Consider the following 72,089-nt stretch of genomic DNA (forward strand, 5'->3'; position numbering starts at 1 on the left):
AACCACCTTTCAGGTAGCTGCAGCAATCAGTAAGTTCTACCCTGAGCCTTCACTCCAGGCTAAACAACCGCAGTTCCCTCAGCCATTACTCATAAGACATGTGCTCTAGACTCTTCACCAGCTTTGCTGCCCTTCTCTGGATGTGCTCCAGCACCTCAGCGTCCCTCTTGAAGTGAGGGGCCCAAAACTGAACACAGCATTCAAGGTGCGGCCTCACCAGTGCTGAGTATAGGGGGATGATCAGTTCCCTAGTCCTGCTGGCCACACTGTTTCTGATATAAACCAGGATGCTCTTGGCCTTCTTGGCCACCTGGGCACACTGATGGCTCCTATTCAGCTAGCTGCTGGCCAGCACTCCCAGGTCCTTTTCTGCTGGGCAGCTTTCCAACCACTCTTGCCTAAGTCTGTAGTGTTCATGGGATTGTTGTGAGTGAAGTGCAGGACCTGGTACTTATTCTTGTTGAATGTCATACAATGGGCCTTGGCTTATTGCTCCAGCCTGTCCAGATCCCTCTGTAGAGCCTTCCTACCCTCAAGCAGGTAGATCAACACTTGTACCTAACTTGGTGTTGCCTGCAAACCTACTGAGGTAACTTGACCCCCTCATCCAGATCATTGATAGAGATATCAAAGAGAACTGACCCCAGTACTGAGCCCTGGGGAACACCACTTGTAAGCTGGCCACCAGCTGGATGTAACTTCATTCACCATCACTCTTTGGGCCCAGCCATCCAGCCAGTTTTTTTAGCCAGTGAAAAGTACACCCATCCAAGCCATAAACAGCCAGTTTCTCCAGGAAAATGCAGTAGGAGACAATATCAAAGGCTTTACTGAAGTCTAGGTAGACAACATACAGAGCGTTTCCCTCATCTTTTAAGTGGATCATGTCATAGAAGGAGATCAGGGTGGTCAAGCAGGACATGCCTTTTGTAACTCCTTGCTGACTGGGCCTGATGACCTGGCTGTCCTGTACGTGTTGCATAATGGCACTCGGGATGATCTGCTCCATAGTTTTACCCAGCACCAAGGTCAGACTGACAGGGCTGCAGTGCCCTGGATCCTCCTGACCCTTCTTGTAGATGGGCATCACATTTGCTAACTTCCAATCAACTGGGACTTTCTCAGGTAGTCAGGATGGCTGATAAATCATAAAATCACAGATTCATAGATTCATAGAATCATTTATGTTGAAAAAGACTTGTAAGATCATCAATTTCAACCGTTAACCCAGGACTGCCAGGTCCACCACTAAACCACATCCCTAAGCATCACATCTAAATGATTGAAAATGGCTCGGTGAGCCCTTCCACGAGCTCCCTCAATACCCTTGGGCAGATCCCATCCGGCCCCATAGACTTGTGTATGTCTATGCAGTGTAGTAGGTTGCTGACCATTTCCTCTTAGATTATAGGGGCTTCATTCTGTTCCCCATCCCTGTCTTCCAGCTCAGTAGGTGGGTACCTGGACAACAGCTGGTCTTACCATTAAAGACTGAGGCAAAGAAGGCATTGAGTAACCAGCCTTTTCCTCAGCCTTTGCCACTATGTTTCCCCCCACATCCCATAAAGGATGGAGATTCTCTTAGCCCTCCTTTTGTTAATGTATTTGTGGAAACATTTTTTATTGTCTTTTATGGAAGTAGCCAGATCAAGTTCTAAATGGGCTTTGGCCTTCCTTGTAAAATCTCATGACAACCTTGTAGTCCTCCTGGGTTGCCTGTCCTTTCTTCAAACAGTCATAAACTATTATTTATGTTTTTTACCCCTCGAGTTCCAGCCAAAGCTCTCTGTTCAGCCGTGCTGGTTTTCTTCCCTGCTGGATCATCTTTCAGCACATGGGATAGGCTGCTCCTACGTCTTTAAGGTTTCCTTCTTGAAGAATGCCCAACCTTCCTGGACCCCTTTGCCCTTCAAGGACTGCCTCCTGAGGGACACTCTCAACCAGGCTCCTAAATTGGTCAAAGCCTTCCCTCCAGAAGTCCAATGTGGCAGTTCTGCTGACACTCTTCCTTACTTTTCCAGGAATAAAAAACTCTATCATTTCATGATTGCTATGCCCAAGAGAGCCTCCAGACATCATATCACCATCAAGTCCTTCTCTGTTCATGAACAACAGGTCCAGCAGGGCACCTTCTCTAGTTGGCTCACTGACCAGCTGTGTCAGGAGAGTATCTTCCACACATTACAGAAACCTCCTAAACTGTTTCCTCTCTGCTGTGTTGTATTTCAATACTAGATTGGGAAGCCCTACATAGTTATTGAAAGAAAAAAAAATACATGATGTAGAAGTTTTTATACAATTTTTATGCATGCTACACATACATATGTTTATATGCATATAAAAAAACCATGTGTTTTTTTATACACCCCCCATTACAAATTTCATTTTCAGAAGTACTATGCAAAAAACTCCAAAGTGATTTATGAAATAACAGATAATAATCCAGAATCTTCACGCACTTAAGGGTTATGGACTTTGACCACCTTTAAAACACTGAAGCATTTTTCAGCAGCTATCTAAAGACATGATGAACTAGTAGCAGAAACCACCCATCTCCATCCAAAGTGGTGCTTGCCTGAATGCTGAAAGAAGCAGAATTACTTTTTTCTTCAAATCATGCAATTCTTGAGCCTTCCCCATAAACAAGAGAATGACAGTTATTTAATTGCCCTTATAAGAGACCTGAAAGTACAGGAGAAAACTAGGGCAATGTTTTACCATTGCTTCTTCTTTAAATTGTCAAGTTGAAAAAACACAGAAAAGAGCATTCGATGTTGTATTTTCTTCAGTGGTTTAACAGGTTCTCCCATTCTAATTAAAACACTGAATTTCTGGACAAGACATACTCTGTCCTGTTTCATTTGTTCCCTACTGGCATCCCAATTCAGCAAAATATTTTTTCTGTGGAACCATATTCACTAAAAGCTATTGTGTTTTGCTGAGTATCAGCTACTAAATGTTCTTGTTTAAAATTTGTTGTGTCAGTTTGTACCCTGAAAGGGGTTTGGCTTTCTAAAACGTTCTACACCATATCAGAGACTTGTTTGATTTTCTTTTTACTTTGCTGTTCCTAATCTTACTTCTTATAAGCTCATCAGTTTCCTGACCTTCACTCCTTCATTTAACGTTAGGCAGTGCAGTGTTTAGTACATGCAGTACAAGATAGACTTTTATATTTGTATTCATGGGAGCTAAAGAGAAAGCTTTGTGAAGACATAACAATTTATTTTCCCTCATCATCTTGCCCTCCTTTGCTGATGCTTTAAAAAAAACCTTTGCTGGTGGGGTTTTTTTGTGCTTTTTTTTCCTCCCGAAGGAGGGTTGTTATTAACCAGAATTCCTTGAAAGTTTTAGGAAATATCTTTGATTACTAAATTACTCATTACTGTGCCATCAGAGTATTATTGCTGTGGGACTATGTTTCACATCAAAATGCTATTTTTTAATCATGAATTTATTTACCACAGTTAAATCACTTTATACTGATACATTTTCACACCATTTCCCATCTTTCATAGAATCAGGAAATCTTCAGATTCTGAGTCTAAAACATTTAGTCTCATCTTTTGCACCTGAACATCTGTAGCGCTAATGGCTACAAGCCAAACAGGAAAAACAAAACAGATCACAGCATTTAGCTTAGTTTATCATGCCAAATAATTCAGCGTCATAAACCAGTAACATTTTCTTCCTTAAAAGTGAATGGTTTTGCTCTCACTGTATCCTGATAGCAACCATGAAGGGGAGGCAAAGCTGAGCTGTGGGGTGTTCTTCAGAGGTCTGGGACTCTGTGTAACTGAACAGCAAAAAGATTACAGTCTAGTCTTGATGTGTTTTCCAGTCATATGACTCATGTTCTCCCTGCTATAATTTAAAATCTAAGCAGTCATTGCTACTTTTGTTAGCTTGAGATGTGCTTACATATGTTTATATAAGAATAACTTAGATATTCTCATGTTAGACAAAGCATCTGCAACACTAGCAAGTGAATACAATCCTCTTTATTAGTTCAGTGAAAGGAATGCTGTCCACCAGCTAAACATAAAAAACCAGCTGATGTTCAAGTGCAGTATATGTTACCTGTTACCTAAGTTAACTATGTACAAGTCAACTAAGTTACTTCAGCCAAGTCTCATATGCAGCTAGGTGGCAATGATTAAACTGCCCCGTGACGTTACTCCAAAGCAAAAAAAGGAACTGCCAGCAACCTAAGTTAAAGGTAGAATCAAGTCAAAAGTAGGGAACTTTGTAAAACATTGGTAGACATTTTTATATAGCAAATCTTTTGTTGCAATGTAATGCCTGTTTACAGCCATGGAGTTTTCTATATGAAAATCTGCTTGAATTAGAAACATGTCATGACACTAATAAATACTTTATTGTTTCCCTCACTTTACACTCCAGAATTTCCTAAAACATTATCATATGCCAAAAAACATAATTAAGATCATAGCTTTATACCAAAATGCAGCATGCACAATTAAAAAAATGAAAGCTTTAGTGATTATGTCAACAAAGATGTCAGGACTCATTCTCTTACTTCTACTCTTTAGCAATAAAGTACATTTGTTGAGAAGAAAGATAAAGTGATACAATTTAGGCAAGTCAAGACTCAGGAAAGGAATATTAAACAATTTAAATCCCAGTGATGCCATAGCACAGAAATGCAATTTCTGAACTAAAATATGGTGAAAATTGAAGTTATTCTCAATGAGGCAAGGAACATAGAATTAATAATAATAACAAAAAGCAACCCTGCATCCCTAATTGAAATCTTTCAAAAACTAAGCCAAAAAAAACCAACACAAAACTTTGTGCTGATTTGTTTATCTTGGCAGTAGTCTGCAGGCCAATGGAGATGTCAAAAGGATATTGCATTTATTTATGGAAAAACTGTAATAATTAAAACCCCATACCTTAAAAACCAAGAAATAAACTTAAAATAATCATCCTGTTGCCTTCTAACCATGTGCACACAAAAGCTAGAGGTACTGCTAGAACTCCACAGAGACATCAAAAAAAAATATGCAAAAATCAGATACTTAAATATTGTTATTTTACAGCAATAATATTGGGTTAATATTTTATAAATCTTGATATCATTTGAATGATGAACAACCTTCTACCCTTCAAATTACTGAGAAAAGGTACTGGAAATATTTTAGATAATCTGAGGAATGAAGCAAACACATTTGGCAGAGCAGGTATGTTATCTAGCAAATGAAGAATTTCTGAATGTGGGGACTGAAACAATTATTTGTCTCATTTAATCAGGCCAATAAAAGATATGGGATTTTACAATATGAAAGAGTAATAAGCAGCAAAAGAAAAGATGCCAGTGCCTTGTTTGGAAGAAGCTAGATTTAGATTCAGTGTAAGTGAAAATGTTGAACCATATGAAGTACTGGCAAAAGCTTCAACCGCTATATGAGTTTCCTAAGAATTTCTTAAGGCTGCACAAAGCTAAAGAGATACCCCTTATATTGCCCTTGTGTCTGCAACGAGATATCTGTTTGGATTTTTTATGTTATTTAAACTTTGTGAAAGGGAAACTTTTCCCTCTTTGAATTTACATGACATTAATTGAATAAATATCAGATTACAAAATGATCACTGCAATCTTTATTTTAATTCCAAATTTCTAAAATAGAAATTCCTAGCCTGTACACTAGTAGAATTCCAAAAAATGCCGAATCCCCTATTAGCTAATCCGATACAGATTAGGACTGTAATCTGTGCAGTGCAAGGCTTTCGCTCTGCAAATCCTTAAAGTCTTAGCTGTGCTACAGCTTGCAAATCATCTCTACCAAGTGTAACATGGATTCCACAGTTATTACACTAACTGTATCTTCAGCTGTTTCCTGGTAAACTGTCAAGAAAATGCTTCCATTTAATAATGGATATATCAATTTATGGATATTATGACCTTGTATGAGATTTGAAAGAGCTTGTGATCCCTTCAGAAAAATATTCTGTCACTAGAATTAACTGGACATGATTATGACACTGAGAAGTTTTTCCAAATCCTACCCTTAGTTATCTCCATGTAAATATACAGTAATTTTGCCAAACCTTATTATTTTAGTTTAGATTTACACTTACAGAACATAAACTGCACTTGGCATAATGACAGCAGGTTTCTTCCTTGACCTGACAGGAAGGTTTGAACAGGAGGGACACCGCCTTGCCAAGTCCATCCTGGGCATTCCTACTCTCTGGTGCACATAGTATAGCTGAGGGGTAGTAAATATCATTTCCCATACATAAAATTAACCCTTAGGAATTTCAGTTTACATCATATTGCTGAACTGAGTTAAATTGATTACTGTGTGCACTTCTAGAGTCCTAACTTAGTAGACCCTATGTGCAGTGAAACTTCAGTGAACTGTGAGCTTTTTTCTAAACTAAACCTGATGTGTAGCACCAAAAAATAAATACAAGTAACCTGATGTTGTGAAAATGCTTTTGATTTGAAACAACATAAATGAAGCTTTCCACTCATCCTCAAATAAAGGAATTTTTTCAGTTATCCAATTTGCAGCCATACACAAAATGACTTAGTTATTAAACAGGTTCCACTTATCAATATGTACTATCTAGTACAAAAAAAGGAAACTTTGAAGAGACAGAAAAAGCACATACTGTGTTAATATCTTCTCAGATCTTGATCTTTTTTATGTCTAATGTTTTAACACAACTTTCATCGCTAGTTAAAATGATTGCTCCCTCACAAAGGGCTTGCTATGTTTCAAAAATGGCAATGTTTTTTTTTTTCACTCTATCTTTAATCGTGCCAGGACAACCATAGCTGTTGTAGGACTACAGTTAACATTAACATAAAACCTCATTATCATCTCACATAGACTGAAGCAATGCAGTTAGGGTTTCTGCTATCTGGCAGGAGTAAACACACAATAAGCCCTTCCAACATATAACTCTCCAGACATCAAGGATTGGTTTGGTTAGTCAGGGAGCATATTTTCAATTGACATTGACAGTTCTCATCAAGCTTTGAGTGGCTGAGCACCTAGAAAACACAGCAGGATTTTAGTGTGTTATTAATAGAAATCTTTATTTGAAACTGCCAGACAATCCAGTTAATAACTTTACATACACAAACTTAGAGGTATACTTTGGACAAAACTGTAAGGCATGGTTGATTTGCGTGCTTTACTCCTGATCCAGCAGATCTATTCCTTGCCTGTTAATTAGAGGTAAGTTTCCTTAGAATAAACTGTATGTGTTTATGCAGCTGTGGAGTCTCAAACTGATTTCAAAATCAATTATAGTGATCTGGATCAAATTTAGTCAAATCTCAAAAGTATTAAATGGAAGGCTGCTATTACAGGTTCCAGTCCTCACTAATTTATAGAGGAAATATTGAGCTATTACTGCAATTTAGAATTATATTGATAATCTAAGAAACAGTTTCCAGAAAGTCCTCACAAATATATGCTGTAATATCTAGTGAAGCATTTTTTTTGTTACAGAGTAATTTGCAAACTGCTATTTCCCTTCCATGTCTTCTTTGCTTGGATATATCAATAGATATCTCAATAGACACCCCTAGCAATGTATGAGGAACTACTGAGATGGTGTCCTGGTTTCAGCTGGGATAGAGTTAATTTTCTTCTTAGCAGCTGGTGCAGTGTGTTTTGCCTTTGGTGTGAGAACAATGTTGATGGCACACTGATGGTTTTGGTTGTTGCTGGGTGATGTTTATACTAAGTCAAGGACTTTTCAGTTTCTCTGGTCCTGCAGCAAGAGGGCTGGAGGGACATGGGAAACGTGGAGGGGACACAGTCAGGGCAGGTGACCCAAATTAGCCAAAGGGATATTCCATACCATATGGCATCATGCTGAGTATATAAACTGGGGGAAGAAGAAGGAAGGGGGGGGGATATCTGACATTACAGTGTTTGTCTTCCCAAGTAACCACTACACATGATGGAGCCCTGCTTTCCTAGAGATGGCTGAACACGTACCTGCCCATGGAAAGCGGTGAACAAATTCCTTGTTTTGCTTTGTTTGCATACATGGATTTTGCTTTCCTTATTTATATCAACCAGTAAGTTTTCTCACTTTTACTCTTCTGATCCTCTCCCCCATCCCACTGTGGGGGGAGTGAGTGAGCAGCTGTGTGGTGCTTGGTTGCCAGATAGGGTTAAACCATGACAGATAAGCAAGATACGGTGCTTTGCAACTGACCTTGGGAATGGGGATGTTCTTTTTACCATATTTAGGTCAATGAAACTCTTTTTCCATTTAGATTTTCTGTTTACTACATTTGTGAGAATGTACCAATATAACTTTATTGGTTTTATGGAAAATCTCCTGACACATAAAAGGTAAGGGATGGTTCTACTGATAAACAAGTCAGTTTTTAAAATACTACAATAATAGCTAAACACAACTTTCCTGTAAGTTTAATACTGTAAATGTTAAAGTGGTAGATCTTTTTCTCATAGTAGAACCCATCTTACTGATTACTAGAGAGATTAATTTAAACAGAACCTGAGCAACAAAATGATATGGTACAGAGTAGCATGACATTTGACCTCAGCACAAAAGAAAGTTGCTATGCTTCCAAAATGCAAATAGAAAGCAAAAAAATTACACTTCTATACAGAAATAAAACTGTGAAAAATAAAAATATCACAGTACCTGTCATGTTAAGAAATTAACTGGAAAGAAAAATCAAGTACTGTGTATTAGAAGGATAATGGAACTCTTGTTGGTTTTGCATTGAAGGAAGACTGACAACATGTTATGATTTTTTTAAAACAATGTGTTTTGAGTCCCAAGCCAACTACAATTTTATTTCTGTGAAACAAAATGCAGTAAAGCATTAAAACATTAAAGCAAATTACCTTTTGCCATTTTTGAGCATTTTTGCTTTTACCATATTTCTGTTTCTTTTTTTTTTTCTCAAGATTCATTTTGATTATTTCTTCAAAGATTAAAAATATGATTCATACATAAACTAAATGTCTGAGAGAAATGTGCTGAAATAATGTTTTATGCCAAAACAGTTTATTCTCCTTAAGCTATCAGCCTTGGCAATACTCATAAACACTGAAAAAAAAAAAGCAGACCACAAAACTGGCCTTTTGTCAGGCCAGTACAAGTACTGATTTATTGGAAACTTGGTCATGAGGGCAGTGAGATGATTTTAGCTCTTATCTTGCACTCCCTTGCTTTGGCACTGGCAAGTCATAGCATCCCTATGGGCTCTGCAGTGCCAAATCCTGGGTTTTTTTTGTCAGGAAATCTGATGCAGAATTCCTTGTGTTGGGTTTAATAAATAGAAACAGGGAGGAAGAACAATAAATGTTCCAAGCTTTATAATCCAGATCAGATAGGGGCTAGAGTCACTTTAATCTCCCAATTTCATTTGAAACACTTTGAAAGAACAATACAGATGTGCTCATGAAGCCAAAGAACAAAGCAGGTGTTTTCCCTGTTTTCATTTCACTCTTTCCTCTATTCCTAGTTATGCAATGAGTCATGATCAATATTTCAGTGATTAATGATTTTCTTATCAAGTACATTAGGTAGGTAGACATATGTGTCAGCAATTTTGTCCTCAGATTTGGATGAATTTCAGTGGTGTTATTCATCTGAATAACATGCAGTGTCAGGCCTTCAGAGTGTAGCAAGGTTTTATCTTCTAGTAGGCAAAAAGATCTGATTTTTCAGCAAAATGGAAGTAAAAGATACTTCCAATTTGTGGAACAGGAAAATGCTAGAAACTTATTAATCTATTTTTTTTTCTTATTTCTTTGTGTTTGGTTATTGCATAGTAACACAAAGTAAAGCAAACTTCTTGGTTTTATTAGGTATTCACTTCTAAGGCTGTGTAAACAGTGTCTTATTTGGGTGTTTACATTTTTGGTTCTTACCCAAATAATGAGGAGTAACTCTCACTGTAGGACTGTTTGCTAGTGGGCACTCACTTCCTAGCACTGGGACACAGCATAACGGTGTTTAAAGCTTCTATACCCAGAATATTCTCTAATAAAGGCTCTTCACTTAGAAATTATTTGCACTTTAAATGCCATTTGATCCCATAAAGCAATGTCATTTTGTTGGCTGAAGCATACTCACAATATATAGCTCCCTTGCTGCTGATTATATGCCTTGGCCTTAATGGTCTCAGAATTCTATTGGTGATATGGGAGCTTTTTATTTCTACATCTATGACTCACAACCAAATGCTATAGATTTTTTAAGCTGATAGATTAAGAAGAATTGAATCATTCTATCTGTTTAGGAAATATCACAAAATATGGAATTACACGTTGAATCACTGGTAAAGTGCATATTGCATTTACTTGCATTTGAAGAACAAGAAGAGTATGTTATATCTGGAAAACAAGAGGGGAAAATGTTCTTTCTGGATATTGAAAACCATGTTTGCCCTTCAAAAAGAACAGAGGTGAGAGGGCAGACTCATCAGGTTGAATAGTGCCCTCCATGCCTTGGGAAGCTGAGGAGCTCATATATGTGCCTTCTAGAGAGGTCATAAGAGCAACTGAAAAAGTATGTTTCAGTTCTGAAAACTAAGAAAGTGAAAAAGTGGCAGTCCCTGCAATTTTATTTGAAGGGCAACGAATGACAATCTGTGCACAGTTTTAACATGAAACAGTACTGTGCCCTAAGAAATAAGTAACTTCTGTTCTGAAATCCAAAGGGCTCAACGGGTCACAAAGAGGTTTTTAAAGAAGGTAATCAGAAAGGGACTGTATGATAAAGCAAATATATTTACCTTCTACAAAATTGTTCAAAATTTAAATCTGACAGAATTAAAACCAAATGTGCAATTAGCTTCTTAATGATTAGCAAACACTTTATGAAGTTATGATAAATATTTTTCACATCTTAAATGATCTTTATTATTGAAAATAACCTAGATGTTTGTATTGTTTGCTCAGAGCTGCTTCAATTACTCGTCACATTTTTTAATGAGTTTCTTTTTCCTAATGCACATTTGAACTAAATATTTTTACATTAGTATTACTTTTATTCCTTAAATAGTTTATACTTTTAAAAATACCAAAGTTACACCCTTTTTTATATTATCAAACAATATTAAAGGAGGAGTCAACCTGAGGCATCTTGATTTCAACATTGCTAACAGTTTTGTATGTTTTTTCTGATGTTATTTTGTGGCTCAAAGGTCATACATGATTAGTCTTATATTCTGTCTTTATCCTTTTCTACTCTAGTTTTTTTTATTGTCTATTATTTCATCTTCAGTTGCTAACATAGGAGGCATTCCACACCTGTGATACGCTTGGCATAATAATGAAATACTCTGTGAGATGCAGAAAGTTCATCCCATACTTCTTTGGAATTTTGACAGTAACCATTTTGCTCCCATGTGACCAAAAACATCAATAAATAAAAATGACCTTTTCTGCTCAGAGAAGATGTAATGAAAGCAAAATGTTCAGTCTACAAATGCTCAGAAAAAAATCCTACAATCCACAGGATGCCTTGCACTTGTAATTTTCATGACAGAATTGATTTGTTATGAGACTTTTATATCTGTAAAGAGGAAACTTGTTTCTCAGAACCTATCTGTTCTTCTACCTCATTTGTAAAAATATGCTAAGCTCCCAATAAATCAGACAGACAACTGATTTCATGGGTTAGTCAGGGTGAAAATGGCAATTTTAACACTTTATTGTAAATTAATGATGAAAATCTCTTTACACAAAACCCCCTATATGTACTAAAAGGTCCTCAATGCCTACTGGAAGTAAATGTATGATTAATATTAAGAGTATTAGTGAAATTCTGCCCGAGAATATTGATATTTCTGTTTTAAAATATAATGGCAATTCAAGATAACCTTAAAACAATCTTTTTATAAGCAAAAAATATGTGCATGAAGGTCTGCTTTTGTAGTGGATGTAAGTGTATTTCCATATTAAATCAGATACTGTTGCCCCAGGAAAGAGCACATTATTATTATCTATGACTTTTCAAACTATGTGACAAAGTGATTTACATGGTATATAGCTTTATAGTAATTCCAGTTTAGTTAGGACCTTATCCTGTTTCCATTAAAGGCAGCTTAATCTCTTACGGGAAGCTTAAAGGAATCTGGATGAAATTGCAAGTACTAGGATAAAGCTACAAGGTAAAAATATATATATCTTCATTCAGAACAAATCTGAAACACATGCTTAGCTCTCTGATGAAGTCTTGGTGCATACTCAAATATACTGCACATTTATTTGTGATAAGGCATTATGATGACTTTTAATATATGTCCTTTAAGGATTAAATGGAAAAAATAAAAACTAAGAAGAAAATCTGTAACAATTTAAAATAAGAGATTATATAGAAATTAAAAAGAAAGTAATGATGGAGAGAGATATTTTAAGAACTGAGTAGCAAATGCCCAAGCTACCTGCTTTTTTGTATTCTCCCTACCAGTTCTTCCATTACATAGCTTGATTCCGACTTCAGCACATTGTGCCCCTAGACTTTGAAAGCTAATGCTGGCAGAAACAATAAGGAAGCAGTCACCTCTCCGTCTCAGAAGCGGTATCACTAACCTCATTTCTCCTTGGTTTTGCTGTGGTGAAAAACATCCCACCTCCACCATTACAGTTCTTCAAAAAGTTTGAACCAAAAATATGTAACTTGGAAGTGGTAATCAGGAATAGTCTAATAGTCAATCAAATATGAGAAGACAATACTTTAAGAAGATATTTATTAGTCCAAGGGAAAAAATACTATGTTCATTGCAGCCTTACAAGAAAAGGGAAAACAAATAAACTTGGGGAAAATAAAAAATTTATTTAATGTTATAATACCTTTATTTTCAAACTTGCACATTATCTGCCCCCCAGAAAAAAAAACACCATAGGATTTGTCATACATATATTTACATCTTTTAAGTAAAGCATCAGAAATTTGCTATGACTTTAGCTTAATTTTCTAATGTGTAAGCACTCTTTACAGTTTGTTTTGTTTCTTCTTGTTGCTTTGTGAATTAACTGTCTCTGTCAAGATTGTCAGGGAGAGTAGTGAGATATGCTCAGAAGGCTCATAAGAGGGATAATTCATAACTCAGTTAAACCAATTGAGCTCATGACTTATGTCTTTAAATAATTTTCTGTTCAGGAATGAAGATGAACTGTTGTGTTGACAAAACTTTTTAGTCAGGGTATTTAGGATAACTTCTGTAACAGAGAATAGTACAGAACTATTAAAGATGTAATAGATATATTTAAAATATTCTCATTTCAGTTTTTCCTTAAACATTTCAGTTTTTCCTTAAATACTGTCTTCTTATATTTTATTTTCATTAGAAGAATGATAAAAAATTCAAAAGCATTTTACAGTTATATATCAATAGTTGAATATTTTCATAACATTTTAACCTGGAACCAGTTTCTATGGGTCAATAAAGCCATTTATATAGAATATATGATACATAAAACAGTATAAATAAAAGATGAACTAGACTCTGAGACACTCAAAACTCAGGTAACTGGTAAAAGTCTCATTGCATCATGAAATTAGTGTTAAAGACCAGCAAGAATTGTCTCACATAAAAACACATTTAGCTGTTATAGTTTCAATTAATTTTATGGGATCAGTAGTAATGAAAAATCTGTCTGTTAAAAGTTTTCGCCATAGTATCTCAGTCTTAAAGGTATACTCCTTCAACACAATTTTCTGGATAGATTCTTAAAAACAAATAGTTTAGGAACAAATGAAAACTACTGCAAAAATGCCCGAGAGCAATCTGACGGATGGCCCAGAAAAAGTATTAACAAGTATTTTCTAGTTTCCTAAATGAAGAGCAGTTATTATGAGAAAAAATCAAAACCATATTTGTGGATTTAGTAACATAAGTAGTGCACCCACATATCCTCTTGCAAAGCTGCTGCTGTGTTTATGAGAAAGAAACAAGTTTGGTATATGGGCTTGGGTGCATTGATAACCTGGGGAAACCTGCTGAAGGAAATGCAAATCTTTTCTGAAAACTTTCTCCTTTACATTCAGCCTTTCTTAAACTTATATTTTGCTTTCATTTGCTCTTCTCTACCCACGTGCTGTTTCAGGTAAGCACTGGAAAACTCAGGTGATGCATCTTTTTGATATACAGGCAATCTGAAAGGAAGTGCAAAGCCTGTTGTATGAGATCATGCAGGTTTAGACTCCACAGATGGAGGTGAATCTGACAACAGCAACACCATGATTTCTGTTTGAAAGGAAAAGTCTGAACTTTTGCTGGGCATTTTTATTTAATTCTACAGCCTCGTGGAGATAGGTAGATGATTTCAGAAAGACAGTGGTTATTCTTTCCTGGCCTACAGATGAGCAGTGTAACATAAAGTAAGAAATCTGATGTGCCATGATCTGCTTAAGCCTTGAGCAGACTACAAAATGCTGGTAGTGACTAGTCTCAGCTTCTAGAGTTCTCATGTGGGTTGCTACTAAAGTGAGGGTAAACACTGGCTTTGGTTTTGGAAGTGGTAGCTTCTCTGAGATACAGCCAGGGAATTCCAGGTTCAGAGCAGATGTCAGAGTAGCGTTAGACCAGGGGGCATGCGTCATCCTTAGTCAGTGTCCCCAGCATTCTCTCCTCAGGCTCAGTCTTCTCATTAATTATAAGCAAGGGCCATGCTTCCTTTGCATTTGACTCTTTACTTGGAAAAATGTTTCTGACATGATACTGTTACTAGTCCAGAAGGCTATTCTGGATATAGGTGATTTTTCAAAACAAAATTAAATACCTATCTTTAGCAGTTATACAGCATTCTTTTGTATTAATAGAAAATTTGGCAGGATAAGACTTCTACCCTTCTGAAAGAGAATGAAGACCCTTCTTTGTCTGTCCTGTTCCTGGCGGTAAAGGTTACAGAAGTATCACTGCACTCTAAAGACTTTTTCTTTCTTAATTGTCCCCTGAGGTAAAGATTTTGCAGATGAAAATTTAAAGTACTGGCTTGATCCTTCTCAAAATATTTTTACTGGCTTAACTGTTTCTGACCAAGTTATAGACATGTAGAGTCCAAAGCAGTAAAGTTGAGGAAGAGATTCTGAAATTTGGCTAGGTCTCTTTACTGGGTGGTTTAAACCAATGTTGGTGAAGAGAATAGGAAAGGGAAAGTTCAAAAAGTTACACTGGTCATCACAGTGGGCAAATACAGCTCTAGATCTACCAGTAGTGAACTCCGAGTGCCTTTGACAGCAAATGGCAATCCTCCCTGTGGCACTGATGAGATTTACAAAATAATGTGATTTGTCTGCATGAAGGCTTGAAATTCTCTGTAACATGAGAGCCCTCCCACATCACCTGCACTTTCAAAGCACATTTATGTTCTGAAACAGTAGCCAACACAATAAAATATTCAATATCAGCTTGCAAGGAAGGAGGTAAGGGAACCACCACACTGTTTCACTGCTGAGTATGCAGCATGAGCCATTCTAAAAAAATGGAATGGGAAAAATGAATGTGTATTTAGCCTGTCTACAGCCTGATGCAGCAACAAAACCAAGTGTGCTAGGGTCTTGTCTTCTGGCACTGAATTAAGGGTCTTCCCCACGCTCACTGTGCAATACATAGTGAGAAATTGGTTGCTATAGTCCTGCTATAGATCACTCCTCCTTTACATCAGTAAAATTAATTTCATCCTTTCCAAGTAGAGGCAACTCATTCCATTACTTTACTGTTTTCTAAAACCTGGGAATTTTTTTTTCTCCTCTTTCAGACATTTTCTGCCACTGCTACTTCTACTTCCCTCACCCCAACAGTTGTCTGTGTCTGGATAAGACTAATAGAATTCCTCCCATGAACCTGGTAGGAATATTCAAAAGCATCTCAAGAACTGCCATCTCTGGCATCATTATAAATCTCTGAAGTTCCTTCCATTTATCTTAGGTAGCATAAACTGAACTGCAGCAACTGATTTTTTTCCTGTGTTTTCAATGTTCCCCTGAACATTTCAGATAATTTAGAACCAGAAGTCTAGCACTGTGGTTGAATTTGTGCAAGGGTTTGAAATTTTTTGCCCTTTGATTGTAATTCTACTAGTTAAAACACAGGCAACAAATTCACACATCAGAACATAAAACAAGTACTTGTCTGTGTCAGGAAGGAATTTACTCCCTGTTATACATGCCATTTACAACATTTGTATAATTTGCAAGAATAGTCGTTAAGTATTTGGAGATGGTCAATTTTCATGGAAGGACATTTCAAAACAATATACTGGGCTTGGACTTCTGTAGTGATTCACTGCAATTTAAACATACAAATGGACAAAATGAGTGGAGTAAAGGTTCACTTACTTGAGTATCTTGTATTTAACAGCAATTACAGATAAATGCTTAAGGAACAGAAAAACTGTCTGGCACTTTCTCTCCTATGCACCAGCTTATTTCCATTCATGCTATAATATCCACAAATTTAATGACCCTCAGTGGATCTCTCTAACATGAAGTTGTCCAGCCTACTCTAGAATCCAGCATAAGCTAAAATTTAACAACATCAACAAATTTCAGTATCAACAAAGATCAGAGGTTTACTGTTCATTCCTGAAAAGAAATACCTTCTTTTATTTGTTTCGGATATAGCTCCTACCAGCTTTTTTAACGTCCTCCAGTATTTAAATACAGAAGTCAAAACACTACATGCCTGTCCATGCTACTCATGGTTACAAACTATCATAACTGCCTCAGGCATTTTGTTTTTTCCCCAGGAATGAATAGTAGACCAACCTCTCCCTTCAGGTGAAGAGTCATTCTCCCTGTAAAAATTATTATAAACTTGGTAATCCTTATTGTCTGTACCCAAACCTTTTACAGTTTTAGCTTGTGAGAGAAAGGGAGGAGAAGCAGGAGGGCCAAAAAACTGGAACTATATACTGTAATCAATATATGGGTAGAAAACATATATACAATATTGTGGTCTCTGTTTTAATTTATGTTCGTTTCCGAATGATTTATAATACTGATTTTTAGTTGGAGTGGTTTTGGGTTTTTTTTGTTTTTTGGTTTTTTTTTTACCACTCAACAGTGTTAGACTTTCCTATAAAGTTATTGTGACTCCAAGGTCTCATGTCTTAATGGAAATGATCCCCTTAGTACCTACCATTTTGTCTGCAAGTGAGGATTGTTTTTTCCCTCACATACATCATGTTACGTTCACTTGTACTGAATTTCATTGGCTATTTTATTGCCTTATCACTCAGACTCAAAGAAGTTCTGTTTTTTACAAGTGACCTTCCCTTCTTGTGCAGAAGTTTACTTTAGCTGTAAACTTTCCAAATCCACATATGAACTTTACCTCTTACACTTTGGCTGCTCAGTTTAGTTATATGCTTCTGTGACCCACTTTATTGAAAATCTTTAAGACCAACTAAAGAAGATCACTTGCTCTTTCACTTCCTCAGAAAACTGAAAGTTTTGTGAAGCCTTACAAAAAAGAATTTGATTCTCCATAAGTAGATCACACTTATCTGAGTTCCATTAATTCTATCATTTACTATAGTTTAACTAATTTTCCCAGTACATATGTACGGTGTTCCCCATGTTTTCTCCGAAACTTTTCTTAAAAAGTGACATCACATTTGCCACTATCTGCTTAAGGAATTTTTAAGGAGGAGATGACACACAACTGCTGTGACTCAGCTTGGAAGCCTTGAATACCTGCCATTCAGTCCTGATGTGTGCTAGCATCTTTGCCATGCCAATTCACACAGATCCCTCACAAATTGCCCATCAAGAAAAATTCAGGCATTTGAATCTTCCTAGTTTCTTTGTGAATGCTAATGCAAATGGTTCATTTGGCTTCTGTGTAGTACTTTTATCTTCTCTGAGTGGTGTTTTTTATACCTTAATTGTCAATAAGTCCTACAGACTGCTGGAAGGCTTCCTGCTACTGACTTGTTTAACGAAGATTTATTAACAGTTTTTCCTTTAGTTATCTGTTCCTCATACTCCTTTTGGGCTCTTTTAATGCATTGGTTTTACACTTAATCTGGCAGTGTTTCTTGTCCTTTTGTTTCATTGTTCTTTTTCTTTCTTTTTTTTTTTTTTTTCATTAGGACTAGAGCTCAGTTTTCTGAAAGAACATTTCACGTATGTAGTAGCATACCTTTACCTTCCATTTCCTTTTCTCTCTGCAAAGTTTCTGTATAGGCAGTGCATTTTCCCCGGTGTTTTCAATACGGCATTCTACAGAAGTCTTCATGATGCAAGTGAGAGTCTAATTTTCTCATCTACTTAACAAGCTCTTTTATTTTTATGTAGTCTCCCTTGTAGCCTAGTAAATATCCAGGCAGTATCAGCATCCTAGGTGTATTATCAGTAATACAGATCAAATACTACATTTTTTTTCTATTTAGGACTCTAATTTCATTTCATATAGGGTATGATACTCATTTAGATAAGTAGTTCTTTGGTATGATTTGATTTTAAGATCTCTTTGCACCTAATAAATACTTTTCAATCACCACTATGGCTAAATTTATCATCCTAATGTTCCAGTGTCACACTGGCTGACAGCATTCCACCAAGTTTCCAATATGCCTACCCTTTCAATGCCCTCATTTGGGAATAAACATCCAAGCTTCCCCACCTAATTATTTAAAAATATAACATTCATGAAGCAGCATGCATACTATTACGCTGTTTCTCCTTTTGCAAACTACACAAACAGGACTGTCCTTCTAGCTATTTCATTATTTCCACTCTCTGACACATATTTCATTTAAACACACCAAATTTCCATGTCTTCATCTATAAAAAAAGCAACCATCCTGAGGCATGTATCTGTATCTGTTTGCTGTTCCCCAGTCTTCATGTAATATACGTATACATATGGAAGATGGGACACAGCCTTTGTAAAACCTTCTCTTTACATATATGTAAATGAAACAAAATAGGAAAGAGTACAGAATGCCTTCAGTGTTTAAGAAAATAAGTAAAATCAAAAACATTTCTGAAAACTATTTTAATTTCAAGTATTTCCAAAACTATTAGAAATAGCTGTATGTGTGCATGTGTGTATCAGTATTTTGATAGCTTTACAGTCATAACATTTTTCACCAAACATCACACAGATTATTTGGTAACAGTAGATCAAAATAAGAAAATTCATTTTTCAGTATCTCTGCCTAACTCGGTCAAGAGAAATTAAGACCTTAAAGGTAAGTGTTGCAAATATTAATATTTCTGCTTTCCTCTGTTCTGAGTACTCAAACCTATTTACAGAAAATGTAGGAGGAATTCACTTCTACAGCCCTTTTCCAAAAAAATAATCAGTGGTGTTGGAAATATTCTTAATGGGAAAAGGCCTACTTTACTTTCCTGAAATCTGTAACATGTCTGATTTGTCCTAATTAAATAAAAGAAAATAAACAAAGAAGTTATGAAACCTTTTTCAAAACTGTATCTGTTGCTTGGTCTTAAATCATAGAATCGTAGAATGGGTTGGGTTGGAAGGAACCTTAAAGATCACCTAGTTCCAACCCCCCTGCCATGGACAGGGACACCTTCCACTAGACCAGGTTGCTCAAAGCTCCACCCAGCCTGGCCTTGAACACTTGCAGGGATGGGGCAGCCACAACTGCTCTGGGCAACTTGTTCCAATGTCTCATCACCCTCACAGGAAAGAATTTCTTCCTAATATCTAAGCTAAATCTACCCCTTGTCCTATCACTACATGCCCTTGCAAAAAGTCCCTCTCCAGCTTTCCTGTAGTCCCCCTTGAGGTACTGGAAGTCTGTTATAAAGTCTCAGTGGAGCCTTCTCTTCTCCAAGCAGAGCAACCCCAACTCTCTCAGCCTTTCTTCATAAAAGAGGGGCTCCAATCCTCTGATCATCTTTGTGGCCCTTCTCTGGACTCATTCCACCAGGTCCATATCCTTTTTATGCTGGGGGCTCCAGAGCTGAACACAGTCCTCCAAGAGGGGTCTCACAAGAGCGAAATAAAGGGAGAGAATCACCTCCCATGACCTGCTGGCCACACAAGTGACTTGACTAACAATCTTGAACCATTGTTATAATTTATAATACTATAATCAGTATAGGCTACACTGGAACGCTGCCAATCATCTCTCTCTTATTTTCTAATTCACTTTTATAATAAAACTAATATGGGAGAACCCACAGATGCTAAAGCAATTCTAACAAATGTTCATGTATTTATTGTGGAAATTTCATATAGGCTGTCAAATGAAATATTCCATGAGGTTGTTTTTTAATAAAATATCTGTCCTTATTAAAACTGTGTTAAAATGAATGAGGGTAAAAGATGATGTTCACTGAGTAATTAGGCTGATTTAAGTGTGCCTGACAAGGCTCTAGAAAAAAATTATCAGCAACTCAGTATGGTATTGCAGACACATATCATAACAGATTCAAAAACACACTAAAATGCATTTAGAAAACAACTACACATACTGAAAGAAAAGTAATAGTTCATATCAGTTCACACCCTTTAACTAATATTTATAAAAAGTAAAGAAAACCAGGTTGACATATGTTAAGTGAAGCTGTATCACTGTTAAATATCTTACTATATAACATGTGATTTTTAAATGAACTTACTACATCTGTAGACAATTGTTCTACTGCATAATGAAGAAAAATGAACTTGTTAAATATTATTACAGTAGATGTAAATGGTACTACTGTCATTACTATGCCACTAATTATGTCCAGATAGTAATGATTATTTTACCTATGCAATGAGTGTGTTTCTAGTATGCTAATCAGTTAAACCATTAGTTATGAAAATCAAGATCTAAAATTATGAAGTGAAGAATTAGCCTACATTTTAATCATATTCTAGAATTGCCTTAGCTTTTGGAACATGTACAATAGTACAATGGTAAATTCTCCTTCTTTTGGGTCAATGACTACAGCACTGATTTAGTATATAACAAGTAAGAGAGCTAATGCAAAGTAATTGCAACAGAATGATTTTGCTAATACTCTATAAACTTTAAGCCTTTACATATCATGCAATAAATGGTTTCAAATTTCTGAGCACAGATACAATTGTGTTATTAACAGAATATTTTAGCAGTCTTGTCCAATCTGCATTTGAAATGCTCACTGAATATTTTGTATTTGCTTGTAAAGACAGATTTTCAAATTTCAGGTTCTGTGCTGCCGGTAGCTGAGAAGATCAACATAAGAGATTAATTTTCTTCTCTGTTTTATATGGCTTGTCATGCTTTAACCCTAGCTGGCAACTAAACATTACACAGCCACTTGGTAACTCTCTGTGCACTGGGATGGGGAAGGAATCAGAAGAGTAAAAGTGGGGAAACTGCTGGGTTGAGATAAAGGCAGTTTACTAGGTAAAGCAAAAGCCAAACATGCAAGCAGAGCAAAACAAGGAATTCATTCATCACTTCCCATGGGCAAGCAGGTTTTCAGCCACCTCCAGGAAAACAGGGCTCCACCACATGTAACAGCTACTCGGGAAGACAAATGCCGTCACTCTGAACGTCCTCCCCTTCCTTCTTCTTCCTTCAGATTTATATGCTGAGCATGATGTCATAAGATATGGAATATCCCTTTGGTCAGCTGGGGTCAGCTGTCCGAGCTGTCTCCTCTCTCAGCTTCTTGTGCACCCCCAGCCCACTCGCTGGTGGGGTGGGGCGAGAAGTAGAAAAGGCCCTGACTCTGTGTAAGCACTGCTCAGCTGTAATGAAAATATCCCTTTATTATCAATGCTCTTTTCCAGGACAAATCCAAAACATAGCCCCATACTAGCCACTGGGAAGAAAATTAACTCTATCCCAGCCAAAACCAGCACACAGCTGTATAACATATCTGAGACATTGCACATTTGGGAAATAGATAAGTACACTACTGATTTTTAAGTACATTATTATCATTATTATTAAGTGCATTTTCTCTGTAAATGGATAGTATTCTGAAGTAAGAATATTAAGCACTTGATTATGAAATATTATATTAATGGGTTCCTGATTAATTATAATATCTGAAATTAATCTTGTTGCCATTGCTGTCATAGGATTTAAATATGCAAACGCATGGTTATATGGATAGATATACACACGTGAGTAGTTCCATTCCGCCAACCCTGCAGGTTTTTGCCAATTCCTTTCATAAATCAAGATTTCAAGAAGCATGTCTGTGGGTAAGCCTGCCTTAGAAAACCCTGAGCCAAAAATAAATGTTATTAGGATATTGTATAAAAGTGCTAAACTTGTTTTACTCTAAAAAAGATAGAACATAATTAAGATTTATTGAAATTATTCTACAAGTAAAGAAATTTTCCATCCATTATAGGCTCATGTAAGACCAAATCTTGTTATGGACCTAAAAATAAAAGGATTTCCCCAGAATCTTTGAATGAAGCTAATATTACCTAGGGATTTAAATTCTCCTCCTTCAGGCAGTTTATCCAAGACCCTCTGTAATATTTTTTAGAGGATTGTAAAAATTTGCCCAATTGCAGCACACGTGCTCTCCAACCAAATGCTCAGATGAAAAACTTGTCTGTTCTTACTGTGACTCTGCTAGAATATTAATGTAAAGTCACCTTTCCATTTGCATCGGCTAGTCAGAGGAAGAGTTGTTACTGCAGTTTTTCTTTACTCAGCTCAAGCAAGTCTACATGACATTCATTTTATTAAGAGGTAATTAGTGAATCTGCCTCTGCTGTTTATGAATAGCTTTCCATCCTTTCATACTCCTGTTCCACTACCAACTCCATATATGAACCATTATTAGCAGGCTTAAATTGTATGGAAAGCCTTTCCAGATCCTTTGCATTTGTGCATATTTCACCTCTAGTTTTTTATATATAAATAAGATAATGCACTGGGATCCAAAGTAAACCTGGTATAATAATTTTACCTATTAATTTCCAAGGTCTATGACTCCATAATACCATATGAGAAACTGCCGAAATCTTACCGTTCTAGTATCACAGTACATATCTAATCATTTGATGAAGGATTAGTTGTTTTAAAGCAAGGATAGGTTTTTAATTTTCTTTTTTCTTTTGTTAATTGAGATTATTCTGTAGAAACTTTCATTGTCCCTACTAATCAATAGTTTTGCAGATCTTTTATTTTTCTTTTCTTTTCATTTCGTAGGTCTTAAGTTATGTAATGCTTTGCTTGCTTTCACAGAAAAAAAAATGTTAGGATGCATTGAGAGAAATATATTTTTTAAAACAAACAGTGTAATAAATCAACATGACTGAGTGGTTTTACTTATGGTATTCATTGGTTCAGCATAAAACACAAAACATCAGTTAAATTGTATTCATTAAAGAGCCTGCACATATAATATTTAAGGTGAGAATAGAAAGCTCTCAACAAAAGTTAAATAGCCCTAGGGGAGAGGAACTATGGCTCAGAATCAGTTAGCCTATCAATCTTAGAAATATCAACACCACAAAAGAATTCAATGTGTTGATAAAACAAAATTCTATGAAGGTGTATGAAAAAGCAAAACAATTCCAGTCTTACATATTGCATTTATTGGACACTGATAGCTTGGTTGGGCGGGGGGGGGGTGGGGGGGGTGGGGGGGGTGGACGGGACCAACTCCAAAAAAAGAACAGAAAAACCCCGTAAACACATTTGTAGCACTTCCTTGCCCTGCCTTGCCCTACCCTCTCAATATGCTTATACATAGCATTTCTTACTTCAAGAATAAATTTTCCTCCCTTTCTGTTGCCCCCTCTTTAGATTCCTAGTAAATAGTTTTCATTCTTATAATTTGTAAAGAATGCTAATCAACATATACACTTTACAGACAGTCACATACCAGTCACTAGTTGAGACTGTTCACCTTTTAAGTATTTCCTATCAGCAAATTACTTGGAAGGAGTTGATGTTGACGTGTTATTTTTACTTCTACTTGTCCCTAAAGCATGGGCATTCCACAAGAATGTAGAACTCTGAAAGATCTGGGAACACTACTGTAAACTCTGTATCATTAATAAAGAAAATACATAATTTGATTTAGTTGGAATAAAACCTGTGTACATTAATAGCAGTTGAAAACATTCTTCTTTCTAATTCGGGGGGGGGCTTTTTAATTTCACTTATTTTAGTCTATTTTTTACCTGCTGAAAAGTATCAGTGTGGGAAAATTACTTGCGAGGTGGGGGGGGAAGGAGCAGAGTGAAGAAAACTGGGACATAACAGGAGCATAGTATTACAGACAGCTTTTTAAAATACAGCTATCACTTTCAGCGTGGTTGGCATGCACAGAATCTACATCACCACAGCTCCCTAAGCAACACACCCTGCCATCTCAGCACATCCTGATAGGAGTGAGGGGGGATGGAACTGAGTGGAGACACTGGGGCCAGGCTCTTGTGCTCCCTGCAGGAATGGGAACCTGATGGCACCACACAGCTCATAAGCTGTGTAGCAGTTGCCAAATGAAGAATCTATGAGAAGATGTCCACTGCTGAGCCAGCCGTTGTGGCAAAATTACCTTCCCCAGATGAAATAATCTCATTGTAATACCAGCACACACCTCCATCCCAAAGCTACCTGCCCCCAAGGTACTACCACACCTCACTGGGCATGTGATACTAGTCATACATGTTGTCCTTACTGATTAGAGTCACTCAGGCTCCACCTAAATGTAAAGGAAATGGACTAGCCCTGGACTGAAGTAAGTCCAAAAGGGGGGAACTGTTGTCTAAATTCCTGAATTACCACACCATAACTCAGTGTTTAACTGTACGTTAAACAAATCTGTGCGCCAAGTATGAATGCAGTGACTTCTAATCAAGGGAGTCAGCCTTGGGAAGGGTGAGAAACAAAGAACAGATAGTGAAAAGAACACCATTACCTGAGTTACACGGAAAGAACTCTTCAGGTGAGGAAAGCTCTGGCTGCAAGAGGAGACAAGATGGTAAGTTGTTGCAGTCCACTGATGTCAACAGAAATTTAGTTGATAATAAGACAAAGATAATTATGGCAGTGAGAGAAACACAACCACCGACTCAAATAGTGCCCCCCCAAAAGAGGGTAAAGCCCCACTCGAGGAGTATGCACCGTTAGTAAAGAACTTCAGCAGCGCTATGTGAGGATGTGTCCTAATTTGCATTAGAAGTGAGACTCTTGGAACCAGTCCTGTGTATGACAATGAATATGCAATGTGCTGTGAAGCATAAAAAGGCAAGCAAAGGAGGGGAGAAGTTAGGGAAGACTCCATCGTAACTTCTGGGATCAGTTGGTGGGCTGAACCTGTCTTCTCCCCCATAGGGACGCTTACTGGGTAAGAACTTTATTCTATGGCTAACTCACGTTATTAGGTGGATTGTTTTAAGCTTGCTTTGCAGTCAGTGTAGTATCACCGACAACGTTGGAACCTTATTTTGCCACAAACCTGCATTTTGTATAATACAAATCTTCAATTGATGTTAATTTTGTATAAATCTCAGGAGATATGAGTAGCTGTTGTAAGGGACTTGACTCAGTGACGCTGTCAGTGGGAGTCCACAAATTGTCTAGTTGAGTCACCCTCCAATACAGTAGGCCATCAAAATGCAGGTAGCAGGCAGACTGGTCCGGCACAAGGGTCTCGTCTTTCTTGGGAAACTGACAGGCTGATCAAATATAGGGGGTTGGAGGAACCTCCTTTCTTAACATGACAATCTGTCAGAAAATTGTAGCTAAAATTTTCTAGATAAAATCCTTGCTGCCTAAATTTATGCATATGCAAAGTGCTTTGCTAATAGGATTATATAGGTGTTCAATTGGTTTGGCAGGACATTTCTTGAGAACATAATTTTAATTCAAATGAAATAAAGTAGGGTTAATATTGTGCCAGAATTATGCAGATTTTTTTTTTTTTAAATGCGTTGTCAAATATATTGGATATATTACTACAGAAAATTTTAACAAGTATATTTTCTTTTGTAGTCTAGGGGAGAGTGGTAGAACTCAGAGGCTGAAAGAAGTACAGGAACATGTAAGATTAAGATTTCACCTTTACTGACATACATTGGAGGTAACTTCATTGAACTTCAGATCACTAAGTGGGAAACCAAAATTCAGTTAGAAGACTATAAAGAGAAGGAAATTTCAAAGAAAACCGGGAAAATAAAGAGCTTTCCTTACCCCAATTTCATGTTGCTATTAGATTGGCTGAGCTATTTCCTGAGAAAAAGCAGGACTTATCAGCCTAAAATCTATTGCATTTCCAAGCATCAGTGACTCAGGACCTTGGAAATAAAATTGCCTGTTGAGTAGGTTTTTTTCAAAATTTGTGCCTGTTGTGGCTTACTTTCATTGTAAAATGAAACTAAATCCTTAATGAGGATCTGGTTTACAAAATGTGAAGAGGCCCTGCAAACTGCCTCTGATGGACCTTTCAAATCTGAAGGTATCCATCCCTGTCTGCCCCCAACTTTTTTCACACCAGTTTTTCTCACACTGGAAAAAGAGTGTGTCACCTTAATATCAGGCTAAGTAGAGGACAAGCAAGTTTTCTGAAAATACTTTCAGAAAGAGATTACAGATTGATGCTGGGTACAAGAACATATGTTTGTCAGAACTCACTTAATACCAATAATCAGTGGCTGAAAAACAGTGTTGCTCTAAAGGGAATCTAGATATCTGCAGTAATGTAATCACAGATCACAGACATGTATGAATACTGTATGAGAAATGAAGCTGACTGCTCTTTTGGAGGGACTAAACGTTTGCACAGATTGCTGCCCAATACCCACATACGCAATCTGATAGCATTACTGTTTAACCCATATGCCTGTTCTATACTGTGACACATCATCTACATTGCTTTCCTGGAGAGAAAAAAAATATCTTTTATGATTTCACTTTTAAGCTTCATTTTCTTGCATGTTCACAGAAATTCTTAGCCAAAGCAACATCCTTAAAGAAGTCTCCTTTCCGCCTTTGCTCTGCAGACCCCTAACCCCCTGCCTTTTTATGTCATCTAGGCATCTTCAACATTCATAACATTCTCACAGCAACATTGGTCATATCCTCCATTGCACTCTTTTTACTGGATTTTATGAATCATTTTTCTGTGTCATCTATTTTCTGCTTTACTATGCTGCTTCAATAAACATTCTCATATCATGTGTCCTCATGCTGCAGCAGAAACAAGCATTGCTTCTTTTTTCCTCCTGTAAGAAGAAAGGTGACAGCATCAGCATTTATCTCAGGTAATAAAAAATGGTGGGTTTAAGTTCTGTGTGGATATACTCTCATCTCAGATACAGTCTGTGCAATCCCTACATCTTTTAAACACCAAACTGGAAGCAATCTTTCTTCATATTTCTCTTCTTTGCCTAGAACATCATAACAGGGTACACACTATATTTTGATCCTGTGTACAGTTCTACCACTGTTGATGTAAATAATTCTCTAAAATGGGTTTATTCTATTTATTCAAGAAACTGATTCCTTATCTTTTAAATTATTAAGAAAAGAAACTGTCTTTTTGGTCTGTAACTGCATGGTATGATTTATATAGGCTGTTTATGATTCTTATGTCTTAAAGGCATGAATCATGCATATTCATAACTATCTCAAATCCTTTATCATCCCTTTGTTCAATTGAATTTTGTCACATGCATTTTGCTAAACTTCCATTACTTTTTCAGTAAAACCCTTTTGATAACAGTTTCTATTCAAATTTGCAAAATTTTTGTTTGTCCTTTTTCTGTGAAAAAAGAATTTGATATATATTTTTTTAAATGTAAATATTTTTGATTGCAAATATGTTGTCACATAGCATCTCCCACTTTACTCAGCACTTGTCAGGCTGCACTTGCAGTACTTTGTCCAGTTCTGGTCCCCACGATTCAAATAACCCTGGACCAACAAGAGAGGGTCCAAAAGAGGGCCATAAAGGTGATCAAAGGGCTGGAAAACCTGTGCTATGAAAAAAGACTGAAGGAGTCAGGGAGAAAAGATGGCTCAGGGGGACCTCATCACAGTATTCCACAGCTATCCCATCACTTAAAGGGTGGCTACAAAGAGGACAGAGACTCTCTTTTCACAAGGAGCCACATGGCGAAGGTGAAGGGCAGTGGGTACAAATTGCACCTGGAGAGATATCATCTCAATATAAGAAAGAATTTTTTTGCTGTGAGAACTATCAATAACTGGAATAACCTCCTCAGAGATGTGGTAGAGTCCCCACCACTGGAGGTAAAGATGCAGTTGGACAGGGTGCTAGATAATCTCATCCAGGCTACATTTCCCACAAAAGGTTGGACCACATGATCTTTTGAGGTTACTTCCAACCTGGGCTGTTCTCTGATTCTATGGTTGTGTAATAAACTTCTTGGTATTTAAATTTTTTCCTCAGGTTAGAGGAAATGTTTTAAAGGAATAACAAGAAAAATAGTAAAGCCAACCACATACATACCATAAAATCATGTTATAAACCCACCACCACCACCTTTTAGAGCTGGTAAAGGAACAACAGGACCATTCTTTGCAATACACAGATACGAACATTAATATAGTCACCAAAATCAAGAGGTGCTGAGAATAGACAAGCTTCGGGAATTTATCCTGTGTACCTGCTTATGAAGGTGTGGTTAGTAAAGAAATGGATATTACCTTTCCTACTGTAGGACATCATTCAGCTTCTTTCTCACTAGGCTTCAGGAAGTAATGTATTAGGGGAAAGAATAAATTGTATTCCAAGGAAGGAGTAAGAAGTCAGTAATAAGAAGGTCATATTTTGGTTTAGTACCAATATAGAAAACTAAACCCTGTGTTACCATACTTACATGAAATGAATAGTGCGTATATTCAATGTGATAGATCAATCCCCAAACTGTAATCAACAGCTGAAGATGTGTTAACATTAGTCATCAAAAAGCACGTAATCAACAGCTGAAGATGTAAGTGTTAACATTAGTCATCAAAAGGCACATTCAATAGAACACCTGTATAGTTTAGCTCTGGTGAGCCTGTATTAGAGTTTCCTTTGCTATTGTTTTTTTCTCAGTTTCCCAGATAAATGGAATCTGAAACAACAGCAGATTTTGTGAATTGCATTATAGTTTATAAAACCTTTATTCTCTATCAAACCTGTAGTTATTTATTCAATTTAGAAAATGATCCTGTTCTAAAATTCCCAAGAATAACAATCCTTGATGCATTGAAGGATATTTAACAACAAAAATGCTGAATTTAGAAAACAGATTAACGTTATAAAATACCTGTTATGAGGTTTATTTGAATATTATGTTGAGATGATATTACCTGTTTGCTAAGTCATATATTATAAAATGAAATAATTTCAAATAAGTTCTTAGTAAAATACTGTATTTTACAATGTTGGACAGAAAAGCTATATAGTTTAAAAATCAGAAGTGGGTAATGGTGTGTGTACATTGCAAAGAAAAAGTGATCAAGAATTAGACCATTGGAATGCCAGTAAACTGAAAGACAATGTTCAAGAAAATATATTAGTTATTTCTGTAGATTACTCCTGAAAGACAATGACTTTTCAATGTCCTGGAAGCTTTTGTATGTCATCAGGGTTTTTTTTGCAACTAAAATTGTCCTAATGCATTCCTCTGCCTTCTTATTTGTCATTACCCCCAGCCTCACAAAGCTTTCTGGCCATGCAATCCTTTGTATTACTTTAATCTTCTTTTCTATCTCCCGGTTCACCACCATTTGTTAGATCTTGTCTTTTTTTCCTTCCACATCCCCATAAGCTGCTTGTTTGTCCATTCCAAAACCAAAACTCCATCCAAGCACTTTTTATCTTTTTGCTTCTGATAGTTATACTCCTTTTGTAGCTGAACTCCCTGATACATCTTCCCTTCTTTCAGTCTGTTAAAAATGCCACCGGCAAAGTTACTCTCTGACTGCTATTTTGATCAGATTTGGCTTTTTCTCATACTTTCACCAGCGCTTGCACTCAGCGTATGTCATGTTCATGCTCATGCTCTTTATTTTGTGTTGTTTGAGCTTTGAGTAATTTATAGCTTTGGCCTAATTCTTCAGTGTTGTCTCTTTTTACCTATTCTGTAACTATGTGAACTGCTTATATTCCTTTATCCTTTGATTCTAGGTCTTTGCCTTCTCCTTTGCTGCTCGCTCTGCCTTTATCTGGTCTGCTAAGATTTAATCTTTTTCTTTTAAAGGGAAATTGCTCTTTCAAATACAATGTACAAATGTAAAATCTCTTTCAGCAAAATGCTGGTCATTACTACTAATAAAATATAACAAAGGATGACTAACCTGATAGCAGCCAACAATGTGGATGAGGGGAGAGTGGTGGATGTTTTTATCTTGACTTTAGTAAGGCTTTTGACATGTCTTCCATAACTTCCTGATAGACAAAGTAATGAAATAAGGTGTAGATAAATGGTAAAGAAGGTGAACTGAAAATGGCTGAACTGCTGGGCCCAGAAGACTGTGATCAGTGGCAAAACATCCCGCTGGAGGCTAGCCTCCAGTGGAGTACCCCAGGGGACAGTACTGAGGCCCATATTTTTTAACATCTTTATTAGTGACCTGGATAATGGGACAGAATACAATCTCAGCGAGAGTGCAGGTGATACAAAAATAGGAGAAGCACATCATAGACCAGACAGATGTGCTGCCGTTCAGAGGGATCTTGACAAGCTGGAGAAACTGGATGGAAAGAACCTTATCCCATTCAGCAAAGGGGAATGCCAAGTCTTGCACCTGGGGAGGAATAATACCTCAGGCATCGGTACACACTTGGAGTGACCAGCTGGAAATCACCTCGGTAGAGAGGGGTCTGAGGGTTCTGATAGACACCAAGCTGACCATGTGCCCTTGTTAAAAAGGCGGCTAGTGGCAGCATTAGGCAGATGTAGTGGGTTGACCTCAGCTGGTGGCCAGGTAACCACCAAGCTGCTCTACCACTTCCCTTTCTCAACAGGACGGGGGAAGGAAATACAGGGGGAAATGGAAAAGTTCATGGGTCGAGGTAAGGGCAGGGAAATCATTCACCAATTTCCATCACAGGCAAAACAGACTCACCTTTGGGAAATTAACTTAATTTATTGCCAATTAATTGTAACAAAGTAAGATAGCATGAAATAAATCAAAAATAAACACCATCCCCCCACTGCTCGCTTCTTCCCAGGCTCACCTTCACTCCTAGCTCTTCCAACTCTTTCCTCCAAATGGCACAGAGGGATGAGGAATGGGGGTTGTGGTCAGTTCATAAAGCTTTGTCTCTGCCTCTCCTTCCTCTTCATACTTTTCTCCTGCTCCAGCATGGGTCCTTCCTACAGGATACATTTCTTAGGGAAGTTCTCCAATGTGGATCCTTTGCAAGGGCTGCAGTTCTTCAAGAACTGCTTCAGTATGGGTTCTTACCATGGGGTACAGTCCTTCAGAAATGGACTGCTCCAGCATGGGTCCCCCACGGGATGCAAGTCCTGCCAGAAAACCTGTTCCTGTGTGGGCTTCTCTCTGATGGCTGCAGCTTCATTCAGGACATCTACATCAGCTCCAGCCTGGTGTTCTCCACAGGCTGCAGTGTGGATATTTGCTTCACTATGGTCATCCATGAGCTGCAAGGGAACAATCTGTGTCACCTTGGTCTTTACTATGGGCTGCAGGGAAATTTACTCAAGTGCCTTGGGCACCTCCTCCCCCATGCTTTCTTCACTGTTGGTGTCTCCAGGGTTGTTTCTCTCCCATTTTCTCACTCCTTTCTCACAGCTGCTTTGCAGCATTTTCTACCCTTTCTTAACTATGTTATCACAGTGCATTACCAATATCGTTGATTGGCTCAGCTTTGGCCAGCAGCAAGTCCATTTTGGAGCTGGCTGAAACTGGCTGCATCTGACATGGTGGCAGCTGCTGGCACCTTCTTAGAGATTCCACCCCCCTGCAGTGCCCCCCTCCCCAAAAATCCTTGCCATGCAAACCAAACACAGCAGAGCACTTACAGCAGGTCAAAGGAGGTGATCCTATCCCTCTGCTCAGCCATGGTAAGACACATCTGGAGTGCTGGTCTGATTTTCCCAGTATGAGATGGACACGGACTTAATGGAGTCTGTCCAGTGAAGAGCCACAAAGGTGATGAAACAACTGAAAAACCATATGAAGAAAGACTGAGAGGCCTGGGGTTATTCAGCCTGCAGAAGAGAAGTCTCAGGGGGAATCTTATCAATGTGTTTGCATACCTGATGGGAAAGCGTAAAGGAGAAACCAGACTCTTCTCAGTGGTGTCCCATGTCAGGAAAAGAGGCAATGGGCACAAAATGAAAGACAAGGCATTATATTTAAACATCAGAAAAGAAAAAAATATTGTAGTGGTGATCAAACACCAGAGCAGGTTGCCCAGAGACGTGAAATCTCCATCCTTGGAGATATTTAGCATCTGACCGGGCATGGCCCTGTGCAATCTACTCTAGTTGTTTCCCATAGGCACCTTTCAACCTCAAACATTCTGTGTGGCTGTATGAAATTTACTCCCGTCTTTGTTCCCACACCTGCTTCATGCTGCTTTTTGTTTATTTTGCTATGCTTTCTCTCGCCATCTGCTAACTGTTGAGTTTACAGGTTATTTTGCAAGTAGAATTAATAGGAATTAGATTCCTAGGTAGCTGATTTTGGAAGAATTGCCTCATATCTTTAAAATCTCAGTGTCTGGTGATTGCTATATCAGTTAATAATAACAGCAATTCATCCTGGCAAGAGTAAACGAGTCATAATGTTGGCTTCTGTTTCTTCTCTAGGCTTTTCTGGCATGACGGTTCTTCCTAACATGCAAGCAATCAGGCATTACTAAAACTGTTGGGCACTTGTTAAACTTTAGGCCCTTTGCCATTGTATTTGTTTATTTGCAAATCTTCGTGCTTTTGACAGTATGAGCAGCTAAGCTGCTGCATTTTTAGATGAAGAGTCCTCATGTCTCATTCTGCTTTTAACTTAAATATGAAATCTTTCAGAATAACTTAGGGCTGGCCTGAGCTGCCTGGTGCTATGACTTACAGGGAAGAAAATAATGTCTTGAAAATTGTGACAGCCTAGATTCAATAGCAGGAACCTCTGCAAAACTCAGAAACAGAGGAAAATTATTGTAATTCTCACATAGGCTGGAAAAAAATGTTGGACTTTATGTAACTCCCTTATAGCTCTTCATCCAGGTTTGCAATGGTAAGGGCAAAGCAAGAAGGTTAAAGAATGGTTCTCTTAACATCCCTTCAACTCCCAGCTCCTGGTCCTGAAGGCCAGCTGCAATTTGTAGTTCTGATTGCAGCAGAACAGCCCCTGAGACCTTCACCCCAGCATACCCAAAAGCCACTGGTGACTCCACTTTTTCATAATGTAAAATCAAGCACTGAAATTGAATGAAGTAATATATTTCAGATTCTACTTGATTTCTACAGTACCATAAAGTAAGGAGGAGGTGTTTACTCAGATAGTACTGTAACAAAACAATAGGTAGTAATAAATTACATATATAGGTAGCTAGGAAAAACATATGCAAGTTTACTGCTCACTTCATAATATCTTAATTCCCAGTTGGACTCGGTTCTAGTTGGACTCTCTCCCTTATCCAGTCAATTGTAACTCTGCCAGCAATGAAACCACAGAGCCAGATTTTCCTTGTAAACTAAATGTACAACTATTTCAGATTTAATGATCCAATTTTTTCTGTCTTTATCGTCTAATTTTTATATATCCCTTCAGAATCATTAGTTAGACTACCCACACTAAAACAGATGTGGTAACTTCTTTCACAATGTTCTATACAACTTGCAAGTGAAAATCTTAATCAGGTTTCTTAACATATGCTTTTTACTCTTTACTTCATAATGAGATTACAGTCATAAATAGGAGGAGGTATTTTAAAGATGCAGGAAACTTTATGTGTGTATCTCAATTGTACCCTTAAGTCTCTTGAACTGGAAATCATAACATTTCATTTTTATATGTATCAGTCTTACAAAAGATGGGTAATATTTCCTCCAGTGCATATAAAGACCAAGATAAAATGGCCATAGTGTATGAAAATCAGTGGGCCCTATGCAGAGTAAGACAGTTAAGTTTACATTATAGTGTGAAAGGACCTTTGTTTTATGACACTTATAAGGAATTCTAAAAGATTACTGCAACTTCTAGGTCTCCAGCTCAAAAATTTAGCTTTCTGTTCTCTGATTTGTTATGAAAAACTACAGATAAGTATATGATGTGCTATATTTTCACATAAAACCCCCTCAAAACATAAAATGATTTAACGTATAACAAGAAATATATATTTAAAAATTTCACTTAATCATTTGGAAATAAAATAAAGCCTTTTCCCCAAATAGATATTGACAGGTAGTATCTGATATATTTTAATCTCGTGGCAATAAATGCAGAAAGGAAATTACATTACAAGCACAAAGACAATCTCTTTGGAACTGTTTTACCATTAATTATTATTTTTCTTTAATCACATAATTGAAGTATCAACAGGTCCACATATGCAGAACCATTTGCTATACAAAGGCAGGGCTTTATAAAAGCAAACAAACCAAACCCCACCATGTAGGCCAGATATAAACACAATGGCCTTATTTTGCAGGTCCTGAGCATTTGCTTCTTCTCTTAAATGAGCCAGTGCCAACATTTACAAAAATCATACGGGTTGGTGCCTAATTTTAGGCACGTATGTGAGAACATTGGCTTTCATATATTTCAAGTTAACAGAATGCAGGCTGAACTTGTCACCTTTTTAGCTCTGGCAGCTAACAATGAGCATACAAATGATACTGTGATACTTGAGCACAGATATAGGTATCATCTGTGAACATTGGGGTCATTTGTTACAGTTATGATCTAAACCAAAGAAAGTAAAAATAGAATTATGTGTTGGTCTAGTACTCATGTTTGAAGTTTATATTTATTCCTCTTTTAGATCAGAGCGATGTTGCAAAAGCAGGACAAAGGCCTGAAATATATTCAGGAATACAGTGTGTGTTTTTCAAAAGGAGGACTGTGAAAGCAGGCAAGAATAGTAACATTTTCCACTTCTTTAGATTTATTTGGGATATTTTTAGGCAGTAAGATAAAAATTAATACTTTCAAAAAACCAATGCTTTTGAGGAATGATATTGCAGTAAAGAATTACTATTACTGTGAAGGTGAGAAAAAGAAAGAAGTGCGGGTTAAGAACTTCCTCATAACATTTTGAGGTGTGGAGGGGATACTCATCTTCTAAATGAAGGGTTTAAAACACATAAGGAACACAAGGCTTAAATTTTGCAGTTTAAAGAAAAGATACTTAATTTAGCACGTGGTACTGCAAAAGATTTATCAGGATACCACTCAAAAATCACTTCTTACTAACACAGTATTACAATTCTACATGAATGTCTTTAAAATAATTGAGAAGAGGGTATTTTTTGTTTTTATTTTCCTGTTTTCCACCTTTTCTTACTCAAAGACCATATTACACCATCCTTCTAAATCTTTTGGTGTTCAATTTTTTAAAAAAAATTGTTTGACTGTTGTACCCCTTATAGATTATGTTGATGATAATCGGTTTTGATCAGACGATTTATTACATGTGATATGTTATTGTACCCAAGGTAGATTAGCATCATACTCATCATGCAGTTTCAGGATTGTGATGTTTCCAATTACAAGTGCAGCATTAACTTTAATCAATATACTGGGAGTTTTGCTTACAGCATTCATGAAACTCATCTTCACAAGAATATATGTGGAAAATGCTATGCAAAAATCCAGTAGTGGAAACTTTTTAATCAGATATACTAAAATGCTCACATAGAAAATGAAATGTGGAATGATCAAATATTCTGCTGGTTATTTTTATGTTTCCTAATTAACTGGTAATGATCTATAGACATTTCAATATGACTTTTTATGCCAAATGAATATTTCAAAAGAGTTATCATCACACAGAGACCACTTACCAAAATAATAATAAAAGAGTATTCACATGGGTTCACATTGGCCTCTTTTCAAGTCTTTATGAAATCAGAATCAGAGCAAGCTGTTGGCTACTAAGAATGCTGAAGCTACAGGTATTGTATATCCTTCCACAGGGAATAAAAACATTTTTTATCAAAATCAGTTCAGAATAAAACAGTGTAGGAAAAGGCTAGTTTCTCTACCTTCCAACAGGTATAGTATCACTTAGAGTTGCTGGGTACTAAGGGAATAAGAAACACAGACAACGTTAATTTTGTAGGGCATTGAGATTTTTCAGCTTGCCTCAGGCAGGGAAAAGCCATTCTACAACAGGATTTTTTTTAAAGTCTGACTTAGAGGAGAAAAATCAACTTTCCACTGCATGTATATTTACTCTCCCTAGCGCAGACGGGACTATTTAATTTTGATAACTGTTCTAACAGACTCTATGAGAATAATAAAAATACTACCATGCACCTAAGTACTCAAATAGGAATATTTAAAAAAAATACATTCCTGCAGAGCATAAGGAAGTATCTGCGTACATATTATTATTTAATTTCTTTAAAAAGATAATTTAAGCTATTTAATGTAACATTTTAATAAAACTATCAATAAATTGAAATGCACAAGAAGCAAGCCATTAATATGGTAAGTCTCTGGAGCTAAAATAGCTTCCTATGTCACAGCATGTGTCATTCTTGGTAATGACGAACACAATAAATTGTCATGTTTATAACCTGTTACTGCATGAGTTGTTGGCCAATCAAATGAAAGGTAGGGGCTTCTGAGAAACATTTAAGAGGCAGTAGGTGTAAGTTTCTTTTTAGATGTTAGTTAGCTCTGTTACCCTTATTGACTAGATGATAAAGCACTATGCTGAATAGTGGCTGCGGTAAGCACTGTGGAATTTAATTTACAGGTATAACAACCTTATTCAAAACCCAGGATGTTATGTCTACATGAAGAGAGTTGTATATATGTATGCATATGTTAAGAATGTCCCATTTTCAAAAATTTTTAATACAAATGATTTTTTTGTAACAAATACCAAGGATTTAGATCACACCATCTACATTCAAATAGTGCATAATACCATATTCTGCAAATGACCAATTGGAGCTGTTCAACACCACACACTCAAAAAAAAAAAAAAAAAAAAGTTGCAGGATTGACTCAGTAAATTGAAACAGGTCAATGCAAATTTAGTTTATACTTACAAGACCAAATTCTAAGCATACATTTCTATGGCTTCTTTTCTTTTCCAGTGTTCACATTTGTCAAGTCCCCAGCCGCTGTGTTGCTGAATAAAATGCATCTTTTTATGACTGGTTATGCTAAAAAAAACCCCAAAACCAGTAAAATCTTATACTAAAAAAGGATTTTGATGGTTGTTTCTATCTTTCTACTTTTTTTTTTTTTTCCTCAACATGTACCACCTTAATATGAGCTATTACTAGCTGTTCTAGGCTCACCCGTAAAAAAATGGTTAGAAATAGCTTGACATTTATGCATTTCCTTTTGACATTATCAGGGTTAATTAAATTATAACCTCCCCATTCGTGGAACATGTGAGAGCCAATAATGTCACCTGGGCTTATAACTGCAGAAGCTGCACAAGGTAGTGTTTACTGCTAAGTGAAATGCTCCAGCATCTATTATGCAAGCAAATCAGAAAAGGAAAGAAAACCAGAAACTCAGTCTTAAATCATATCACAGTGGACTATGGAATGAGAGGGATAAGAAAAATATCTGTATAGCTGTCTTCACTAGCAACATAACTTCAGACAGTACAGTTCAGTAGCTAGGGTCAAAGTTTAGCATCACCATCCTCAAAAGAGAGGCATATCTCATGTGAGTAATCCTTTTATAATGAACAAGAAGATATTACTAATTCCACTTTCAGAAAGCTTTATATTTAAGAGTGGAAATATTTCAAGTATTAAGCTTCATCATAATTAAGTCAGCACTAAGGCAAGGTAAGGCTCTTTACTGGAAAAGTTACATTGCACAGTAACATATGATGTGATGACAGAACCAAAAAACCAAGAATTTGCATTCCCAAGTTACTGCTTTAAGCCTTGCTTTCTTTTCAGGCAAAATAAAATAAATATTAAAAACCCCCAATGCTACAGTGTGATTTAAGTGTTTTATCACAGATAAGTGATATGTTGTAATTTTTATGCTGAAAAGAAGTTTACAAAGGAGGGAAAATGAGGTAGTGAGAAACACTGTAGAGAAGAGACATAATACAAAATAGGGAAGGTTTTTATTAAATTCAAACTTTTGAAAGCCTGTGTAAATTTTACCAAATTGAGCAAGAGAAAATATGGCTTCAAAGCAAGAATATTTAGTGAGGGATAAATGGTAGCTGGAAGAGGAAAGGGAAAAATAAAGTCACTCTATCACAACTCTAGCTGAGCCCTCTAAAGGAGTTGGGAAACAGTTACCACCTGCAGCTGGAGTAGCTAAAGGCATTCAGTCTATGAACATACAATTTGAAAGTGTGGCCAAAATGAAACCCAGATTTTAAAGCACACAAAAAATTATAAATATGTCAAGAATATCTGAGGAATTCAAGTATCTCCCAAAATCTAGATAGTGAGGAATTAAAACCCTTGTACCTCAACTCCCTCTTGTAATATAGGGTCCTGTGAACTTTTTATTCAGACATGCTATTAAAAAGCCTACAGAGAAGTAAAGTTTTCTGTATTCAGGGAAATAATACACAGGAGAGAACATAATTACTAAGAGAACTCCCAGGGCACAGATGATTTTCACAGCACTCTAGGTACCTGCTTAATCAACAGGGTGGGGACAGGCTGCTCTAAGGGAGCTCAATCCATAAAGAGACTGGTGGAGGTTCCACATGTCAAGGAAATTTGATGTGAAGATATAAAGGGCTATTCAAAGCATTATGATACAATAAAAGTGAGCTAAGATGTACCTGGGTAACTTTGGTTTGGTACATTTATAATGAAAATAAAGACTGCAAATTCAAACACAGCTTTTTTTGTTGTTTTGCCTTTTTTCCCCACAACAGTTTTTATTCTGAGCTTTTTTTTTTTTTTTTTTTTTTAAACTAGTCTGTTTTGTGGATATTAGTAATCAATGTACAAATCCACATTTTACTTTAAGAAATAAAATCTTGACAAATCTGTTAATATGCCTCATTTAACAAAGCTAAAAGCAAATCAGAATGTTAGGTTTTCTTGTTGTTATGCAGGAAAATGGTAGGCGATGTCAACAGATTTTGAGACTTGCTTTTCTTTTTTATCCTGAAATCTAGTAGCTTTTCTAAACCTTATTTGTACCACAGTACATAATATTTTAAAGGAGATATCTCAATTTTTGTGTCCAATCAGAGTAAAAAAAATATATAGATAGATAGATATAAAATAAGGTATATGTAAACCTGAGAGCTACCTGAGAATATCTAGATAAAACATGTCAGTGGGTGACTTGGGAACTGAATATCCTTGTACACGTTTTACTGAAGCTTCTCAATACTTATGAGACTCTTAGGTCCTGAGATCTTTCTGAAGATTTGATAAGTACATACTCGTCTACCATAACTGTCTGTGTAACCACTGTATATAGTAAGTAAAACATAATGGTGATGTACTCAACATCTCTGATTTTACATTGTATAGAATAAACACTGCTTAAAATTAAATGCATTTGTAGATTATGTAGCTTGTACTATTCTTTGCAAACCAATACACCTGAGGTTTTTCCTTTCAGATTTTCTTACAGATACCTCTACCGGTCTTATCATACACAGCAATTCAGAAAGTGATTCCTGTCAGATCAATTTCCTCCTCCTCGCAACTCCCTGCCTCAAATACTGCATGCAATTATGTTGTGATAGCAAAAGACAGAAATGCAAGAAACCGTCCAGCTCTGTATAGGAAGGAATTAAATAATTAAGCCCTGACTACTTTATCTGCACTTAAGGAAAAAAGTCCTCAAATCCTCTATGTACAAAAAAATTACACAAGCTTTGTTGATCTGGAGAGCCATCAACCTGGCTGTACTATATTGAGCAACAGCTGAAGATCAGGGCCCAGAGAATTAGCAAATAGAGAAGATTTGTTTGTTTATGTTTCAGTTTTTTCAGAGTATTCTTATGCAAGTTATTTGCAATTGTTATCCTTCCAGAGAACTCCATATTTTATCTTTTCCTTGTAAGTTTCTCATGTGACCCTATGGAATTATGTCATACTAACTGTGTGAATTATATTCAGGATTTTAACAAAGGGAGGGGAGTGGGAAGAAATCAGGCAGAGTTGTAATCATGGTGGAGCAAGCATGACATATATCCTGGCCACTGTGCTTCATGAAGAGACAATCCAGGTGGGATGCCCTTGAGCACTGCTTTCAGGAAGAGTAGCTGCAGACAACTCCCAGGCTGACCAAGGATGATGGCTGCAAGGAGGTCAAGAAGCCACTATCTGTCAAGCCTTAAAATATCCATGACTGGAATTAGCTCAAAGTACAAAAGGAGCAGTGGGACTGGGTTCCTAAATGTCTTGGAGGATAGTTTCAGAACACATACTATGTTATATTAAATATTTCTCCAACAATTAAAGCTTTCACCTGTGCCTCTCTAGCAATATCTACATTTGCAAGTAAATGCAAATCTGCTCTGGAAAAGTGCAGGTTGAAGGAGGTAGTGCTGAGGCCCCTATATCTTGTGCAATTAGGATTTTTATATTGGATTAGTCTGCTGATTTTCTAACCAAAATGTCCCCAACGTGTGTACGGCTGGAAGCTGTCCAGTCATTGTTTCAGATTGTTACATGGACACTAGCGGTTGGGGCTTACTGGTATGCACCTGGAGTACAGCTTCCAGTCCATTTTTTTCCAAAAGGAATATAGTTTTGTGAGCACCAGAACTTTTGATAACAGGAAGCATGTCCTGGTTTCAGCTGGGACAGAGTTAATTTTCTTCTTAGTCACTGGTGCAGTGCTATGTCTTGGGTTTGGTGTGAGAACAGTGTTGATGACACACTGATGGTTTTGGTTGTTGCTGGGTGATATTTATAGTAAGTCAAGAACTCTTCAGTTTCTCTGGTCCTGCCAGTGAGAGGGCTGGAGGGACATGGGAAATGGGGAGGGGACACAGCCAGGACAGGTGACCCAAACTAGCCAAAGGGATATTCCATACCATGACACCGTGCTGAATATATAAGCTGGGGGAAGAAGAAGGAAGGGGGAACAATCAGCATCATGGTGTTTCTCTTCCCAAGTAACCATTACACATGATGGAGCCCTGCTTTCCTGGGGATGGCCAAACACCTGCCTGCCCATGGGAAGTGGGGAATGAATTCCTTGCTTTGCTTTGCTTGTGTGTGTGGCTTTTGCTTTACTTATTAAACTGTGTTTATCTCAGCTCCCCAGTTTTCTCACTTTTACTCTTATGATTCCCTCCCCAATCCCAGTGTGGGGGGAGTGAGTGAATGGCTGTGTGGTGCTTCGTGGCTGGGGTTAAACCACAACACCTGACCTGGTATATTTTGGCTCAAATGCCAAAAATTAGGAATGATTCAGATAAGCTGCTGCAAGGGGTAGAGGACAAGTGAACAAGCCTTTTAATTTGATTACCATGGGACTTTTAAACTGTTTAGAAACTGAGACAATGACAAACCAACTTACATAAGTGCCTTTAATAGACACTAAGTTAAATAGTTAAAGTTTAAAAACGTACATCATTACTAATCTGAACATTTTCATCAGAGTTGGGGAGGCAGTTACAAAAGCAGCAGAAAGGGAGATCTGAATGAGTGAAAATGTCTAGCAAAGACACTGATGGCAAACAACTGGTTGCAGGCTGGGAAAGGAACCCTACTGCTGTGGGAATAAGCTGCATGAATATATGCCAAACTTTTATCACAAACACCAAACCCCACTGAGTCCTTCAGTCTGACAGGTTTTCACAGCTTTACTTTTTGATCCTTTCATTGTCAATATCCTACCAGATTTTTCAGTATGTGTCCCTAAACAATTATGTAATCACTGCCAATTACACCTTTTTGCAGTTATCCACCACATAACTGAACAATACAGAGATGTATAAAATTTCCAATATCATTATCCATGTTACTGCAGTATTAAAAGAGTTTCTTGAGCATTTTGTTTTGTTTAGTTGTTTGGTTTTAGCATTTGGGTTGCTTTCCCAATTAAAAGAATATTGTACATGTGCTGTTAAAAAATAAATAAATAATTCATACAGAAAGAGAATAGTGGATTTTATGTCACAGGTGGTTATTTCCATGTCTTTTTTGAGCCCTCTATTTCTTGAATAATCTAGTAATATTTTAAAGTACAAACATTTGAAAAATAATACAACTTGGTGTTATATGAGGCTGGTATATTTTTATATTTATTTTCCTTCCATGTTCATTACATTTACTTCATGGCTTGCTCCTTCCTTCCACACATTTCAAAACTGCATGCCTGAGCTTTCACTTTGTCATGACACACTACAATGCAGTTTCAGATCTCCTCTGCAGTTAATTTGTACAGGGGCCCATGTAAAATACAAAGCTGGGACTTGGGTTGCAATTTCTGAGTTATTACTATTGAACAAAGGCCACCAGCCTCAAATTTTTTTTGCGTTAATTGCCCCCAGCTTTTTCACTCAAAACCCATTTGTTTGAAATGAATAGGTTATAGAAATTAAACTCAAAATTTTAAACCCTTAGGGAAAATATACATAGTGATGAACTGCTTTGTTAAAAAGTAACTGAAAAATAACTAAGATAAAAAATTTTAAAAATCCACCTTTGGAAATTTTCCTTCAACTGTACAAAAATAGCTGCAAAGACTCAGACTGATAATACACAGTAAGACAGCATTTTCCCTAAAAGTTGCCAGTGGAAACAGATGGGGCAACAATAAATAACTATTCATCATTATATTTCCTGTTGTCAAAACTTATAAAATATACAGTATATAAAATCACTACCTTTTCTGAACAAAACATGTTTAGGCAAATTCCTTCTTCCTTTGTATTAGGAAAAATTCTAAGGCAACATAAGTGCTAAAATCTGGGAAAGACACCCAAAATGAGGTAACACTGAAAAGTATCTTCAGACGCTGTTAATTTCTCTCACCTACCTGGTTGTTTCATGAACTGGAGGCATTTCACCATGTTACAGACGAATGAAAGTCCATTTGATAGCAACCAGGAAGGAAACACTATTGAATTTTGATTCACTTCTCTAGGACCAAGTGAAAACACTCCAAAAAATTTCAACTCAAGAGAAGGTTGTTAGTGCTTTTCATGACAAAAAAAAAAAAAAGCAGGAAAATGGAAGTTTTGTTATGCACAGCTAAGTTTGTCAAATACTGTATGTTGAATGGACCGTTTAGAAAATAATAAGCTTGATTCTTCCTTTAGTGACAAAATGGTAAACCAGTTCTCCAGTTCTAACTTAATTAATTCAGTTGAATCACTTAAGGGAAAACCTAGAATAACTGAGGTAGTACTTGGCTCACAGTTACCATCTCCAGCTTCAAAGTCTATTCCTGGTTCCCCATTTCATCTAAAAATAACACATAAGGCAATAAAAATATTTATTCTGTTTATTTAGCTGAAAAGTGTACACTAGTGGAGAATGTACTCTAACTCCTCCCCCACAATCTGACCTGTAGTTACATACCTTTAAAGTTCCACTCTTATTTAAATCAAAATAAAGCTCTTAAAGATCTTTGTGACTCCAGGTCAATGTGTCATTAGTAGGACCTCTCTGTGTTTATTACAAAACCAATGTTAATTATATTATTATAACTCACAATAACTTAAGTGAATTGAAATTTAACAATATATTAAAAATCATGAAAGGAAAACTGCTATAGCATTTCCCAGAGTTCTGAGTATAAAAATACTTAGGGAAAATTTATCATTGTGAGGGAAGAACTATTTACCTTTGATAGCAATTAGGTCATGAATAAGAAAGGGATTGTTTCAGCTCACTTAACCTGATAAAACCATTAACCTGGCTCTTGGTAGTTCCAGATGGTGTCCTTCCAGACACTAGGAAAATAATCAAAGAGTGGTTGAGGTTGGAAGGGTCCTCTGGAAGACAACTTGTCCAACCCTCCTGCTCAAGCACAGTCATCTAGAGTAGGTTGTGCAGTACCATATGAAGTGGGAAAACAGCATACTAGGACAGTGATATGAAGAGTTCCAACTATTTCATCCAGGTCTGACAGCACAGAGACAACCACATTGGAGAGTATCTTTGTGGAGTGCAAATACTTTTTATTTATTTACTTGGAGAGGATTGCTCATGGATGGAATAATGCAACGGAACAGTTTTAAGTTGTCCCTGTGACTATAGATATATTTAACTGTCATTTGGTACAAAATGAAAGAAAACCAGTAACAAACAATTAGGCTTGTACTTATTTTTTAATAAAAATTACAGAATGGACTTAAATAAAAAGTATTTAGGAAATACCATTAATTTGTCTTATTTCAAGAATGAAACAGATAAAAATCTGTTCCTCTGCAACAGTCTATGCAAAGACTCATCTACAACTATTGTCAAATACTTCCAATGCCTAGAAGCCCGTTTCCTTCGCTCTCCAGTCAAACTGCTAGGGCACCAGTATTCAGAAAATACTCAGTTTTATAGAATATTTGAAAGAACTGTGTTTTCCTTTGATAATATTCAGACTTACATGGAAAAAGGACTCATGCCTTTCCATATTTTGTAAGAAATAATGGAGCATGAGTTGCATTTTAAAATCATCCTTCTCTCAACAAGAAACTAATGAATTATAATTAGACTAAGTTCTTCAAAGCTCTACTAGTTTAATACCTGTTTAAGCTTTCTTTAAAACTATCTACATCTAAAGACAATGCAGAGTTACATTTTTTCCCATGAATAATAGATGCCTCTTTCAAAAAGAATCAGTGTTGACAAGTCCTTAATTATCAAAGCCTTCAAGGGATTTATAAAGCCCTATTGGCGTTTTTTTAGAGCTAATTGAAGCTGTGTTTTCCCCTCCTTCTGTTTTCTTTTTTTTTCAACATGGTGAAAAGAAGAGTCTCAAAGTTATCTAGAAAAGCAGTCAAGGAGCTGCACCCTGGAGAAGCAGCACGATTTGGAGAAGTGAATTAAAAGTCAAAATTAGCTGTGCCTAGTTCCTAATTGCATCTACCAGTTAGTCATCTCATGGTCTTGGCTGAGCTTTTTTCACCCTTCTTCCTCAAGTTTTTGCTGCTGTAAAATATGCATAACATTTCCCCATTGCTGTTTCTGGGACAGAGAATGCTTATGTTGTGATGCCTACACAGTGCTTTGAATATGCAGTATGCTATGTAAATGACATATATTTTTAGAGTTTCAAAGAACTTCTGTAGTTAGGACATTTTCAACATGATTCTGAATTAAATGAGCTTCCTAGTGATGGGCTCATCAGTTGAACTGTCACAAAACTGCACCACTGTAGATTTAGGAAATTAAGAAGCTACTAAGGATCCTATAGTCCTCAAAATGGTTGGGAATTTCTCTATTGACTTCAGATAGGGAAAGGATCAGTGTAGCTGATCTTATTCAGATTTGAAAGCCATTGTTTTAAACACTGACTTCTTATCAAAACATATTTTCATAGGCATACTATATATATATACATATATATGGATAGGGAAATGTTTATTAAATTGTATTTGAATCAGTTTTGCATATATTTTCATACAAAGAGGAAAACTAAGCCCTTCTAGGATATTCACATTTGTCTCAAAGAGACGTTTATTTACATTAAAGACAATAAATTGGTTATCAGGCTCAAATTAAATCTAATTATCAAAAATTTTATGTGACAATGATGTATTATCATTTCATTCAACCAAACTGAACACAGTAGGCAAATGAATGAAACACACGATTATAGTAAGATAAAAGCAGAATTTATCCTTAGATTTTTCATATGCCTACTAGGGAATCCTCATTTCACTAACTGAATGGTATTCTTTTTTTCCATCATCAATACAGTGGGACTACTGTTACTTATATCCATTAAAACAACAAAACTCTTTGTGATATAAAAAGACTTACATGAATTAAGGTATACAGCACATTTAAAAACTATAACCGTGCCTTCTGCCATGCTTAAAAAAGGAGGACTTACTTGCAGATTATATTTCTGTTCATTGTGTGACATTCTTTAGAGGACAGGAAAAAATGAGTAATATAAACAGGCTTCATTGTCATATGAAATTAATACCATACTTTCTTATTTGTTATCAAACTTTTCATCATAGGGAGGAACAGGAGGGAAGGGAAAAGAGGGGAAGGGAAAAAGACACCTCTATTGGTGATAACATTTTGTCACAGGTGGTGGAGAAGCCAATGAGATGAGGTGTGCTCCTAGACCTTGTACTAAGAAGGACTGGCTGGGGATGTGAAGGTTGGGGGCAGCCTTGGCTGCAGTGACCATGAGATGATGGACCTCAGCATTCTGCATGGAAGAATCATGGCAATAAATTAGACTTCAAACCTGGACTTCAGGAGAGCTAACTTTGGCCTCTTCAAGGACCCACTTGGAGGAATCCCGTGGGTTAGGGCTTTAGATGGTAGAGGCTCAAGAGAGTTGGCTGATAGTCAAGCATTGCTTCCTCCAAGCTCAAGACAGGTACATCCATATGAGCAAGAAATCAAGCAAAGGAGGCAGGAGACATGCATGGATGAGCAAGGAGTTTCTGAAAAAACCTCAAACATAGTAAGGAAGTTCATGTAATGTGGAAAAAGGGACAGACCACTTGGGAGGAATATAGGAATGCTGTCAGAACATGCAGGGAGGTGACAAAGATGGCTAAGGTCCATTTGGAATTAAATCGGTAAGGGAGGTCAAGGATGACAGGAGGGACTTCTTCGAGTTCATCAGTGAGAGAACAACAACTAGGGAAAATGTGGGCCCACTGCTACATGAGGTGAGTTCCCCCGTGATGAATGATACAGAGAAGGCAGAGTTAACAAATGCCTTGTTTTCTTCAGTCATTACTGCCCAGGATAAGTCTTCGGAATCCCAGACCCTGGGGCAAGAAAGGAACTCTAGAGAAAGGAAAACTTTCCTTTGGTTGAGAAGGATCACATTAGAGATCATTTAAGCATAATTGTCACCCAAAAATCCATGGGCCCCAATGAGATCCATCCCCGAGTTCTGAGGGAGCTGGCAGATGTTATTTCTCCATCACTCTCCATTTTCTTTGAAAGGTCATGGAGGACAGGAGAGGTGCCTGAGGACTGGAGGAAAGCCAAGGCACTCCATTCTTCAAAGAAGGGCAAGAAGGAGTACCCAGAAAACTACAGGCCAGTCAGCCTCACTTCCATCCCTGGAAAGGTGATGGAACAGGTCATGGTGGAGGTCATCTCGAAGCATGCGGAAGAAAAGAAGGTTATCAGGAGTAGTCAACATGGATTCACCAAGGGGATATCATGCCTGACCAACTTGATAGTCTACTATGATGGAATGACTGGCTGGCTAGACAAGAGGAGAGTGGTGGATGTTTTCTACCTTGACCTCAGCAATGCTTTTGACATTGTCTCCCGTAACATCCTCATAGCTAAGTTCAGAAAGTGTGGGTTGGATGAGTGAACAGTGAGGTGGATTCAGAATTGGCTGAATTCAGAGCTCAGAGGGCTGTGATCAGCGGTGCAGAGTGTAACTAGAGGCCTGTAACTAGTGGTGCTCCCCATGGGTCAGTATTGGGTCCAGTCTGGTTCAACTTATTCATCAGTGACCTGGATGAAGGGACAGAGTGTACCCTCAGCAGGTTTGCTGATGATACAAAACTGGGAGGAGTGGCTGATACACCAGAAGGCTGCACTGCCATTCGGCAAGTGCTGGACAAGCTAGAGAGTTGGGTGGAGAGGAACCTAGTGAAGTTCAACAAAGACAAATGTAAGGCCCTGTACCTAGGGGGGAACAACCCCATGCACCAGCACGGCTGGGGCTGACCTGCTGGAAAGCTACTCTGCGGAGAAGGGTCTGGGAGTCCTGGTGGACAGCAAGTTGCCCCTGAGCCAGCAGTGCGCCCTTGTGGCCAAGAAGGCCAATGGGATCCTGGGGTGCCTTAGGAGGAGTGTGGCCAGCGGGTTATCGATCCAGAGGTTATCCTGCCCCTCTACTCTGCCCTGGTGAAGCCGCATCTGGAGTGCTGTGTCCAGTTCTGGGCTCCCCAGTTCAAGAGAGACAGGGAACTGCTGGAGAGGGTCCAGCAGAGGGCTGCAAAGATGATGAGGGGACTGGAGCATCTCCCTTATGAGGGAAGGCTGGGAGAGCTGGGCCTCTTCAGCCTGGAGAAGAGAAGACTGAGAGGGGATATTATCAATGTCTACAAATATCTTAAGGGCAAGTGTCAACAGGATGGGGGCAGGTTCTTTTCAGTGGTGCCCAGCAACAGGACAAGGGGCAAAGGGCACAAACTGCAACACGGGAAGTTCCATCTGAATATGAGGAAAATCTTCTTTACTTTGAGAGTGACACAGCACTAGAACAGGCAGACCAGAGAGGCTGTAGATTCTCCTTCTCTGGAGACATTCAAAACCTGCCTGGACATGATCCTGTGCAACCTGCTCTATGTGAACCTGCTTTAGCAGAGGGCTGGACTAGATGATCTCCAGAGGTCCCTTCCAACCCTGAACATTCTGTGATTCTGTGATTGAATAAATTCTAAATGTCAGCACTGAACTACAGCTACAGGTAGAGTACAGGACTACCCCACAAAGAGCTGAAGCACAATTATTTTGGAAAAGACGATTGGAGAAGATAATCACAAACTTGTGAATTCTGTTACAGCAGGAAAAATTTTAAAGCATTTACCAAAGAAAGAACTTATTTTCTGAGTTCCAACACAAAAAATTTCATAAATATCAGTGAAATCTACTCTGAAGTAAGAAAGTGTTGTGTCATCACTAGATGGATTTCATTATTCTATTCTTTAGAAGTCAGTGCTGTCTGGCAAGAAAAATCCAAATAGAAAGCGAAGCTCAAAAGAGATTTTAATTAAGTGGAAATTCTGTTTACTTGTTTCTCAGTGTGTAAGTTTAACTCCTCTCAATTAGAAGCTGAGCTTATGAACCAAAGGGAAATGAATGTATTTTCAGGTGATTTACTAACACTTCTAGCAATAAATTCACCTTCTTCATCAATTATGCCAAAATTAAAAAATAATAATAAAAAATCCTTACCTGCCTTTGAAATCCTTCCTCTCTGTTACTCCTCTGTCTGTTAGTGTCAGTAATGCCACCATCCTGAGCATTTTGGTAGTTGCAGGAAAGATATGGATATGTAGGATAAATTTCTTCCTTACTATTTCTTATTTGTGTTCCACTTTCAAAATATGCAACAAATATATTACAAAGTATCTAATTGTTAATATATAATATTATCAATGTAAAATATTCCTATACATAATATTAAGTATTTACACAAGTTTTTCAAGAAAAGTCCAAAAAAACTTGTACCCTCTGAAGTGTCAAGCAGAAAAAAAAACAATGCTTCTTAAAATAAAATCCTAAACCAGAAGGCATTTCCTTTTCAAGGTAATTAATATTTTCTCTTTTACTACTAACAAAAAACTTGTCATTACCTAAGACAAGAAGGAAGAAAACAGAACCATGATTTTATGAGACATTTTTGCTTTCAAATTTCACTGTCTTAAGAACTGAAAGCAAATTTCAGTCCTTGGTAAAGCTATCACAAACTTTCACAAGGCAGATTCATTAAAGTGTGAAACCTGATTCTTTTCAGCATAGCAATATGCACTTTGTAAATGTGTATACTAAATGTCTTTTCAGGTAAGGAAAGGCAAATATGTTGCTATATACTGTGCTGGTCAATTGGAGGACATGAGACTTTATGACATTATAAATTCACGTTTGTAAGCTTGAAAGGTTTTCATATTTATCTGTGAAAGAGTACTTTAGTCTTCTACTAGTCTTTTGCACAAGTCTTCTGCATAAGAAATTGTCATTTCAAAGACTGTTCCTGCCTTTGGGATAACATTTTTCCTCTCTCTTGCTTCTATAATAAAAATTCAAAACCCCCAGTAATATAATAGACATTTTTCATGAATAGTATTGGTCAACATGATGTATATTAACTGTACAATTTTTGTTCTTTTCCTAAGGCTACTTTTTAAATCTGTTTACCTTCCTCCCCCATTGCCAGAAAAAAAACCCAACATCTAATTATCCATTGGTATTCTGTTCACATCTAAATTCTGTAAAGGTCAGATATCCCATGAAAAGGGATTATGAACAGTGCAGGAAAAAATGATCCAAGCTAGCACTTGAAAGAATAAGTAAAGCAAAGAAATAAAGAAAAAGAAAAACAAAAAAACAAAACAAACAAAAAACCCCCAACAAACAACCCCCCCCCAACCACCACTAAAAGCATGAACATAAAAGTAATTTCCCCAGTTTTACCTTGAAGAGCACCCAGAATTTACAGTGCGTAAAATTTCAAGTAACTCTCAATTTATTAAGATAAGCTTTGGAAAGAGTTTGATTTACCTACTCTTTCCTACATTAAGGGCTGACTTTTACAGAAAACAGTATAGATGAAAATTATGACCTTTAAGAGTGTATATAAAGAATCAATATTTTTTAGGTTTGTAAGAGTCTGAATGCTTTGGGAGTCTGTTGAGATTGTTACATGTTGATATCAAGATGCAGAAAATTTATTCAGAATTATATTCAGCCATCTGATACAGTCTGCACTGGTCTTCCACTGCTTGCAGGTGCCTATAGTAGGCTACAAAACTGGCTGTGACCAACCAACATTTTCTCTAAAGATACTCAGGAAGGCTGGTCATTTGAAGATACTGAATGTGAAGTCATGTCCATGTGTGGAGTCCACTTGTTTCTTCCCCCTCTCATCCTTCTTGACACGTGTCTAAGCACCTTTGTTGCTCACTGCCAGCAGTAGGAGGAATAGTTATTCCAGTACCAGCCAGTTCCTGGCCCTTCCTTCCCACAACAGAATTACCATCATCTGTTGAACTGCTAGTGATCAGTTTGAATAACACAGGCAGGAAACACAGCATGCAGAAAACACAGAAATTCAGCATGCCTGGCAAAACAGGTTTGTTTATCTGTATGTTCTTCCTTGTGCAGAAAATAAACACCATCTCTCCCACCCATTCAACCTGGAACCTATAGTGAATAATGCAGGTTGCTTCTTATGCAATGGTAAATCGATTCATACACTTTCTGCTCCTTCACAGTGACAGCATGAAATAAGCATAAATACAATACAGGGACCTGCTGCCCAGTGCCAACCAGCACTGGCTGCAACTCTGTGTTTACGGTCACTGTTCTTGCTGCCGTCTGTGCCTGGTTTTAGTACTGGAGGCATGTTCAGAGTGCTGCTAGGGTAACTGCTTTGAGTAACTATGCTTGAGAACAACCCAGCCCAAGGGACTGGTGCTGGGTGGGAGCTGGAGATTTCCAGCCTCTTGGCATTCTACAGAACATTCAGAAATTGTTCACCAAAGAAGCAGCACTAGCAATATTCACTGTACAAATACAGAATGCAAAATTGTATTTGTCCTAAGCTGGTTCATGACCCAGAGTAGACTTTCTTCTCACTTCTAATATTGAACTGTGTTTTCAGTGAGACATTTCAAATAATTACTGTGTTTGAGCAGGTAGTCAAGCCCAGGAAGGGGTTAAAAAGGAGTTTCTTTATACAGGCTTTTTCACAGCTGGAGAATCTATGTTTCTCTGTCCATAGCCTCTCCACAGCTCCAATGTTATTTGAAAACTTGAGGATAAAAAAACACTTAACAGGAAGGCTGCTTTTACTCTATTCCACTCAGGGGGACAGTCTTCAGAGTTTTAAAAGTCTGAGGTCCAGCAGGATTTCAGTAGAAAATGTTTGCCAAACAATATAACAAGCAAAGAGGCTTGTACAGTACATGTGCTCATAGAAAAGAGTGGACAGCTTTGAAAGGAAACAAAACAGCTTAGCCTGCTTATAACTGATACATGTCTTCTGCAGGTTCATCTGGGATGACAGGTCCTCCTGTCACTCTATTCCAAGGATATCATCTCCCAGCTGCAAGATTAAACCCCTGAAGACCCAGGAAGGCACCACCTACAGAGGTCGGCTGAAGCTCTGTTTCAGCCAGTTCTCTGTTAGTTTTTTTTTCTGAGGAAAGGGTGTAGGTGATTACCAGAAGTCAAATGGCAATAAGGCCATGTGGTCACACAGTTGATCCAAATGTGCCAGGACAGGTGATCCCCTACAGTACCAGAAAGCAGAAAGAGAAAAAGTCCAGCAGTGTTAGAGGATCTGTTGTACAAGCTGTCTGGATAAGAAGATCTTTCTTTCTGCACAAGTTTGACTTTGAGAATGTGTAAATAACAAAGGAAAACATTTCAGGTGTGGGCTTCCTGATTGATCTGTAGCTTTCTGACATGGATAACACCTAGAGAGTTGAAGCAAATAGCACCTGATAGGGTGCCTCTTGTTGTCTGAGTGCCAGTGTCACCTCTTCTTAGAGCCAGAAGAATGATGACTTTCTCTTCTTCAGGTCACTGCAGGTTCTTTCACATTTGGAAATGTCGATATTTCAATAATCTGTGTTGATTAGATGGACTAGCAGTGACCATTCATTTCAGCTGCTGGCAGTAAATTCCACAATTCTTCACAAAGACACTTACCTCTGGACCAATGTGACCCTTGGTTCTCGATCTACCATGAAAGCTTGCTAGCTTGCTTGTCACAAAACTTTTCATTATAGCTGCAGCCTGAAATGCCTGAGTTGTTCTTGGGATTTCCCCCCCCCCACACACACATTGTTTCATACAACAAATGAAAAAACTATCTCTTCTAGCTGTAGGACCCCAGTCTCACTTGGACAAAGATCTCAAGTTCTATTCAGAATAGATAGGTAAGAATTAAAAGCCTAATGAGAAATATCTTCAGGTATGGCTGAAGTATTGCCTTATATGCTACCAAAGGCATGCTCCTGTTGGCAAGATCAATTCTACAGGACAGTGTAAACACAAAATTTAGTTTGGTTCAGAGATTCTCAGACTTAGTTACAAGTTTGTATTGACTTAGTTGTCCCAACTGAAAGTGTGTCAGGCATGTTGTTGGCAGTAGTGGTTAGCCATATTGGCTGTGATTGATGAAGTACAAAATGCTCTTACCACACTTAAGGGTTTTTTTTTTTTTTGGCAGCAGTGGAGATTTCAATAGCAACATCTGCAATTAAAAACCACAGAATAAATTCTCACACTTCATTTACCTAAAGGCACCCAATGAAATCTATACTGAATAACCCAAAGGTAATATCCCTATATCTGAATTTGATATAAAACTGACACATATAGGAAAATGTTCAAATTATTTAATAAGTGATCAGTGGGAAAATGTGTGAAATGAAATGACACTTGCTTGTCCTTTGCTGCTATCCTATTTATTATGTGAAACGCTGAGGGATGAGCCTTGCTCCCATCCTGCACAGAACATCTCCATCTTTACTGTAAGCGGACTCCCTAAACAGAAGCCTGATATGAAGTTTTAGGTATAATGAAAGTAGGTAACCCTTTGAAGATCAGATTTACAACCACATTTAACAGACTGGAAATCCTTGGGAATCTTACTATATGTACTATAAATAATGCATATATTGCAATATAGCAAATTGAACCCAACACTGGCCTCAACTCACAGAGGAAGTCTTCAAATGTTGCTAAAATAATGAGCCACTTCATTTGAAGCTTGCAGAACAGAAGGCAGGATTCTTCTCTCTCCCTTCACATCCTTTGTCCATGTTTACAGTGAAGACATACAGGCTCAGGAAATCTTACAATACTTCTATATTCTAGGGAGCTACCCTTAATAAAATATTCTATTTGTATTTTTTTTATCATTGTGCTTATGTGTATTTTCAAGATGTGATCAGACATACTAAAGAACAGTGGAAAGCGTCTCAGTTAAGGCAAAAATGTCACAATGAAGCTGGTCATGTTATAAGTTACATTACACTAAGTATTTAAATTAACATGACTATAAAACAACTTGTCCAAAATAAGAGACGTTTTAGTCCTTCATAACCATGGTAAATATAACTGGAAAAATCTGTCATAGATCTGTTAACAAAGATAATCAAAACAAAATGAAAACTGTTCAGGAGCCACCTGCAACCACAGTGACAATGCAATTTCTTCAACTGACTGAATACAAAAAAAGATTTCCAGTTACCATGATACATCTCTGGCTTCCTAACTCCAACAATCACATCAGGGCTGACTTGCAGCAGTCTGTTATAAGATTTCCCAAGGCAGAAATCTAACATATTATTCTGGAAACATCCTGATATGCTATAACTACTTTGACATCACATAGATATCAAAAGCCTGAAAAATAAAGTTCAGACATAAAATGTACACAGTTAAACAAGATAGCACCAAGTAAAAAAGTAACAAAATAGCACTGTTTGTCAATACAGAAGAAAATGGAAATATCTCAAAAGTAGGAAATATCTTTTCCTTCTCCAGGTTCTTGCAATTAGTAAGGATGTGAAAGCACAGCTTCTTCAGCATTGCAAAGGTATTAGTTTTCCCACTTCAGTGCTTTGCTCAGGATCTAACAAAGAGCAAGCCTGACTGAAATATTTGCTTTAGCAAGCTGTTAGTTTTTTGTACTATCTATAAACTGTGCCTGCTTGAAGTAGTGGCACATGTTCTGATAACCACCGGCTATTAGAAATCTATATTTAAAATTAATACTTGTGGGAACAAGATAGAACTTTCCATGGTTTGGGCAATTTAATTTTAAACTACACACTGACAATAATTATGAATTTCTCTGTGTACTCTTTTCAGTGTTTAAATTCATGTTAAGACTGTTTAGAACTTGAAATTTTACAAACTTAAAGGAAAACCCCTTCTAAGCCAATGTTAACCTGACTGAAACTGGTATGACTACAGTGAGTCAATGTAATTGCTAGCCTGATTTTCAGCACTCTGGAACTTTTTTTTAGTCTATGCACAAAACCAGCTAAAAATATATTCTGTTTATAGACTGTGTTGTAACGTACCTTTAAGAATATTTCTTAACTCCAGAAATTTCAAGAGAAAAGAGTTTATGGAAAACATTGATTTCATAGGATGTCTAAGTTTCTCACTGGGTTTATCATTAAAACACTTTTTTATTGTATTCATACAAGCAACGTTATTGTATATAAAACCAGATATTTTATGCTAGATTCACACTGTCATGCTACAGAACTGCATAAACAGATGTTGCAAGTATATTTTCAAGTCAGGTTTCCATTAAAGCATTAGTAGTAATCAAAATACATTCTATATTGCATACTACCAGCTATATTCTATATCAAGTCATCATAACAAAAGTATGAAAGACAATTAAAATGCAGTTACAAGATGAAGATGAAAATCTATTTTTCAAGTATGGAAATTTCAGATAGAATACCTAGGCAGTCTTGCTGGGTAGTTTCTCTCTCTCCAGTGTGTAAAATCACTACATCTAACTTCAAGAAGATTAAATCAGAGGACAGTTTTTATTAATAGACAAAAGGAGGCAACTTGATATTCCAGAAGAAATACAGGTACCATTTTTCTATAAATCATCTAAAGGAAGCAAGGTGAAATACTGGTAGTAGCTAGCAAGAGAAGGGGTACATAACAGCAACAAGCTTGAGATGTCTACACTATATCCTTGTCTCCATGATCATCTTTTCCACCAAACCCCAACTAGCATACGTGTAACTAAGAAATCCTAACGGATAAAAAATTAAATAAAAAAATAATAAAAATAAATAATAAAAAAGGCATGCATTCCAACCTTTTAATAATGTGAGCTTTAAGAAACTGTGTGTTAATCTACTAGCTGACTGAATCAGATACCTCTATAAACTATTCTATTTCTGATGATATAGAACCAGGAAAGAATACAGACACTTGCAAGTCAACAGCAGAGGAGATTGCTCTGGAATAAAATATGGTCGGCCTGTATCCTGCCGTTTTATTCTGCAGGCTTTATGGTATGATGGGTCAAGATGACTTTTCCACCTGAGACTGTATGATTTGCCTACTCTTTCTGTCTTGGAGATATTTACAGCATGAAAACATTTACCCTGCCTTTTCTTTTGCAGCATATGCAAGTTGAAAAAATGTTTTTGGGGAACTGGGGAGTATTTAAAAGTTGCTTTCAACTATAACATGTATGACATACATGCAAAACATGCAGTTACAGAGCTATTCTTGAGCACTCACAGAAATCTTTAACAGAATAGATCTGTATAAGAAGTAAGTTATTAGAATGAAAAGTGATCTTTTACATAATTTAGTTACTGGAATAAAACTTTCTTGATAAGAAGCGTCTGATGCTGACATCCTGCATCATTACTTTTACATGTTCTTGTCCCAGAGGCTGCAAAATACTAACTTTCCTGTTGACTTACTGTATGCCTCATAATGAATTAAAATGGCCAGGAATACCTGAGCACTGCCTGAGATCTGTGCAAAGGTTTATCTTACAGCTGTAGAAACAGCATTATCAGGAACAGAAGAGTTCCTTTATGGGCAACTTGATTCAATAACTATTAGCATTAATATAGGTGAAAAATATTTTTTATTGATTATCCAGTTGTATTAATTTGGAAATACCAGTCATATAAACTTTTTTTTTAGGCTTTTCTCTACCAACGCTTTGACCGGAACTTAGGATATGATTGGGCCCACCTGTGCATTTTCATTCCTGGTAAACCTTTTACATACGTTCTAATTCTCCAAAACAGGAAGGTTTTTGGTGTTTGAATGAAAGAAGCTAATCTTAATAAGCCATCTGAATAATCAACTAATGAAGAATTTCTGTGCTTGCTAACAAATGTGAGCAGATAACAGAAGAGTTCACCTCTGTATTTTCTTGATAACTAGTGTGGTGCAAAGGTATGATATGAGAGGAAGAAGATCTGTTAGAAATGTGAAATTTCATCTATACAAGTACTGATGAAACTTACACTCTGAAGATAATGATTATGCTCCCAATTAGTTGTGCAATAGTGGCTTTCTGCCTTGCTTAGTGTCCTTGAAGCAAAGGTAGTTGCTTTTTTTACTCTCCTGTGAACATAATGTGGGATATGAGTGCTGTCACCCCATAGGGAGAATGCATCACACACTAATTGTATTGGCAAATCAGAATCAAATTTGTGTTAATATATCCAAAGGTAGTAACAGGCTTCATCTATTTAAAAAGTTCTGTTGCTCTCATCTTTGCAAATGTAGAATTTTCCTTGATCTGGAATATCATGTTAGTAATTTGAATATAACAGTCAGATGATGAATGAAGCTTATCTAGCATTTTAGTAATCTCATAAAAAAGAAGGATGGATATTTTCAGGACCTGTTATGACATCTTTGGTGGGGACAATTTCTGTTTCACTGTTCCTGTACCTGGCAAGTTCTGTTTCATAACTGTTGTAAGGAATCCCTTTCTGAAAATAATATCATGTGAATAATGTAATTCTTTTTGAAAATAATGTAAATTATAAAATAACTTGATTTTTCATTAATAGTGCTGCAATTGTTAGCTTTCTGTTTGTTTTCCTTTGGGGTAAGGTCGAATTATTTATTTATTCATGTTTTCCTACTCTCTGTAGTGTCTGTAACATACTGCAGTAGTGGGGGGAAAACAGAAAATAATTTTATTTTCTCCTTGACATTCAAAATGTAAAAGTAAGTTTTACCTGTTTCCTGACTTGATGAATAAATGAAAGGATCTTATTTACCTTTTAAGCATTTTTCTGGGTTCATTGTGGATGAGATTAAGAAAGATCTCATTTTAAAGCTGTCTAGGTTGAGAAGTGCATGCTGTAAGAACACAGCAATAAAAAGGAACAGAGCACAGTATTGCTGTAGTTTACAACATAAACACCCAGTTTGGGTTAAATTTATTTTGAAATTTAAATTGCCAGAAGGGAAAGTAAAGGAAATTCACCTCCGAGTGGTGAAAGAGATTCTGGAAGTTACACAGATGCACACAAAATTATCCACAACGACCCATTTCAAATTTAATATTTTAAGTTTGCTTTTAATGTTAGTCATAGGGTGCTGGACACAGTTTATGACTCATGAACAACTTAATTCTGAAAAATACCCAACAGAGGTCCAGGTACATGCTGTTCAGATTCTGATATTACCACTCTCAGTCAGAAACCGTGTTGCTCAGTACGAGTCAAGTTCTAATTATAGAACAAACATGCTCCATTAATGCAAAACATAAATTGATATGTGTCTACACTTCTAAATTCAGTTTTGAGTTACTGGAACCAAGCATGCTTCTACATCTCTCCTCAAACATAATATGAAGGCTTTTTTCCAGCAGAAGACTGAATTTTTCTCTGTAATTGCATCTAAGTCATATATACTAAAATAAAATAGAAAGAACCTGAATCTTTTACCACCATGTTATTCTGCCTCAAGTAACCAATTACACTACAATGAATTTAACATGCTGTCATTTTGGTTTAGTAGCACTTAATGTACATTCTATCAATTCATCTAACTGCACACAGAGTACAAATGCAGAATTTAAATTTTGGCCTATGTTTCTTCCAGGCAGTGAATCTATTGTAGATTAATTCTTCCATGTCACGTGATCAGAAGTTAAATACATGAACTTTCTCTAATTTTGTGATCTTACATTGGTTTCATCAAAGCTTTATGGGAAACATAAATTACTGAAGAACAGCAAACAGGTTATTTCCATGATGAGGGCTGTTCTTGTCAACTTTAGCAGTGCCACCAAACATTGAGAATATTAACAGTAAGATAGATCACTCAAATCATCTATTTGGACGGGGACAGATATCCTTTGATTATAGTCTCTGGAGGATACTGAGAAACTTTAATCAAGTCAAGCCTCTCTCAGAGTCTATAAGAAACAAATCTCTATTAAGGGTCTCTGAAGATTTCCAACCTCTTTGGTCATGTAACTTAATGCTTAAATATCCGTGACTTACTTCAGAACAAATGTACAACTGATAAAGGAATACTTGAAAGATAACTCTTTAATGAAAGATAGATAGCTGCACCTACTGTATTAGCTGATTTAATTATAGATGATGTAGAACAAAGATCGTATCTCAAGAATAGTAATACAATGTCAATTAGAAATCTAAGTTTTTTTGAACTCTTGAGTGCAGGAAGGGAACAAAACCAGCTTACCACACTTAAAAAAACCAAAACAACAAAAAAAAGCTTCCAAATAGTCCTCAAAGTTTACTCCTACAAGATGTGTGCTCTTGACAAAACTTACTATACAAAAATGCAAGTGGCCTCAGGTGTCAAAATTTGGGGAGAGGAGGAATTGCCACGAACAGCCCATATCAGAAAGGAAGTCAGAGGATTTTTTAATTCCCAGATACCTGAACTATTTTTAAATAAAAGGACAGCATGCTCTTTCAGGTATGACATAGGCTAGCTTAGGGATAAACCTGGTATATAAGTAAAGGTCTGCAATGTGCTATACAGCTATCATCTTAGTTGAAAAACAAATGTGACAAAGCCCTTGCATGTGGATTCTATTTCCAGAGCATCCCAAAACACCTGTGTGACACAACACAAGTAAATTAGCTCTCACTTTCTTTGTAAAACTACAGGTAGACTGAAAAAGTTATTTTAGAGGGAGATAAAGGAAACACCTGAAAGATAACTAAATTCCTTGCAGCCACCAGAAAAAAAAAAAAAAACAAAAAGCAAAAAACAACCCACTCACTATAGTGCTCTATGTAAATGTTAGGCAGACTATCTGATAATGTTGACTAATATGGTGCCAATATCCAGCAGACAACTTTCTGCAAACCAGGAATCTCCAGTCTAATTGAAGTTCCTATCCTCTGAGGAATAAATGAATTTAAGAGGTCAAAGCAAAGCAAAGCAAAGCAAAGCAAAGCAAAGCAAACAGCAACTTTATTGCACTTATTTCCATTTGAGAACACCCTTGCAGGGCCCTATAAAGAAGAGGCTGTGTTTCAATTTTTTTTCCAACACCAAGTATTTTTCCTGTAGCTTATTTCACACAACCCACTTGCCCTGCAAACACGGGGAGATAGAAGCACTGCCTCCCACCTCACTGCAAGCATTAGTCAAGTGAAGGCAAGTGTCAGTCCTTGTCAGGCATCCACACACTGCTGCTGTTCTGGCTGAAGTCTGCTAAAAGCAAAATCCCTGCACTCTCATTCTTTGTCAAGAAAGGGGTTGTACCTCTCCTTACTTGCAAGTGTGTTGGCCAGGTTTCATGAAAAAAAAAAAGGTTTCACGGTTTATACTAATCTTGTGTTCCCTGCCTCACTTCTCTGTATCCAAACAATCTCACTGTGGTTAAAATGCAACTCTGATCTACATGAGTGTTAATGTTTTAAAAGCTCAAAAAAGTTATTTTCCATATTGAGATATATTTCATACAAAATAATAAAAAAATCAACATGGACCTCCCTTTCTTATTTTTGCTGCACATAACTAGGAATGAATCTGTCCTGCTGTTTTAGTCTCAAAAGCAATGCCTATTTCAGTTATATGGCAGCATATTTGTCCTCTTCATGCTTTTGCCTTAATGTTCATAAGTATCAGTATAGCTCAACGCTGTTAGCTTAGAAATATAAAACCTGAAAAGTATTAGCATTTTTATCGTGACCCAGGAACTTCATATGAAAGAAACTGTAGAACATAACATTTATAGACCAAATCCCAGATGCACTTACTACGTTGCCAAAAAACATCGGGTTTTTTCTCATTCAGCTCAGTTGAAATTAAAGTATTGACAGAAACAATTTCTGTCTGGAAAGTGGAAAAGTTGATAAGGAATGATATTGAATCAGTTTTTCAGCATTTAGTTTTGCTCGGTAATCCCCATCTTACATTCTACAAAATGTTGCTGTAACTAAATAAGAAAAATAAACCGAAATGAAATGCCAGATTTTTCTGCTGTTTTCTTTTACCTTTGTATATGTAGAATAAAGCTAGAAGCAGAGGCTGAAGTGCTGAGCAGTATACTTTTTGCAATAAATTTCAAGCTCTTTCACAGCCTGAGTGGAACAGAAAAGCATTAAGATGTATTTATATTGAAAAAAGAGTGATATTTTAAGGTTGAGAAACAAATCCATCATGGTCTGTATAACATATCAAAGGGTGGTTATGACATTACTGGAGTAAATTCCAAAAAAATTGTGTTGAGGACAGCTGACATTTGCCACAGTGCCATTCTTTGCCAGCCAAAGTAGTAGTACCATTTTCCTCTATGAAGACAAAAAGCCCAACAAACAAAACACAGTCTCAGAACTGGCTACAGGAAACAGAAGAACCTAGAGGGGCAACGTAATACATAACTTTCCCCTATTAGTACATGCATTCTGTCATCTTTTCTACAATGACTATGCAAACAACTAAAAAGCCCTCTTCCCTTCCATATTACATAACATGAAGCTGTATTTTTATTGAAGCACTTGAAAAACATGAAGTGTTATATGTTTAACCAGCTGGCCACTGCTGAGCTTCTTATAAACTGCATATCCGAAAGTGTGTTACCTAGCTCAATACAGTCACACTATAAGTAAGTGTGTGTTTTCCCTTACACAGCAGTGTCAGAAAAGTAATTGATAAAAAAAAAAAATCTAATTCTGTATGTATTAGATTCCCAGACTAAAATTTACTAGAATTTGTAAAGCTTCTTTTTTCCAACAAATAAAGTATCTCTCATGTTTTCCTTGATGGGTCAAATTCAGGTAAGGTAAACTTCTGTAGACAAAAATTGCACAAGTAGCACCACCTTCATGATAAAAAGAGCAGGAAGGCAAAATGCAGGCAAGAAGAAAAAAACAGGAACAAAAAAATGGAATAAAATACTCTATTGTATTTTGCTTTATTACAAAGTTGTGACTATTCTTACTAGTGGCTATTCTTGATTTGCCTACCTCACTTTTAAGGTAGCTAACAGTCTAGTTTCTACATGAAATAAACTGAGCATCCTTCATTTATCTAGGAAAGTAATAGAAATAATATTGATGGGTTTTTAATAGTAAAAGAAGTAGAATCTTACATAGCAGTAAGTAACTTAAAAGTCAAAGTAATCTCTTCACTTCTCATTGTTAGTATTCTACTTGGAAATGTCCCATTGGACATAAGGTGATAAGAAGAATGTTATTTTTCAATTCTATTTCTGTTTGATTTATAGGATTTTTTCGTGAAAATACTGCAATGTGTATTTTAGCTGGGACAGACTATTTCTGAGAACTGTATATTCAAGATCTTTTACAGAATTAAACAGTATTGAAAGACCACAGTTCAAACAGTGCTGTAATTTTGAGGAGAAAACTGCATGCCTCAACTCCGTTGTTCCTGGAGCTCTGCACATACAGAATATTTATTTTCTAGCTGTTTGGGTTAGTTCCAAGGTTGTGTAAGTTAACTTGGGTCCATTCTACCAGTGGACCAGAACCAATTTGCATTAGTTGAAGAAGTGACCTCTACCAAAGGGAAAAAAAAATTGTTAGTACTTAGTTGTGGAAATAAAATGAAAAGACTAAATAAAGAAGCATAATTTTAAAATGATGAAACTGCAAGAAAAAGAGAGTAGTGCTGAAAAAGCTTTCAACTGAGATTAAAAGATTTAAGAAAGCAATTCAGAATATTAAGAGCAGTGCTAGCTGAAAGACAAATCTAAATCTTCTATCCCACAATCTATTACAATATTTCATGCTTGTTTGATCATAAATCTGGAGAAAAAATAAAAATATCAACATTTATGAAGTTAAAAGCTTTAGATAAATTTGATTGGATTACAGATAAATGCAGATTTTTGTTTCAGCCTTTTTTACAAACAATATTATTTTTGCCATTCTTGACCTTAAATTAATGATTTTGATTTGCTGACCTAAAAATGTGTGTTCTGTGATGCACAATAATCTTTACCTGCCAATGAAAAACTTTTCAGTTTCTTAAAAGATTTATTTCAACTCCAGTAGAGTATTTTCTTCAGAAACCAGTCCTGAGGGGTTTGGACATGTATTCCCTAGCTATTTAGTTTCTGTGAAGTCTAACAGAGAGGTCCATCTTTCAGGAAAATACTTTGATTCAGGAGTCTTGAAATGTTTTGTTTCCGATAAAAATTCAGAATACTTTAATTGCAGAATAGTTTAATGAAGGGCATAAGAACTCATTTTGGTTTTCCAAAGAAAAAAGCCACTGAATCCATCTACTATAGATCATTATAAATGTTTGGAATATTTGGTTTATAATCCAAATAAATGGTGTCAAAACACTAAATATAATACATATACATGCATGTATATATGTACACACACTATGCATTTGTATATACAGATACATATATTAAAAGGCTACAGCTAACTGAATGGAGAGACTGCAGGTAGAGTTAACAGTCAGTGGAGGTTGATTTGAAATTGTACCTGTACCAAAAGAGGATGGTTCCTCTCCACTTTCCTTCTCCCTGTCTCCTTTTTCCGTGTCAGGTCTAGGAAGTATGTGGCCACATTGTTGTTAAATCAGTTTCCTGACCAGACTGAGGACCATATGGTCTTGAAGGCAGTACTTCTGATAGGCATAAGCCGATGGTGAAATTGCATCTCAGCACAAAAGACCTGAGCAAAACCTCTGCAAATTATATTGTATTAAAACAATTAAAGGGAGTATGATTCTGATTTAGGATTGTTGTTCTAATTTAGACTGAGTCATTTGAGATACCATAGTCAGAATAAAATTATTGCTAAATGGACAATTTGAAATAGCTCTGTATCTTTAATGTGGTGATTCCTTCCCTCCACATCGGAATTTGCTTCTTTCTCCCACTTTCCAACTACTGCTTGTGTTCTAGTACAAGAGATTATCCACCTTTGTCTAACAAAACTGCTACTGAGGGAGCATTAGTTGCTAGGGAGCAATTGTACTCATAAAAGAGATGACAAGGTATATACTTTTGTAATTTACATGAAAATTATAACTCTGCTTTCAAAGAAAAGCAAGTTTGAATTTAGACATTTGAGAAAAAATTACATTTACAATGTATGTGATAAATATTGTCAAAGTCTATCTGCCACCAAACACAAATTGACTTAACATTTGAACATAAAAGTGTTCGAAAAGGTGTCGTCCTTCTGCTATGACAATTCTAATAAGGTTAGTTAATTAAAAGACACCACTGTGCTTTTTGGTTGAAATGTAGCAAATGATTTTCTCAGTAAACAGGGCAAAAATCATATAGTTCTATAGCATCTTGCTACATATTGCTGACCATCACCATAAAGGTGCCATCCACATCAAATCAGCTGCTTTACACAAGCTATTCTAGGATATCCAGACCAAGTATGAAGTATTCCTCAGGGAACTCCCTGAAATATAACTCCCTGGAAAAGAAGTTGCTTAGTACAATTCTTCTTATAGCAGCTCACGGGGTTTACACACCTGTCAAAAATCATTGCAAGTTCAGAGATATCTGTGTGAAGTTTTGAATTGACATCTGATGGATAGTCTGACAGCTATGTGTATGAAATTGGATAACAGCAGCAACTTAGGAGGAACAAGACACAAAAAATTTATTGATTTTGTGTTTGCTTTCAGTAGTTTCCAGTTTTCTTTTGCTACAACAGGACTGTCAACTTCAAATATCTGATTTTAGGGCACACTCACCACAGATGCTCTTCAGTTCACTTGGCATAGCTCAGCTCTTGCCTTGAATTGATTTCCTCAGGAAAAAAAAAAATGTTTCTTTATTTGTTGACGTTAATATCACAAATAAAAAAATAGCAACCTGTCTTTATTTGAGATTTTTAAGGGAAGTTTTAAATCAATAACCATTTCACCAGGAATGATTAAATGAGTGAGAGAAGGAGTCTTCCAGCTTCCTGCATAAGGCAGAAATAATGGCAACTGGAAAACTACAATACCATAGTTTCTTATATCTACTCCTTCTCTTGCCCTGAATACACACTATGCATAAGAAGCCAATTGTATAATATAAAGCTGAAAATCTGTCCTTTTTGTCCTCCTCTGATTAAAAAGCCCAAAGCTTTCAGCAACATATAGGGACATTTATAAGACAAGAAGAAAAGCAGTGGCTTTTACAGGCCTATTACTTCAAATTCACAGTTAAACAGACTGCATGGGACATATTTGCCTCCGTGAGTCTTCAAGAAGACCTTCTCATTCCTATAACAGACTTTTAAGATAGTCAAGAATCTATCAAGACTAGATTTCTTTTCTGAAGTACAGCTAGACTTGACATAGAAGTTATTCAATGTGTAGGTCCAGACTACGTGACTGTTAAAAGTCTCATCCATCCATAAAGCCTCAGAATGTTAGTACAGACCTTTTAGTTTAAAATAAAATAGCTTAGGGTACTGATCTTTAGCTAGTTAGTTGTCCCTTCTAACTCCACAGCTTCTAAAACACATCATATGAAGTGTTTTTCATGGTTTCACTACCCTATCACATTTTGTGGCAAAAGAATGTGGGTGCAACTGATACCAATGGTTGCTATCAGTAGTACAGGTCTTTCCTGAAAGACATTTCTCTGTAAAAATCCAAAGATTAGTCCCTTATTTTGTTATGTAATATAATAGCCCTAATTTCCTTGATATGATTTATGTATATATATCAAAATGTCTTGACTGTAACTTTATAAAATCAATAACTGAAGAACATAACTGCCTCTAACTTTGAATTTTAGACTTTTTCATCATTTTCTGCTGTATATATTTCAAAAAGCTAATTGATTGTAATAATTACCCCAGGAACTGAACTCATTAGATGTTGTGTGAAGATCAACACACCTCTGAAAACCATTATTTCTCTTTACATTTGTACAATGGTGTCCATGCTGCATTTAGGGTGTAAGATTTGATAAGGTTTACATTTACACTGTAATACTGCTACTTCATGGCTGCTAAAGCTGAACATTTTTCATTATTCCACTACAAGATTTACAAGCTTGCTTTGTATTCCTCAGGAGCTAAAAACTATACTGTAAAATCTCAGCAGATACTGCCAAGAATGAATTCCAGGTGATCGTTTGGGCCCACAAACTCTCTGAGGCTCCTGTGAGCTCTCTCCCTTTAAGTAGCTCACAGTATGTCAGGTGATCTGAAGTTATGGCACTGATTCCATACACTTGGGTACTGCATATCAGTTGATATATGCTGACCTGTTATCTCAGAGGGGTGGGAATGGGATTTGCAGTTCCTGCACTTGTTCTTCTGCATGATCTTCAGTTCTGGAGAACACACTGGAACCCTTTTTGGTTGGTCAAAAGATAAAACAGTTGGGTTGTGGTCTCCTAGACTCTCAACTCACAAGGCACTGCAAAGGGATGGAAGAAGGTTCATGGAGGTTGGAAAGACAGATGGGAGAGTGATGAGAGAGCAGAAAAAATGATTCCGTTATACAAACTGGTGGGGAAATCTCACAGAGGTGGAACTGGAATAGTTCATTCAGTCATCTGCATTGATCTATCAGAATACAAGAGTCACAAGCTTTCTTTCTAAAGATCCATTTCTAAACCAAGTTAGGGCTTCACTTTGCAATCAGACAAACTCAGCTTAGGCAGGACAGGCTGTTGTAAACCTGATGTTAACCATTAACCTGACAGCTAATGCTGATTTGCACTCTATGTCCTATGCAGTAGCACACTGCAGGTATGAAATGTGATTTATGTGACATCTGTTGAAATTTGAATGCTGTGTTGAGAGCTGAGACTTCAGACCAAAAGGTAGCAACATTGCAATGTAGACTGACCACATAGAACCCACTGTTACCTGTTGTATGTTTACTAGAGTGGTCCTTCCAGTTTAGCAGTAGCAGTAATTGTTAGCTGACAGATGGCTTTGAATATAAACACCAAAGGAACTGGGAGAATCTCAATTTGGATTCAGTTTGATGTATTCCTATATCAGGCAAACTATATGGTTGTATATTAACTCAGGGTATCAGTTAGTGAATGCTAGTCATGATTTCACTACTTTTTAGCAGTATGTTTTACTGTAGTTAAATTTTCAAAATAAGTATTATGTGGATACATCTAAAGGATATTCACTCTGTGCTTCTCTCTTCTATATTCTTTCTTTGTTGCTAATTCTAATTGCAATGTAACTTAAAAGCATTTTATAGTGCCCAGCATAAAAAAGCTACACATGATTAAATTTTCTTATTCTCTTTAGTATAAAAATTTCTTGTATAATGTTGAAGAAACATCTATAAATAGTAAAAAACCCCTGTCTCCCAGACTAACATTGTTGCAAGATACCGTCAGAAAAAAGTAAGTGAGGATCAGTGTGCAAATTGTGACTTCACAAGCATGTCTGTTTTTATCTTAGAATCATAAGATCATAGAATAGTTTGGGTTGGAAGGGACCTTGCAAGGTCATCTAGTCCTACTGCCCCCTGCAATGAGCAGGGACATCTTCAACAAAACCAGGCTGTTCAAAGCCCTGTTCAACTTGATCTTGAATGTTTCCATTGCTCTCTGGGCAACCTGTTCCAGTGTTTTACCATCCTCATCGTAGAAACTTTCTTCCTTATATCTAGTTTGAATCTACCCTCTTTTAGTTGAAAACCATTACCCCTTAACCGATTGCAAGAGACCCTACTAAAAAGTTTGCCCCATCTTTCTTATAAGCCCCCTTCCAGCACTGAAAGGCCTCAATAAGGTCTCCCTGGAGCCTTCTCTTTTTCAGGCTAAACAACCCCGTATCTCCCAATCTTTATTCATAGGAGAGCTGTTCTATCCTGATAATTTTTGTGGCCCTCCTCCAGACTTAGTCCAACAGATTAATGTCTTTCCTGTGTTGAGGACTCCAGAGCTGGACACAGTAGTCTAGGTGGGGTCTCATGAGAGCGGAGTAGGGGATTAGAATCACCTCCCTTGACCTGCTGGCCATGCTTATTTTGATGCAGCCCAGGATATGGTTTGCTTTCTTGGCTGTGACTGTACATTGCCAGCTCATGTCCAGCTTTTCATCCACCAGTAACCCCAAGTCCTTCTCCACAGGGCTGCTCTCAATTCATCAATTCCCCCTTCATCCCCCAGACTGTATTTATACCAGGGCTTGCCCTGACCCAGGTGCAGGACCTTGCTCTTGGCCTTGTTGAACCTCATGATATTCTCATGGGCCCAGTTCTTGAGCTTGATCAGGTCCCTCTGGATGGCATCCCATTCTTCAATATGTGTTAATTGCACCACTCATCTTGGTGTCATCTGCAAATCTGCTGATGGTGCACTTGTTCCCACTATGTCACTGATGAAGATATTAAAAGAGTACTGGTCCCCTGAGGGACACCACTTGTCACAGATCTCCATCTGGATATTGAGCTGTTGACCACTACCCTCTGGATGCAACTATTCAACCAATTCCACATCCACCAAACAGTGCATCCACCACATCCATATCTCTCCAATGTACTCTCAGAGCAACAGGCTGAGGGCCCTTGGTAGCACCCCGTCCCTCTAACCATGGCATGTCATTCCACAGCTTGTCACAGGCAAGCCTATATTATCCCCCTCCCTCTTCAAGTTTATTTTCAAGCTCTGTCAACAAACCCCACTAGCTCATGAGCAAGGACCCTCTTCACCCTTTGAGAAAGGTGAATCCCATTCAATACCAGCAGGCCTGGTGCTGTATAGACCATCTCATTACCAGAAACCCCAAAACTGGCAGTGACACCAGCCAAAGAGCCATGTATTAACAGACTGGATCTGTCTGTTTCTTCCAATGTTGTGGCCTGCAACTGGAAGGATAGAGGAAGAGGACTTACAGTTATTGCAGTGACTACTACAAGATCAGAGCTTGTTCTGCTATTATTCCATAGCCCAAGGAAAAGACTCCTTCACTTTCATATTACATGCAGAATTTATCAGCCAAATTCACTTGCACCAAATAAGGAGCAGGCCCACCTTCTTCCAATTTTAGATCCCTATTTTAAAAATGGTGATTTAGAAGCCTACATATATATGCATATCTGGGATCAAATCCAGGATTTACTCATTCAAGGGGCTCATTGGAGACCTTTTATAAATCACCTTGTGATTTGCAAAACTGCTATAGTTCAAATACATACCATTCCAATATAGGTATTTAAAATTTTTAGAAGATATTTAAAAGGAAACTACAGCAATTTAAGGCTCCATCAAGCTCTTCTGTTTTGTGTTAAATCAATTCATTGCGATTAATAATAGAAATGTTTTGGGTGATTTTTTCTGCTGTTATTTTCAGGCCACATTAAAAAAACATATTGCATGTATGTATTGCAATTGCATGTATGTATTGCAGTTTTACACAAGCTTAATTTACAAGGTAATCAATGTGAGCCACACCAGAGGCTGTGCTAAGCATAGCCTTTCTGGATTCATTAACGTGGCTGCTCATTCAAAAATAAGGCTTCACTTGCCAATAGCCATTCACTCCAAATCCTTGCAAGCCTACTGAGGATGCAGCTCTGCTAATAAGCTGCAAGGGGGCCTTGTGCTTACAGCTATACCCTTTATTGTACATTATCTACCTCAAACATTGCCAAGCTGTTTAGTTTTTAAGTGAAAAGTTGAGTAAATGACACATTTACATACTGTACATATCAGTAGCCCAGAAGGGAAAAGTGAGTGTCATGTATATCCCAGGAAGGGGAAAAAGCATGATTGGTCTATACAGCTGCTTGCTGATCCTTCATCTCCATGTTGATTTTCCTGTTTTTCAATGTAAAAGAAGACCCATCTATTATCCTGAGCATAACATAATCTTCTCAGTTATGTTTGTGATTCTTTCAAGGCCTTTGTTATATGCAGCTATTAAAATCATTTAATTACAGCATTATCCCAGAATTAAACATCACACTGAAATTATAACTGGAAAAAAGACTGACAGAATGGTAAGTCCTTTTCTTTCTCACTATACCTGTATCAGAGAGATGAAAACAGAACTGAACCCCACTGCTTTTTAAGACTTAGGGAGATGGTGATGGCTTCTCCTCAATACTGACATCGAACTGGAAGGCAAATTTATATTATGAGTTCAAAGCTTGCCTGCAGCATCAAAATCTCAGGAAACTACTTCCTCAGTTGTAGCCATAGAACTTGATATCTTTAGTCCTTTAAGTACTCATTGATCAGTTTTGTCCCTCAGAAAATGTATGCTATTGCCTGAATAACAAAGTTGACAGAACAAGAAGCTGTTGTTGTACCTGTTACAGTAACACTCAGCAACCCCAGGATCACACATCAACCTGATTTTTGAGGTAGGTCTGCAATCTTTTTCTTAAACCAAGAATAACGAAAAAAAGGTGCAAAACATGAAAAAAAAAATTAGAGCAAGAATGTTTTTAAAAGGGGAAAAACTCACCTGTAGTGGACGAAACAAAACAGATTAACAGAAGTTTCTTTCACACATTACTTTTATCACTGTAACATGGGCCTTTTCTTTCTGTCTCAGTCTTAGCATGGTGACATTCAGCCTCTTCCTCAGCAGCAAAAGCCCCTTCACAGCGCCTGCGAAGAAATGGCATTTTTAAGCTGTGATTCCTGTCTTCCCACTTCTCCTTGAGGATTTTTAGGCTTTGTGAACTACAGACTTCCATGTTTGCCACATCAGCCCTTCTTTGCCTGCCCAAATGGAATGTTCAGTCGCCATCAGAGAGGAAACTATCTCTTGTCCCTGCAAAGGCTTTCACTCAACCCGCATTTCAAGAGAGAGGAAAGAGCAAAGCAATCAAATTCCTCCCTGCTGTCAAGTCACCATCTTTTAACAGAACACAATAAACTGAAGCAAGTAAAACAGAGTCTGTTACAGACAGAAAGGGCACTGGGAAGACCAACCATTTAGACCTTTTAGATGAACTCCCATACATCTCTGTTTATGCACTTGTGGTCCTGCTGCAGAATCAGTCTAACTGAATTTACAGCTGGTTTTGCAGAGCTCTACTTAAGGGAAATAAATGTACCACAGTTACAGAAATTTCCCAGAGAAAAAAGTGGGAAAGTTAGGTCTATAAACTAAACACATTGGACTTGAAAACTAGATGCTTAAAGATAGATGCCATAGCCAAATTTAAGCTATTTATTTAGATGACAGACCCATGAGGCTAAGTTAGGTTTGCAAGACTGAGTTCTTCCTCACACAGGACATAGAATTGATCCATGAGGATCCCACACATTTTTGTTGTGATGGAATTTCCCCTATATAAAAAGACCGACTGCTGGTCAAAGTATTTCCACATAACTGAGAGTCCTTTCTTCTGATAGCCATTTCAATGTTTAATTGCCCTTGCAGTTAGGCATATACTGTCCTTTCAATGCTTAAAGAGCTTCATCCTGTAATTAGACTTGTCTGTCAGATTAAACAGGTCCTTATCATCAGAAATCACCTTCACATTTAAATACCTGTAAACCAAGATAAATTCCACTAAACTGTCTCTTTAATAAACTTGATTAAGATCCATTCTTTTATTGAGTTATTAATTTCATCCATTTTACATTTTTTTGCTATTTTCAGCTTTCTGAATTTAAAATAAAGCTTTTAAAACTTAATACAGAGCTTGTGTGAGAAACCAGCTTCTCTAACCAGATAGCTAAGACAGGCTTATCTCAGAAACAACACATCTTTGGAAGGTTAAGTTCAAGTGGTTATTCACCATTATTAATTTCAGCATCATTACTTCCAACTATACAGCTTTAATATATTTAATACAAACACTATTTTTTTCCTACAGCAAGCCTTTGCTGAATTCTGTTCCTTTATGCCATTGAAGCAATTGTGAGTCATATGAAAACTTTGTCAGCAATGATTTTGCATTTCATATCCACCCCCCCTGCCCTTCAAAAAAGCATTAAACTGCACTGGGCTAATAACTAATTTCTGGCTGACAATTCCCCTTTTAACTTGACTTTTGATAACTAAGAGCTAGAATGGTTTAAAATCTTTCTATATGTAATATATAGAATTTGCGTAACATTTGAGATACAGGAAAGTAGAGAGAGAGGGAGGAGTAATTAAAATGTTGTAAGATATAATACTAGGTACTTCCAGGAACACGGAAATCAGAAATTGTTCTTTGACCAGTGAAGTCAAAATTCACCCATGAAGTTTTTTATACTCTTGAAACATTGGATGGACTTCTAGGCAACTATTGTAGTTGGCAT

This window comes from Falco rusticolus, chromosome 3, assembly GCF_015220075.1.
Source record: "Falco rusticolus isolate bFalRus1 chromosome 3, bFalRus1.pri, whole genome shotgun sequence".
NCBI classification, from domain to species: domain Eukaryota; kingdom Metazoa; phylum Chordata; class Aves; order Falconiformes; family Falconidae; genus Falco; species Falco rusticolus.